Source organism: Semicossyphus pulcher, unplaced genomic scaffold (genome assembly GCF_022749685.1).
Source record: "Semicossyphus pulcher isolate SPU_LCO1_2020_fin unplaced genomic scaffold, fSemPul1.0.p SCAF_14, whole genome shotgun sequence".
Lineage (NCBI taxonomy): Eukaryota > Metazoa > Chordata > Actinopteri > Labriformes > Labridae > Semicossyphus > Semicossyphus pulcher.
In genome coordinates this window covers 22,410,585-22,471,532 of record NW_027211648.1, presented here as the reverse complement: position 1 = coordinate 22,471,532, position 60,948 = coordinate 22,410,585, and the positions used below count along the sequence as shown (strand labels likewise).

The following is a 60,948-nucleotide window of genomic DNA, read 5'->3' as shown; positions in this document are numbered from 1 at the left end:
CCTATGGGACATTATGTATCGGTGCATCAGACGCCGCCAAGAACCGCCACAGACTGTCCAGAAGCTCACAGATGCCCTGATCCAGGTCTGGGAGGAGATCCCCCAGGACACCATCCGCCAACTCATCAGGAGCATGCCCAGACATGTCAGGAGTGCATGCGAGCTCGCGGGGGCCATACACACTACTGAGTCACATCATGAGTTGCCATGATGACATTCACGCAAGTTGGATCAGCCTGTGATTTAATTTTTTTACTTTGATTTTGGCTGTGTTTTGAATCCAACCCTCAATGGGCTGATGATTTTGGTTTCCACTGACCGTTGTTACATAATTTTATTCTCAACAAATTGTACAATGTACATCAGTAAAGATTTTCCACTTGAATTATACGTTCATCAAGATCTGATGTTTAAGTGTTCCCTTAATTTTTTGAGCAGTGTATATAGTAGCTGACATACTATGTCTAACAACATTTATTACTGACAAATAAAATCATTTACAGCATTGAACTCACACCCTGATGGCTAAACAAATGTATAGAAGGAGGTTAATCACAGGGGTTCCTTTGGAAACTTCAAAACCTTGATTATTCTGATGTGATAGCAGGAAAGAAAAAAGAATACACTCTGATGTTGTTCTGCTCTGAAGTTACAAGACAATTTGTTGAGACAATTTAAAAGTAGAAAGGTGGAACGAATTGTGAAGTAAACCATAATTATTTAAAATGTTAACAAATACAGAATTAGAGCCATACTTTCTGTTTCCACACTCTCAATAATAAAATAAGTCTTAGTCATATAGTAGTCCTTTATCAGTTATGTCGCACACACAGCTTGGTAACACTTGGAAACACTTGACAACAGTTATGTGGGAATGCTTATTTGATAATTATTGGTCTCTTGCAGCACACATTGCATTTTCAAAAGAGACACCACTGTTTTATGTCATGATACCAGAAAAATCAGTCAACTTCCTGTGGTTGGTGGATTAAAAGGTCTGTATCAAGGCAAGCGCCAGGCTAGCTGTTTCCCCCTGATTATAGTCTTGATGTAGCAACTACTTATTCACCATACAGAGACGTGAATGGCATCAATCTTCTCATTTAGTTTAGCAAGAAAGTAAATAAGCTGGTAAATAAGTTTATCAAGAGTCTTTGTCAAACTTTTCCCTTAAAAAAGAGTTCAAACGTCTCTGAAGTGGTTGCTGATTGTCTATTTCCCAAAGGCTCCAGACCTTTTACCTAGATTTTCCGAGGACAATGTTGCACGTCCCTGCCTGTCTGAATAATTGCCAACTGTTTTCGCGATATAAAAACCAGGATCTCTTTCCCACTCCTCCCCACTCCATCCTGCAGCTGCATTCCTCACTTAACTCCTCTTTCACTTGTTTACTTTGCAGTACAGTAAAAGGCTTACATTGCAGCAAAAATGGCCACAGCTGGTAAGGTAAGGAAAATCCACCATGTGGAAAGTCATATTTACGTGATGCTTTATTAGTTAATTTGTGCATGATGTGTTTTGTTTGTCGAATGGCATGATTCATTTGTCCTGAACTTATGGACAAACAGTAAAAAGAAGGGTTATGTACATAATAATGTAACTAAATATTACTTTGTATCCTTTAACAGTTATGCAGGTACATGAAGCATTACAAAAACAATGTTACAGATGTTAAAGTACCCTCGTCTTTCAGTCTCTTTTTTTCTATCTCTGTCATCTGCCTCAGAGAAACAACTGTTCCTGTATGGGAGCACACTTGAAAACTATCCAGACAGATTTGACTGTGGATATTGGCAAAGATAAAAGCTGAACTATCATGTGTTTAATCAAATAACTCATGTTTGTCAAATAAGTCACATTTGTTTTCATGTGATGTTTGCTTTTCATGGGAGCAGCTTTATCAGAGACATTAAAACCACGAGCTATTAGCATGTGTTTTAAAAATGATGTGTAAAATGAAACCCCCTTTTCCTTTGCCTTTTTTGCAAAGTTGCAAAATAATGTAATGTATTTATGATGTAGCCCATACGTATCTCCTGGCTCTGTGTGATGTGGCCAGTGCCAGTACCAATGGCCAGGCTCATGCATGGGTTATTTCACATGGTTTCCTTTTCCCTTTAGGTCATTAAGTGCAAGGCAGCAGTGGCCTGGGAGCCCAACAAACCTTTGGTAATTGAAGAGATTGAGGTAGCTCCACCCGAGGCCAACGAGGTCCGCATGAAGGTAAGGGGTGTCAACTTTGAGAATGCACACATACACACATGCACTTGCATTGTGATACTGCATGTTACTATTTCTTCTCTGCAGCCGTCTTACTTAGTCACACTTACTTAAGTGTACTAAAGGTGTGTTGTGTACAAAGACAACATAATAATAGTGAATATAGGGTTTGGTTTTGAAAGAGAAGACAATGCAGATGTGCAATTAACCAGAATTATTTCTGATGGCCAGCAGGGGGAGACTCCACTGGTAGCAAAAAGAAGTCAGATTTGAAAGATAAAAAAAGTGACCCCACTTTAGTGTATCAATTGCTAGTTTCAAATCTTTTGAAATACAACATGATATAAATTTTGTAAATAATGTCCTATTTATCAGTAAAATGGCAGAAAAATCAGGAAATGCTTTAGGATGTGGCTACCTGTGATTCACTCATCTTTACCATGCTGGCCTGTTAAACAGGATAGAGACATAAAGTGAATCCACACTTTAGTCCAAACATTATCACTCCTGGTTTCAAAAAAAGATGGTGACAGCTACATTCCCTTAATGTATACAGTCTATGATTATCACACATACATCCTGCTGCCAAACACTGAATAAAGTGTCAATATATTGTGAATGTGTAGATATTATTGCTGAACCCTAACTGTCTTTGTGTTTTCATTGTTTGGTTTCTGTCTTTGGTGCAGATTGTGGCGACTGCCGTGTGCCATTCAGACCTTTACCACCTTTTTGAGAGTATGTTTAAAGGTGGCTTTCCAACAGTCCTCGGCCATGAGGCAGCAGGGATTGTTGAGAGCGTCGGGCCTGGAGTCACTGAATTTCAGCCAGGTTGGCAGTTTGGAACATGCTTGTTTGCTTTCTATTCAAGAGTGTGACAAGTAGATTGATTTGTGTCATGCCTTATTGGCTTTGGAGCTTTAAAGTATAAACTGAGCTTAGGGTAAAGATTGGAAACTGCTAGTCTGGCTCTGTCCAAAATAGGGAAATAAAGTGACCAATATGGCTATCTATCTTTATTCAAAAAGCCCAAAATCATTTGAACAGAAAAAACAATAAAATATTTTAACTGTACCTTTATACACACAAAATACACAAATAATGAGTAGTTTGCCACTTGGTCCATCAGATGGCACCCTCAAAATGTATCATCAGTTTGATCTGTTGCATGCCCTGTTGACCTAACAGTGTACTGAGCTGATTAAAGAAAATAGAAAGGAACAATAGCAAGCAAAGCTATGCTTTTGGGTAATCATCACATTAAAGTATGTTGGAAGCAATTTAAAGAAGTATTTTGGCTTGCGCACCAAAGATGGCATTAATAGATTGGGCACAAGGCATTCAGTATTTATGTCAATATATTTGTATAATACAGTATGACATCACCTGTTTTTTGAGATTGTCCCAGTTTCGAGCTCCTAACAAATATTTGTAAGACACTAAAATGTCCAAGTTTTCAACATTCACTACCAAATTGTCCTGGCAATTACAATAATAATGTAATAATAATCTTTACCCTAATAATAATAATGACCTGGTAGCTATCCAGTGGACTCAGATGTTTACAGTTTGTTGCCTACATTTGTTTTTCATAGAATATATATATACGCTTTTAATACGTCTTTAATGGGAGTGAAAGTATTTTTGCTAACACATGAAAGTGCAATGCAGGCTGTTTGCCAACACGGCCACAGTGGCGTAGTGTCTCTGCAATACTGCATTTGAGTTACATAAACTGTGCGCACACATGACTGCATTGACTTTGACATTTTGGCCAATGCAGGCAAAAGGCATAGTAGATATTACTTGCCAAGGTTGACATGTGCCAGTGTGTGCATATAGTTGATCGGGTTGCGCTACCCGATCAACTATATGCACACACTGGCACGTTTATGTGACTCAAATGCAGTATTGAGTGTGTACAGTTTAGGCTACTTGTCAGATGATTTACAAGATCAGAAAATAGTTCCAACGTCCCTGCACAGGCAGAGTATGCAGATGTCACACATACCCTCCCCCAAATACAACCGGAATTTGATCAAAGAACCTTGCTAACCACTGTATCACAATGGCTGCCCCTACATTTTGATACTGCCTTTAAATTTATTTGAACTATTATGAGTTTTATTTTTAGACATTCAAATTTTTGAAAAAGTGATCTCTAAAGCTTACTATTAACATTACGAAAAATGTAAAAAGAGAATTTTGATTTGAGTGAAAGTTTACGAAGGAAGCAAACAGACGTCTGTGCCATTCAGTCAATCTTCTTTTTACCATTAGAAAAGTTAGCCTAAAATGTATATGTTTCTGTCACATGGAAACCTTTTTTCTGTCTTTCAGGTGACAAAGTAATCCCTGTGTTCATCTCTCAGTGTAAAGAATGTCGCTTCTGTAAGAGCCCAAAGACCAACCAGTGTGAGAAAGCATGGTGAGCACAAATAAGAGCCCATCTCCTGCCATCCATTGTTTTTTCTTTATTCACCTAAAATGCATTCTTTTGGGATGTGTACACAGGGTTATAGGTTCATTCGACAAAGACATTTAGTCATGCTCATTTAGATGTTGTCTGAAGATACGAAAATTCAGATTTGCATTTTTCCATGAACATGCTTATTCAATAAACCTTCTAGGACAAGAGAAACACTAATATCCTTGACTTAAATCCTTCTCAGGGCTCGTGTTCGCCCTAAGTTTATGGCACCGGAGGAGTCCAGGTTAACCTGTAAGGGGAAGAAGCTGCTGCAGTTTGCAGGAACCAGTACCTTCTCTGAGTACACTGTGGTCCACGAGAGTGCTGTGGCTAAGATTGACCCAGCTGCCCCTCTGGACAAAGTCTGTCTCATTGGCTGTGGGATCTGCACAGGATACGGAGCTGCGGTTAATACTGCTAAGGTGTGCATGTTTGACTGTTGCAGATAAATCATGCCTAAATCATTATCATTATCTTTATCATTGATTAAAATGCTAGAACTGGAAGTTTAGTACTAATGGAACCTATAGATTAAGAAATATAAGAGGCTTAGAAATTACAATAAAAACTCTTGGCTACTTTGGAAAGACCTATTATGGGACACAAAACATTTCCATTGATCATTACTGTATAGAGCACTAAGACATCCAACCTAAAGTACCATATTGACCAAACTGTTTGTTTTTTTTAGGTGGAACCGGGCTCCACTTGTGCCGTGTTCGGCCTCGGAGCTGTGGGTTTGGCTGCAGTCATGGGCTGCCATGTTGCAGGAGCCAAGAGGATTATCGCTGTTGACATCAATCCGGAGAAGTTTGAAAAGGCCAAGGTGTTTGGTGCTACCGAATTTGTGAATCCAAAAGATCACACTAAACCCATCAACGAAGTGATCTCTGAGATGACCAACGGTGGAGTGGACTTCTCCCTGGAATGTGTCGGGAATGTGGGAGTCATGGTAGGAAGATTTGATTAACAGTTTTTCTCAGTTCTTGGCAGTAAATGGTAAATGGACTGTACTTATATAGCGCTTTTCTAGTCTTTGCGACCACTCAAAGCTGCTTTTACACTACATGTCACATTCATCCATTCACATACACATTGACACACTGATGGCAGAGGCTGCTACGTAAAGTGCCCAACTGTCAATCAGGTATCACATTCAGACCCGTTGGCTATGCCACCGGGAGCAATTTGGGGTTCAGTGTTTTGACCTCCGACCTTCTGATTGAAAGATGACCGACTCTACCACTGAGCCACAGCCGCCACAGTGAATATATATTTTCCTAAACAGTTAAAACGAGTTGCAAAACACTAACCTGTAATAGTATACCTGAAATTAACCTGAAAAATGCTGTAACCCATCCAAAACCTTTAATACTTGATTGTAATTAAATTATTGTGTCAATTCATAAGGCGATAGCATCATAATGGAACTTCAGTCAGATAACTCATGTTTGTAATAGTTTGAAATGTGTATTGCAGCAGCAGAACATAGCTTGTGTTCGGCGTCTAGGCTCCGACCTTATCACTCCTCGCAGATTTATTTTGCAGAAATTTGAGGAGTGATGAGATAATATCTTAAACCCTTTAAAATCTTAAAGGTGGATGCTGGGGTGGTGGTGGTGGGAGGACGCGTTTGTCAGGTGATTGTAGAGAAGGACGCATGTCAAGTGTATGTATTGTGTAAAACGAAGAGGTCAAAATTATCGTGTTGTTTCATGGTTTCAATTACACTTTATGCCTCCTAGTACCAGAATGAGTGGAAAAACGTATGTACGTAAAAAAACAGAGTAGAATATAGTTAAAGGTTATGTCTATTTTCCACAGAACTGCAAAAAATGAAGGGACCTGTGCTTCTATCTGTTTGGCAAAACTGACAATTGTCAATTTGCCTTGCAGAAGTAACTGCCACTCCATAATAATACAATTGATTAATCTAGAATAAAAGATAATTTGTATGTATTTTGATCACAAAGACATCTACAAGCAATATTTTTTTTAATATAGAATATTGTGCTTAAGCATTTGCCTAAAACATTTGCAAATTGAAACAAAGAACAAGAAATGCTGTTTGGTTTTGCACAAATGACAACTTAAACTGTCATTCAGGAATTGAGCTTTATAGCTCTTTCCAGCAGTACTTTTTAAAGAAGAGACGGTTGTCACTCAGCCAGTTACTTAGCCCTTAGTCTTTCAGATAGTCCAGAGATTTTCGACCAGCACCCTTCTAGTTACAAGCCTTCTGACTTTGTGTTGTTTCTCCATCCAGCGCAGTGCCTTGGAGTCTTGTGTGATGGGTTGGGGTGTCAGTGTGATCGTTGGCTGGACAGAGCTGCATGAAGTTTCTGCCCCACCTCTTCAGATGATTTTTGGCCGCACATGGAAGGGCTCCGTGTTTGGAGGTAGGACAACTGTCACCATCAAATGCAACTAATACATCTCTTAGAACTAAATGGCCATGTGCTCATGTTCAGCATTTTCCAAATAGTTGTAGTCTGGATAATAGTCTATGCTATTATTTTGTAATTGTTTGTGCATTTTTTGTGTCAGGCTTTAAGGGCAAGTATGGGATTCCTTCAATGGTTAAAGCCTACATGGACAAGAAGGTGAAGCTCGATGAGTTCATCACTCACAACTTGTCCTTTGATCAGATCAATGAGGCCGTTGAAATGATGAAGCACGGCAAATGGTGAGTTTACACTACGATACTTTGTCCACCATTCATAACTCAGCAGCATGACAGATAAATTGATGCAGGTCTACTCATTTCTCTGTTATGTTGTTCCACAGCATCCGGACAGTCCTGGCGGTTTCTACAGAATAAGACCCAGTGATGCTTTAAATGACCCCAGAGCAAATCATTATTATACAGCTCATGATAAATATTCCCACAAATAATGCGATGCACACAATAACACACATTTACTTCCCGGACCTTAAAAAATCAACACTGTTAACTGAATAATGAGGAGAATGTGAATGTGAGAGTCATCTGCAGTGTTGACACTTAGCAAAAGATAAACATTTCAAAGTGTTTATAGTGCAAAATAAATGATCTAAACAGATGGGATCAGTGGCCTCCTTGTCTGTGGTCTGGTTTTTCTTGTGTTATATATTATGGGTACAGCATTTAGATGTCTACAGTAGCGTCTGTTATCTCTCTGAATGCTCTATTGGACTTGTTAATTGTCAGTCAGATTTTTTTCCCCGCTTAGATTAATTCAGTCCAGTCTAATTATATCAGTGTTTCCTTAAACTGGCCAACAGTGTTGTAATTATTTCTCTAGGATGGGCTCCAGCATTTCTCTAAGAGCAGAGCCATACTGATTCATGCAGAACCAAGAATAAAGAACAGGATATTGCAGACACACTAAAAAAAGGATATGAAACATTATAATTGCAAAGAATAAGAGATGAGAGTTGACCACTGTGAGATTTTATAGTCAAGGCATACAGTTCATTTTTGCTTATCTATGAAAGCTGGGAGCATAAATGTTTTCATTCAAATTGAACAGTTGCAGTGAACACATCTACAAGATTAGATTGAGAGGAACCATTGCAGTTCATACAACTGCTAGTATTTTATTTCCTAGTTTCAACAGAACACCAGTGAGTTGTTGCATGCAGACTCTACAATTTAGATCTTTTAATTCCTTATAAGACTGCAGCTATAATACACAGAAGACCTTGACTAAAATGTCAATAAACGAAGAGACACTATCTTTCCTGGGCAACTTTTGTGTCATTGCTTAATATTTATACCCATACCTCTAAATGTTCTTGGCATGACTATAGTTTCCTATATTAAGAAGCTTGTCTGGACACATATTTAAACTGTCCATTTGCCTTGGTGAGTAAGCTTACAGCATTTGAGACAGTGCAACAATGAGCCTTAACTAATTCCAGTTGCACAGTAATGTTCAGTTTGATTAAATCCATGCATATTTTAGTGCTCGCCCCGGAGGCACTGCACACCCAGAGAATGGATATTTAACATGTGATCTCGAGGTAACATTTTATTTGAATTATTGCAACTTTAGCAGCTTTCAGCGTTTGAACAATTGAATCATAGTAAGCGTAACTAATCATAACTAATCAGATAAGCAGGCAACATTTTGATCTATAATGTGACACGCAGAATAAACAAAAAACATTAATTGCTTATTGTATTGTAGGTGTTCAAGAAACTTACTGAGAAAATAAAAGGGAATTAAATATCTAAAACAACATTTCTCGATCCTTTACTTAAACTGTTACTTGACCATCACCCAAGGCCTTTGACTTCTATAATACCATTTGTGTGAGTCACTGTGATCTGTTCTCTGCTATACAGGAGGAAATGGGCCTTAGATATAGAAAGTGGAAAGATCAACAGAAAGTGTTGACACGGCCCCCTGCCCACATAATGGGTGGGGCCCTTCTTTGCGATTGGTTTGAACTTAAGTATGCATCCTGCACTATTACCTAACCTTGTGAGTGAGAGTCCAGCACTGAAACAACATGGCAACTGCACGGAGGGTAAGCACATGCAGATATATCAGAATAATAAACTAGTGTGAATGTTTGAATGTGTTTCAACAACTTTACGTGAACGTGCTATGATTGCCAGAACATTTCCTGTTCTTTGTCAAGTGTTTATGTTGTTTTTAAGTGTTTATGGAGCAGAGGGAATGTTTATAGTATTAGAGGAAGGATAAAAAGGGTGGGTTTAAATCTGCTAAACTATAAAAGAGAAACAACCCTTCTGCTGCTCTCTATTTTGCAATCTTTAATAGAACTCATAGCAGAGTTTTGTGTTCTCTTTGAGTTTAAATATTTGTGCTGGTTTAGGTTTTCTAATGTTGCAACATGGGTGCACAAGGTTGGAAAAGGGTCAAAGTTTTTCCTGAAGACAGTTTTATGGGTCTGTTGTATCAAGCCTACAGAGAAACGTAGAAAAACTGATTGTGACCCTGATAGTGTGTTTTACAATCTACAGTAAAAGAGGAACTTGCAATTAGTTTCTCTTTACCCTTTTAGTCAAGGCTGCTGGGTTGATATCATGAGTGATAACAGGCCTGCTTGAAGCTCTTGAGTGTTGTGTTAAAGGTGATCCGGTGCAAAGCTGCAGTAGCATGGAAGGCCGGGGAACCGCTTGTGATGGAGGAGGTGGAGGTGGCGCCTCCTAATGGTGGGGAAGTTCGCCTCAAGGTAAGGAATCAGGGCGGATTTGTTTGCTTTTGACAATCACATTCACCAAAAGATCTGTTCTTAAAAATAATCCAAACCCCTCTAAGACATTATTGAAAAAACCAGTAATACATATTAAGTGTACACACATTTCAGCAGATATTCTTGTCAAACGTTAGCAGTTTTAAATGTACTGAGTTCTTTATTTCAGATTGTAGCCACAGGGATTTGTCACACTGACTCCTACACACTAAGTGGCTCCGACCCTGAGGGAGTTTTCCCTGTAGTTCTGGGCCACGAGGGAGCCGGCATCGTGGAGAGCGTTGGAGAAGGAGTCACTAAGTTTAAACCAGGTTCTTTCTTCTCTTCTCTTCTCTCAACAGAAATGATTGCTGCTGGTAATATGAATGCTCAAACTCAGCATTTTGTTTTGTTTTAGGGGACACAGTCATACCCTTGTATATCCCACAGTGTGGAGAGTGCAAGTTCTGTAAGAATCCCAAAACCAACTTGTGTCAAAAGATCAGGTAAATGTCATTAGTCTTAGCATTGTGAAACTGAGACTACTTTGTCACATCAAAATTTTGCGCTGCAGTTGATCCGCTGTCAGATATGTGCTGGTGTCTTATTCTCCAGGTTCACTCAGGGCAGAGGTTTGATGCCAGATGGGACAACACGTTTCTCCTGCAAAGGGAAGAGCCTCTTCCACTTCATGGGTTGTAGCACGTTCTCCGAGTACACTGTGGTAGCTGAGATCTCCCTGGCCAAAGTGGACCACAGAGCCCCTCTGGACAAGGTGTGTCTGCTGGGCTGTGGCATAACCACAGGATATGGAGCTGCTCTAAACACGGCCAAGGTGACTCAGCCTCCTCCTTTGATTACGCCAGGCTATTATTAGCCACCGCAGCCATTCACTAATTGTTACTCTAGACCGTTCTCTGAGCAGTGGAAACTTTAGATGGAAAAATTCATGGTACTGCCCCCAGCCTCTAGGCTTAAATACACAGAATATGGAGGGCAGAGAAGAACTAAACACCTCCCAATCATTTTTTATTTTTTTTAGATGTTAGGCAAACTTCACGTCATTTCTTTTTACTTCTATTACTACAACTGTTATTGTGATTGGTGGTGGTGGTATTTGTTGAGCTACCCTCACAGCATAGTTCTATAATGGCAATGATGATCAGTCCAACACTATGATCCGGACTTTCATATCTTTACAACTGCTTTGTCGTGGATATTCGTGCAGACATTCCTGCTTCCCAAAGGATGAAGTTTGCTCACTTTGGTGATCACCTGACTTATCCTCTAGTACCACCAGCAAAAGGAACATTTTTACTTACCAAGTGAAATATCTCAACTACTGTACCAGTTGGCACATTTATTTTTGAATATATTCATGGTCCCCAGAAAATGTTTGCTAATAAATTGTGCCGTGAAAATTGTCTTAAAAACTATTCCTATAATTGCCAAAAAGATTGGTACCGAACTTCTTTAGAATTCATCCTAATGACTCTAATGATCTGTTAACTTTTTATGTAGCACCACCATGGGGTCAACATTTAAATTAGTCCAATATTTAGTTTTACAACCAAATTCTTGTCTATGTTTCTACTATGGTTAAGTGCTTGTTAAAAAATCTTCGAATGCCAACACTCTAAACAAAGATAATAAAAGGTTATTATCTGCTTTATATCAGCATTTTGCTCACAGTATGAACATGTTAGCTTGACTTTAGCATTTAACTCAAAGCTTTTCAGTCCCTTGGTACAGCCTCACACAACCACAGAGATTTTTAACATGGATTTAATGTGCCCATGAATTGTTTATGAGCCAGTATGTGCCTACATTGTCAACTTAATGCCAGTGAAGAACAAACCCAACATAAAATAGCAAGCACATGCAAAATCTGTATTAATCCAGGGCATTCTATTTAACTCTTTTTAACATCAGCCTCATTTTCCCTGCAGTGCACTGTATGATTAATAGCTGCAGCGATGTGCTGACCTTTACTTGCCTCTCCTGTCCCTCACTCTGCAGGTAGAGGCTGGCTCAACCTGTGCGGTGTTTGGCCTGGGGGCACTGGGTCTTGCAGCAATCATGGGCTGTAAAGCAGCCGGGGCAGCAAGGATTATTGGAGTCGATCTCAACCCTGACAAGTTTAAAACTGCTCAAGAGTTTGGTGCCACAGATGTGGTGAACCCAAAGGACCACAGCAAGCCAATCCAAGAGGTCCTGGTAGAGATGACAGATGGAGGCGTGGACTATTCCTTTGAATGTGTGGGCAATGTGTCAATCATGGTGAGTGCAGAAATAGTAACCCCATATTATTGCCCAGCTCCTATGCGAAGCGATTCATCTCTTTGTGCTGAATAATAAAATGAATCATGATTATCTTTCATGGGTCATTAAAATAGATTAACTGGCCGAGCTTTATAAAGATAGATACCAATATTTTTGAATGAAGACACACTTGTGGGTATAGATATAGATTGTTTTAAATTAATTTCATAATTTTATTTATATAGCACCTTTCATACATAAAGCATGCAGCCCAAAGTGCTTCACATAAAGAAACAGTAGATAAAAACAGAAATTGACAATAAAACAGGAAATAAAAATATAATAAAATAATAAAAGATTATTAAAATGCAATAAAAATAATACACACATATATATATATGCTATTAGGAATCAATAAAATAAATTAAAATCATTAAAAGTTGAGTAGGACAGAATAAATACCAGACATAAGACTATTGTTCAAAACAATAAGACATAGAACAAGGCTATAAAATGACTCCAAGTTAAAAGCCTGATGAAAAAAATATGTCTTTAGCTTATTTTTTAATAAAATCCAGAGAGCTTGCAGTTTTGATGTCGGGAGGCAGTGAGTTCCACAGTTTAGGTGCATAAAAACAGAAAAAGCTCTCTCTCCGGTGCTTGTGTGTGACACAGAGGAACATACAAAGAAAGCAGGTCTGAAATGTAAGGAGGAGCAAGGCCGTGTAAAGCTTTAAAACGATTAAAAGAACTTTAAAATCCATTCTAAAAGAAACAGGCGGCCAGTGCAGAGATTTGATAAGTGGAGTTACATAATCAGCTTTATTTTTTCTTGTTTAAGTTCTTGCGGTGTTTTGAATGAGTTGTAGTTTCGTGATAGACTTTTTAGGTAATCCTGTAAAAAGGGAGTTGCAGTAGTCAATTCGGCTGGTGATAAAAGCATGAGTTATAAACGTCAGCATCCTTCTATGTTAAAAAAGGTCTAACTTTAGCAATGTTTCTTAAATGATAAAAGTTATATGATGATACTTATGATTTGATACTTATGACCATAAGGATTAAAATTAAAATCGGAATCTAAAACCACCCCCAAGTTTGTAACATTGTGCCTGTTTGTTGTGCTTGACCTCCTAACATATTTTGTTTTCTCTGGCCGCTGGGAAACCCTTCTTATATCTCTTTGGGCAGAATGACACACTCCAACCCACCACTAAAAATCTATTTTTAATGAAACATTTAGAAAATGATACATTTATAGTAGGCTAAACACAATTAAACAATGTCCAAATAAATAGGGTGAGGTTGTGGTAGTTGCCTAGTGATGTAATGCCTTCCTGATAGTGTCTCTTGGTGGCAGAGGGCAGCCCTAGAGGCCTGTCATAAAGGATGGGGCACCAGCGTCATAATCGGGGTGGCAGCTGCAGGACAAGAGATCTCCACCCGGCCCTTCCAGCTGGTGACAGGACGCACCTGGAAAGGCACTGCTTTTGGAGGTAACACATTGTTTTGAGATCAATATGTATGGAAATGCCAATGTGAAGGGGTTCCTAATCCAATGCAGTCTGACAGAGGATTCAAAATAAGTAATTTTTTAAAACATTTAATTGTTCACTACTCCAAATATAAAAACTCCCAACAGCAACATGGGATCTGCAACATTTTTTTAATGATTAATAATTTTGTGTGGTTTGTCTGACAGGTGTAGAGCCACCGAATGAACTTTCACATCAAAAGTAATGAAATATGATACAATGTCATGAGTTCTTATTGTTTAATTTTGTATTTAATATATTGTGTTCTTGTCTTGATTTAGTCTTGTTTAGTTATGTAATTCATTTGTGTTTCATTTTCTGGAGATCTTCTGCTTGAGTTCTGCTACCACAGTCCTGAGTTTGGCTTTTAGTGTTTCCTGTTTTATTTTGTAGTTCTTGCCCTATGTATGTTTTGTCTTGTTTTACTTCCTGCCTTTGTGTGTTTTCCCGCCTGTTTGATTATGTGCCCTGCCCTGATTGTTTTCACCTGCCCCTTGATTGTCTCACCTGTGTCTGATTAGCCTCACCTCCCAAGTTTATTTAGTCTTTGTGCTCCCCTGTCTCGTGGCCTGTTCATTGTCATCCATCGTGCGTGAGTCTATGTCTCTTACTCTGGATTATCTTCATGCCTCCCCTGATTTCCTTGTGTCCCTTGGATTACCCTGTTCCTGGTTTTCTTTGTAAGTTTTTGCTGTGTCTTTAGATTTTCCTTTTTGTCTTTTGTTGGAGTTAGATTTTGTTTGTGCATTTTTGCCTCTTATTTAATTAAATCCGTATCTAAGTCTGCTTTTGGGTCCTCACCTTTTTGTTTAAACCGATACCCTGACATACAGTGCATTGTGAAATTGTTAATGCAAAGCAGTGTAATAATTATTATCTTCTTAGATTTAGGGCAACTGTGGCTCAGTGGTAGAGTTGGTCGTCTCTCAAACGGAAGGTTGGGGGTTTGATCCCTGACTGCTACAGTCACATGTCGAAGTGTCACTGACAAGACACTGACCCCCAGAATAGCTCCACACAAACATTTACTCCGTGTACATTTTGTGGAGGCTTAATTGTGTTGCTTTTATTTACTGAATATTTTGTATGCTTTTTCCACATGTAAAACCACTTACCCTTTTGAAAAAACAAGGCTCTATTATAGGATGAAAGACGTTTGGTTCAGGGCTTATTTTACACTAACAGCTTTGTTCACATGGACCGCACATTACTTCTCTATACTCAATGAACTGATTTATACTTTTTCCAGGCTACAAGAGTGTCGAAAGTGTTCCCAAACTGGTGGAGGAGTACATGAACAAGAAGCTCAAAGTAGATGAGTTTGTGACTCACACTCTGCCCTTTGAGCGCATCACTGATGGTTTTGATCTAATGCATGCTGGGAAATGGTAAGCTCTAACTTAAGATACTTTTTGAAGTTGTTTGTTATGTTAATGTGTGTAGTGCGCTGGTGTCCCTCTGGGTTTTGTCTGTCGTGGGCCTTTCCTTCAATGCTGCCCTCTGTTGAGGACAAAGCTTGGATGTGCTAATATGTGTGAGGCAGGACTTTAAAACAATGTCTACCATGCTGGCCTCTCTTCAAATATGCCACTTCAGTCAGAACTGTATGATTTAATACTAACAATCTGATCCCATTTTCATCTTTCAGCGTTCGGGTCGTCCTTCAGTTCTAGAAGCAGAGGAGCGCAGAAAAACCATGATCTCACTCCATGTTCACTCCACCCTGCTCACTTTAATAAATGTTTGAAGTCACTGTTCAGGTCTGTTTTATTTAAAAAATGCACAGACAAGTCTTTGATCAGCATTGCCCCCCCTACCAGTACACAGAGATTGTGTGAAAGAAAAACAGAGGAACCAAAACAAGATTATTTTGAAACATCTTTGATCTAGACTGCATGAATAATAAAGTACAACCAAGTGACATCAGTGTAATGTTTCTAATCATTGAGTTTCTTCTATAACCAACCTACCTGGAAGCCTGATGAAGTTGTGGAAAATGCGTTGAATAAACTGCAGTTAAAGCCTGCCTACAAAACATGTTGACTCTCCCTGTATGATATAAACAGTTGGGGTGTTTTCAGTTTTAAAACACGCAATTGTCTCTCTGAGCTTAAATGACGCACTTTTCTTATGTAGACTTGACTTGAGAGAATTACTTTGCCATCTTTGCTTTGCCAAACTTAGTTAGCCAATACATGTAAACGGCCATGTTTCCCGATCAGTCAGTGTGCATTCTGTAGTGGAAACTCACAGGCAAAAATGTAATTCTTCCTCCTCAGTATGTGCACAGTGATAAAGACAAGTCTGATGTAGTTGAGGATTCTTGGGCAAGAACAATGAAGATACAGTATCGAAATGGACTGACTCTTTTAGCTTGATGGGGTTAAATAACCTTGAACTATTTTCGAAACAGTAATCAAGATTCATTCCATTTTGTTTCCAAATGAAGGCAGATGAGCTGCACGCACAAAAGCAGGGCCCTGGAACTAGTAAAACTCAGTGGCATGCAGCCATGATAAATGTTATTACAGTAGTTTACAACTGCTTTGGCTATATTAAATGAGGTTATATATCATCTAGGATTAAGTTCAACAAGGCATCATATTGTATACAGAGTGGTTTTAATAGTATTTCAATCATTATTACATTTTAAGATTAAATTGTATTAAAATATTTTGCTTTTCAGTCAGTCTTTATACTACACTAAGTTAACTCTCTGTAGCGTCATAATTACCACACTGACAATGCACTGACATCAATGTTTTTGTTTAACTCTCCATCAGAAGGCAAACTGCCCAAAATTGTTGAATTACTCCTTGAATCATTTAAATAATTATTTACATTACTGAGCTAAAGTTAATACCATACTGCAAAAAGCATAAACCATGAAACCAACTTATTGAATACTTTAAAGTACATTGCATTATTTTGACAGTAATCAAAGGTCATCAATACCATAATAAAAAAAGTACTTCAGTAGTGTTGAATAAGCAGTTACTTAGTAAAGCAGTTTACTGGGGCAATACTAGAATTGTGATAAATGCCTGCAGACAGTTGCTGCATTAATTTAGTCTAATTCAGTGATGTGCAATTTAACTTGTGCTGATGAGGTGTCTGTGTTATGAGGACTAAGCATTTGATGTTTAGTGCTAAGAGCTTTGCACTTTATATGAAATGAAAGCATTTTTTATTTAAAGAAATTTAACAAATCAGTTTGACTCTTTGAATTAAAACGTTCCAAACTCTATGACATGTTGCCATACAGCCATAAGAAAGTCTACTCTACTTTGTATCATTGGTGTGCTGGGGGGTTCTGATTTATAATCTTAGCAGTTCACTGAGAAATTAATGAATACTGTTTGACTATTATTGCACTTCATTGGGTTTAAAAAGGCATTAAGGGAAACAGATATCCAGAACATAATTTCCAGTGACAAGCGGCTTGCAAATGAACAACTTTTGGATTTCGATCACCAATCTATTGAAGGACAAACTCACTGACACAGAGCTACAGAAGAGTCATTTATTACTCCATTAGAAGAAATACAAAGATGACAGAGAAACTGCGATCACATTAGTCCTCTGAAAATGTAGAAATGAATGCTGCTCACACCAGGAAAACCCCCACATAAACAGAAATGGTGACTGTTAAGATAAGGGGAAACATCACTCAACGTGCCTTTATTTACCTGGCAAGTTTTAATTTCTAGATTCACACATTAAGGCTCAATTTGCTACACCAGAGCTATTTGAAACACGAGACACTTACAGTTTTCCTCAAAGCAGGATTAACAAGTTCAGCACTTTAACAACTTTGTGCTCTATGTCGTTATTCTTATTCTGGATACCTATGAAGATGCTTTGTGGTTACGTCACAATTCTCCTAGCAACCATGTCTGACGTCCACTACTGGGGAACTGTGCGCTAATAATAGCCATATTCAGGATATAACAATTAAGTAACAGTGCTTCTACTGGACACGTAAACAGATAAATAAGACAGCAATACTTGGTACTGTGTAGGGCTGGCAAACAGGCTAGCATTAAGCTGTTTTTAGCTAATTATTCAAAACCAGTGCAGATTGTTCAACATTTTGAGAATGTCCCTAATTTTGCCTTCATGCTGAGAGTAAGATGAAAATATTAATACAACCCCCTTATCTTTCCATTAAGGGAGCAGGGTGTAGGATTTAGAGGCATCTGGTGGTGAGGTTGCAGACTGCAACCAACTGACAAACATTCCCCTCACCCTCCTCTTCCAAGTGTGTAAGAGAAACTACGGAGGCTGCAAAACTAAGCCCACTTTATGTGCAACATGTCAGACTCCGTAGATTCCCTTACATTTACAGAGCTCATTATAACTAATGAAAACTCAGTAATTCTTATTTTATGGACAAAAACCTTTAACAACGTACTTAATATTTATATAATACTACTTCTGTGGGTAACTCCACCAAGGGATCCCCTGATCTTAAATTCATTTGAATATGAAGCTCCAACAAAGAGATGGTCATCTTAGCTTAGCCTTTTTTCATACATATGTCTGCTTTTGAACTTTTGAATGCTCTAAATTAAAATAAGCAAGTTTTTTAGCCTTGGGTTATTCTTACGTCTTGAAAATTTTTTGAATTGGTAGATGACATTGTTTTTAGACTTGTTTACCCAGTTTCTTGGAAAGACCCCTCTGTCTCTAGTATTGCCAGTTCTTTTCAGTCCATCTCTGGGATATTTAAATTAATTCTGATTAGGTTAGCAGAGGCAGAGAGAAAAGAAGCAAAGCATGGCGTACTAGTTGTATTTGCCCTGAGCTCCACACACCACAGACAACAACTAGCCAGCTGGTAAAAACTCCCCAGAGATCAAAACAGGCTTGATTTCAAGCCCAACCACTAAGCAAAACCAAACCAAATAAATACTCTCATATTTCCTTCAGAGGATATAGTTCTCACTAAAAAAAGTGGACCTTGTTTGATATAAGACACATTCAAGTACTTCCATTTAATTTGAGGAACCAATATTTAATTCAAAGAACAATGAGAGCCACTGTTAGAACTGAGCTCTAGGAGTGGTGCCTCTTGTTTGAGATGTGTTTGTGTGTGTGTCAGTGTGTATGTGTGTGTGTGAGACCCAGAGGTGCTGGGTTGTTTGTGTCTGAAAGTCCAGTCCTTGGTGCAGCTCCAGTCTACATTTGGCTCAGGAAATGAGCGCGACCGTTGTCCTCTGGGCGGCGGGTGAGGATCTCGCAGCCGGTCTCTGTCACAAGCAGGGTATGCTCGAACTGAGCCGACCGCTTCCCGTCTCTCGTCACAGCAGTCCAGCCGTCCGGCCATGTCTCGTCTTGCCAGCCACCTGAAACATCACACACAAATACACACATGTTGCTATGACTTGCATACTATCCATTACACAGGCAAAGAAGCCAGATAAGATCCTGGTGACCTGTTTTAATGTATGACTGTGTCCCTGGTGTATTGCTGTGTATCAAGGCATTAAATGATGAACCATGCATTGATCATTTAATGCTTTGTTCCTGAAATCTTCATTAGCTTTGATTTTCAAAATGTTTTGGGCTCTGAATACTATGCATAAGGAGTATTTATACAAAGTTGGTTGAAGAGTTAAATTTTTTCGGCTGGCCTAAAAATGCTTGTATCCCCAGATTTGTTAGACAAACTGAAAAATAAAGTGTTCCTTAATTCTCCTCCTTTTAAAGCCAGATAAGCCATTCAGAACCCCAAAGGATGAGAAATACATTGTAAGAAAGTTGTTGTTCACATTATTCATACAGAGACAATTAGACTTACCTTCACATATCATGGGCTCAATGGTGAACACATGGCCAGGCTTCATAACTCCAACAGCTTTGTTTTCTGGGAAATTAATGAATTTAGAAAGCATCCCGTTGTAGGAGACCTCATGAAAACTCAAAGAGATCTGAAACATGTAAGATGGCAGGGATGTGACTACTCACTGGCATAATGTGGCACATTGGGAGCAGTGTGGAACAGCTTGTGGATGCCGTGGCCACAGTAGCTCCGCACAACAGAGAAGCCGTTAGCCTGAGCGTGCTTTTGGATGATGTTACCTAACTCTCTGTAGCGAATGCCAGGCTTTACTGTAAAAAATAAAACAATAATTAAATAAATGCAAGCAAGAAAGCATTAAGTCAAAAATTAAGTGCAGTTTTTTTGTTCTGTTACTTTACTTTTTTCCATTATTCTGAGCACTTACAGAACATCTTGTAGATATGAGCTTAAAAATAGAGAAAAGTACTGTTTCTGTATTATTACTGATATACTGTTTAACTTAACTAAAGTCTAAACAACATGCAATTAAGTTGCATAAGTACCATCATATCCGTCAGTGTAGTATTCTGTAAGCACACATCATCAGTAAAAAGAAAAAAGGAAATGTAGCTGGAATTCATACCGGAGTCGATGGCTTGCATAAGGCATTCATATGTGGTCAGAACCAGTTTCTTTGCTTCTTCGTCCACATCTCCAACATAGAAGGTTTCATTGAGGTCACCATGGAAACCATTGTGGTATACAGTTATGTCCACTAAAAAAAAGTAAGACAATGAGTGTTACAGATGAATTTGACAAACTAGATTATATTTTGTTTAACACAACAGAAGTACATTTTATGAGTCATATAAAAAATAACCTTAAGTGTAAATGCATTTTTATAAAACATCCACCCCAAAGCCAAACAAAACATTGAGTAAATACTGCTGATAAAATCTGAATTGCAGGTGGACAAACAGAGACTTTTGTAACTTAAGGAGACATATACAGAGTGGAGAATTTGACAAGCAAGTCCCTGCTGTTAAAGGTTAATGAAACAATTTGTCTTGTCGGACCACGCAGTTAGAAACGAGATGTTGGCAAGAACTCTATCAGACGCTCTGAGGGGAGTGGCGGGTGGAAGACATCGCCTTGGCAGAAATATTCATAAAGAGGCCAAAATTGGCCTAACTCCTGCTAAGACCATTTCAGGATGCTGGTATAAGCCATTTGTCATGAAGGGGGAATCTTCTCTTCCCAACACTCGTGAATAAAACATTTTCCTACATCAAAACTTAACTTTACCATTCCTAGGACTGGGTTTGACATTGAGAATACAACAATGTGAGCAAAAGTATGTTTTTAAAAACTGCAGTTTTAAGGTAATCATAATCATAATATGTAAATGTAAAGCAGCCATAGATTGTCCAAAAATCATCTAACGTATAATGAAACAGGCATACCATTGAGGATATCCCCTTCTAGTAGTAGTCTTCTGTCTGGGATGCCATGACAAATGACTTCGTTAACAGAGGTGCAGCAGGATTTAGGGAAGTTGTAGTAGTTGAGAGGTGAAGGGTAGCAGTTCCTTGCTGAACAAGCCTGAATAGACAAAGCATGTTGCTCAGAGAGATTGCAGAGGCAACGAGAAAAAACATGACTGACCACCTTCCCTTGATGAAGCTGCCTTACAGTTTTGTAAGATTTGTAGGTGTACCCTTTAAATTGTAAAAGAAGTGTGAAACAATGCTGTATGTGTTGATTCTTTTAGATAACTGGGACATGACAGTGTATTTGCCTACATGTTGTACAAATGAAGCGTATGCTAGCCTATACAAAGTAAGATTTAAAGAGAACTACCAGTATGTTGTGTGTTGTTGTATGCACACAAGGGCATCTGTGTATCTAATTCTTGTGAGTAGTCATCAGGATACCCAGTCGTTGCAAAATCTTGTAATCTGTGACTGGAAGGTACATCATTAGATGTGAGAGGGCGTAAGACTTATAAAAGTTATTCAAAGCCTTTTCAAAGTATTTCAGTTTATGGTAGGCATTAGAATGAAGTCATGTCCCACAACAATTTTGAAACTGATTTAAACAAGACTAAAAGTCAAGCTCTGTACTAAATGCTTATGTCGCCAGGCAAACATGCTCAATCATATTGATGTCAGGGTGTAATGTTTACCCATGTTCATCATCATAAGTCCATCGGATTAGCTTACTACGTTGGTCATGAGCATAGGATATCCCCCCCAAAAAACGGAACACGGAATCATATTGTGTGTTTGTGTGAAGGCTGCTTTGTGCAAGAAAGGACAAAAACAACCCGGCCTTAAAAACCTGTCTGTGTATATTTATATATACCAGATGCACAGCATGGTCGATTTCTTCTGTTGTAATACCCGGTTTCACCATCATTGCTGCAATGTCCAGGACTTCTCGTGCCAACTGTAAATTACACATGTAAAAAAACGAAATGCATTAAGTGTATAACAATTCGAACCATGGCAACACCATGACTGCATCAACAGTCAATTATGTTACCTTGCACACTACTCTCATGCCTTCAATGTCCTCAGGAGAAAGGATCTTGATTTGTGATGTCCCCTTCAGAAACTGCTCAGACTCAGATATCCCTGTGTGAAGGAAACAAAGACAGACAACTGGCATCATACACATGCTGATACTCAATGAAGCTGATGAGCTGACTCAAAGGGGAACCTGCAAAGCAGCTGTCGTAGGTCTGTCAATAATTAGACACAGCATCAAGTTTAACCAAGACAGCTCGATTTACTCCCAATACTCCTATACTCCTTATCAGTTTTTTTTATAACATATGATACGGGTCAGCTAAAGTAAAAGGCACAAGGCTTTATCATCTAGACTATGATTTAGCAGTAACACATTAACTGGAGCACTTTCAGCCAAGACCCATTGCATTTTTTAGTATTCCATGAAGGAAGGGTCCACGTCTAACTCCCCAAACGCACGCAAAATTCTATGTAAGCAAATGAAATAAACAATTTTGGCATGTTACTGAGACCTGTGTAATTCACTACGAATCCTCATTTGTAAAACACAAGTAAAAGTTGATTGACCATGCTTTGTTTGTATTGATTATGAACATTGGTGGTGGCATGCAACCTGTGACAGTCAATGAATAAATCACAATTATCTAATAGAGCCTTGCTGTACACTGGACAAATGTCTGCCAGTATATGGCAGCACGTTGTCGGAGAATATTAAAATAAAAATAAAAATGAAGAGCATGGTGAAAGAACAGTTAAAAGAAAATTTACAGAGATTGGTGATTCACAGATAAGGGGGGAGGAAAGATTGTATAGGCTTGGCAAAATAACTAGTAACAATAACTGCTATTAAAAATGTAGTGTAGTAAAGAGTCCAGTATTTGCCTCCAAGGTTAACGAAAATGTTTTTGCAGGTACGTTTTTTAGTTGATAGGTCCTTGGCAGATGGCCAACCTAATGTTGGACTCTGCATGTAGGTGGTTTAAGTTATTTTACCCACCCTTATTATTGACTTTTACCTACTGTGGTGTCTTGACTACTGTCAGCTTCAACTGAGCACAGATTTCGTTAAGCTAAGAATTTGAAGTGAAAAGGATTTTTTTTTTTGTGCTGGAAATTTTAGATAACCTTAATGTCTAATAACAATGTAAAGATCTTACAGTGCTATGTTAAAAAAGGATAACAAGCTGCGTAGAATAAGCTACAGCATAAGCATCTGAGTGGTGGCCGACTCTAATGACACTCACACTGTGGACTCAGAGAACAGAGGAGGTCTGTTACTGTTAGAGGAAGAACAGAAGCACAGGTGCCACTGCTTCAGCTTGGCAAAAGAAAAGACTACCTGCAATTCTATAATAGATTTTATAAGATCAGAACATTAATCTTTAACTGAAAGCACATCAGGGAAATGTTTAAATACATGTTGGTCAAAGCACCTAGTCATCAACAATTCGCTGATCTATAATTTATCATTTCAACAAGTTGATTGCCGAATGAACATGAACAGTTGCCTAGCAACACAGACTTACGACATGGTTTTGTACATGTCAAAGACAGCCCTCCTTTAAACCTGAGGAGCCTACAGTGTGAGTGAAAAAATGTATTTAACTTACTTATGCTTTGATACAGCTGCTTAGAAAAGAAGCAAAGTATGAAAAAAAATCAAAGTGTGGACATTAAAATGTCTTCTTATGGTAAGGCCCTCTTCCTAATAGGCTATTTAGTAATAATCATCACCATTTCATATCTGATTGAAACAAATGCCTGTGATCTGACACTTAAATAATAGTGTTATGTTAAAAAATAGCCTGTACCAATTGTGCTTCAGTCCCTGAGACAGCCTCACTAGAGAATAAAAGGAGACTGTAACCATGACTACCTGAGCATGAATCTATGCCGTCAGATGACAAGGATGTAGAGGTTGCCATGGTTGCACATCGAATGACTTGCCCAGAGAAATAGACGTAAATAAGCCAGGTTACAATTATAGGTGTCTGATGATTAACACAAAGAAGCAAACTGGTCGTAAGAGTTGGCTTTCCCATGCAATAAATCTAAAAGCAATAGTGGCAAGAGCTCATAGTGAGCGATTATTGGACTGTTCAACAAAGCAAAATCAATTCCTGTTTTAAGGTCTAAAATATCAGCTTTAAAATTAATGTCATTAGGAGAAATATAGCTACATAAAATTGAATGGCTATATCGAATCAAATTAACTCTAGTGATACTATACTAGGACCAGCAATTCTACTTAATAGAAATCTCATTCTGCAGCTGTGTACAGTCTTCGGCTCACACAGCATAATAAAAATAAAATGCATGCAGCTTACTGCAGGCAGCTGGTTGGGAGCAACAACACCATATTATATAAAACATTCAGAAGTGAGTAGATTTCTCTTTCAATTGCTACAAAATGTGAAGAATATTTGTTCTTGTTCTTCATTTAGTTCTGTCTTTAGCGCTGCCTACATGTGTGAAGACATTCAGACTATTCTGTTTATGTACAATACAGTTTTTTTGCCATCAGCCCAAGATATACCAGCTTGACTGTGTATTCATCCAAATAGTTATATAAAATGCAGCGATGAATGCTTTGTCCAGACTGTTCAAGCACACTGAGACAGGCTTTCAAAAACTTGCAACTCAGAATGTGCACTCACATGTTTGAAAAGAAAATCACACGTGTAAATAAGCTCTCTACTCTCTGTCAGGAGAAAAATTTCAGTCAGAAGATGTTGCAGTGTAATGTGGGCAAGACATAAAACAAATTGCTAACAATATGGCTGTGGTGTAGGACAGAAAGACAAACAGATGGCTGACTGGCCATATAGTTATTCAGACGTCCTGCAGCTGGTTTTGGACATAACACTTGAGTGTGGAAAGAGGCAGGCAATTTTACCTGCGGAGTACAGTAGTATTACGTGATTGTAAATGCTGCTTATATGTCTGTAAGTCATAGTCTGTGACTCCTGTAATTGTTTCTTCTCCGGTGATGCCCAGCTGTTATGCTTCCATGTAAACAATATGTCAACGTAATAGCATTGATCTGATGTTGTTCCTAAAGATTCCCCAGAAGCAAAACTTAAATATCGTTATTTTTGCATTTTGACAGTTTAAAACCGATGGAAATACTTTGTAAGTGGGCAATGAGCCAGCATGATCGCTTGAAGTAATATTTCCTGAAGTAGGTAGCATGGTTACCTCTGGGATGATCAGAATAGTCAGGTCTTTGGATGTCACCTGGCACAGGCCTCATGGGAGTCTATAAGAGGGGCAGGAAGAGGGGCAGGAAGAGGATAGAAACATTAAATCATGTAATTTGCATAATTTAATTGATAAGAAAACACTTGAAGCAAGATACAATATTTAACAAGTCTTGTTAGTGATTTTCTGTAAGTTTCCCTTTTTTCCCCAGTGCTGTCCTCTAAATAATTTTAAAACACTGGAATGCTTACTAAAAAGAATAAACATATGCACATCACATATGCAACAGCAACTCATGGTGAAAACACACTAATGTTAGCAAGCTGGGCTGTCGCACTGACTTGACAGTGAACAGTGAGTAATTATCCTTTTTACACCTCCAAACATCGTGACCTGTGGAATAAACACATATGATGAACAAGGGTTGTCAAAAGTATCAATAACCTTTTTTTTCTATACCATTTGTTGTTACTGATACAATCTCTATTCATTTTACTTGAAAGTTAATGGACCATATCGATTGGTAAAATATGTAATAAAATTGTGTTTTCTTGATTCCCGGTGGTTAGGTTCTAAAGCACAAATAAACACACACAGACATTCTCACAAACCTTTGGTAAGGTGACAGATTTTGACTGAATGAAATCAGAGCACATGCTTTGTCCTGCAAGCTGGCCTCTCTGCTCTTCCCTCTGTCAAGCAGACACACAGTCAAAAACTGTGTGTCTGCTTGTTTTGGACTTGAGCTATTCAGAAACATCTCCAACACAGCAATATAACAAAATAGGGCAGGATTTCTGCAAAGAAAACACCACACTTCTGGTGGGTCATTTAGTAGGGTCTATAATTAAGCTTTTTTCTCACCTGCTTCTGTTGAAGGCAACTGAACATTTTCTTTTTGTCTGCTAGTTCTAAAATCTACTTTGAACATTTTAGAAGTGTAAACGTCGGTGGACTTATTAAATATATCATGATACATCACATGTTTTCAGAGGGTGGATGGGGCCTACAACTCTGTGGTCTACCGAATATTAGAGCAAGGGAAATATAGAACCAGTACCTACGGTTCTCTCCAACAGAGGAATTGTTGGAATCTGTTTATCTACTAAGCTACCATTTGTAGCCTATCTAACTTTTTAGCTAGCTGGCAATCTATAGCCCCTTTTCCATTGCGACTCCTCAACAGCGCCGTAAAGAAGCTCCATATCTTCTCCGCCTTTGCCATTTTGCCTTTACCCAAGCAACAAGGTGTGTATTTACATAGCATTCTGGCGTTGCATAAGCAAAAGCTGCGTGACGTGCTAACAAACAGCACAGTCTCACATATACACATGGTGCTTTTCTGTCCTGCCGGCTCTGCTGTTTACACTGATGGAGCCTTTTTTTGCCCTTGTTACGCCGGGAACACACTGGATGCCGAAGCGCTGCGAAGCGCCGCGCAACGAAAATCGCGTGCGAGCCGGAGCACTTCCGTTCACACCAGACGCGCATTTCTCCTCGCCGGTCGACAAGCGCCTCTGCTCCTCAGCTGTCGTTTACTCACATTTGGAGCTGTTTTTTCATCATGCTCTCTCTCTCTTGCTCTCTCTCTCTCTGTTTGCGTGTGTGTTTTGACACCCCGCCCGCACCCCCTATAGCCAGTCCACTTTGTGTCTCTCTCTTTCTTGTGTGTGTGTGTGTGTGTGTGTGTGTGTGTCTGTGTGTATCTTCATCTCTCCCGCGCTCTGTTTAGATACTGACAAATATATGAAAGCATACAAATATAACATCGCATTTGTCAATCGCGGTGTTTTATTTTGAAAATTGTTTTAATTTTGAAAATTGACCGGATTCTCTCGTTGTTTCATGTGTGACTTCCTGCCAGGATTGACGCGATCGCTCGCGGCTCGCGCAAAAAATAGACCAGACTCCGAAACGATCGCTGCAGGGCGCGAGCCGGCCGCAGAGGTGTGCGCCGCGGTGCGTCTGGTTTGAACGACACAATCGGTTAACATGGGCGCCGAAAGGAAACGGGCTCCGCTCCGCGGCTATTTGCGGCGCTTCGGCGTCCGGTGTGTTCCCGGCGTTACACCTCTGTTACTTACTCAACAACTTCACCCCACCATTCTGTCTTTGTGCATTTTACATTAAAAATGTGGCATAACAGAGGCGTAGCAGGCCTGTCTTAAACTGGCAATGTAAAAGGGGCTTATGTGATGTTTGTTAAGTAATGCAGAGCAACTAAGGTTTTCCCCACTCTTTTATATTTACTTGGTACGACTGCAAGAAAATTAATTTGAATAAGATATTCTCTATTGGTTTACATCAACAAACAATGGATTTTGCAACAGAGATAGTTTTTCATTTTGAAAGAGTCCTGTGTAATTGTATATCTTGCTTTTCTTATTTTAAAGCTAGTTCCGCTTTATTCTGTTTATTTAAATTCATCTAATCTTATTCTGACGCTGTGAATATGGCCTGGCTTTGATGCACGACCGCACACAACATCATAAAGATTCTAGGGGATACACTGTATGGTGTATGTATTGACGCACACATTAAAAAATTTGGGACAAGTTTTTTTATTGATAAAAGTACTTACCAGTGGGTAGTGAGGGCGTAGTTTTCCTGTGTAACGGTAGCCCGGCCATGGGTCTGTGTTGATGTCCTTTTCCACACAGTTCTTAGATTCATTCTGATTCTTGTCCTCCTCTAAAAAACAAAACACAACACAAAGTCTCTAAAGCATTTGGCACCACTGTGTTAGTTAACAGTTAAGGGTATCAACTTTCAAAAAAGGGTAGAATTGCACACCATGTATAGGTCCAGTTGTTGGTTTCTACAACTGCGAGTTTTCTTTTTTCTTTGAGTATTATTAACCAAAATACCAGGCAACCTAATGATATGCTATGAATGATTCCACCCCAGAATTTGACGTAAACAAAGCACAGAAGTGACATCCATCAGTGACACATACTTGCTTTTTTGTGCAGCAATTTATGAGACACCCAGCTCCCTTTGAAACATTCCTGTGAATAAAAACACAGAAAACAAACTATAAATGTGGATTAACATCTATAGAGAGGTCTTGGGTTTAATCAAATCATTCTCATTCATCTTTATGCTGATGGACAACCCATTCAGAGAACCCCCAAAATCACGATGAGCTAGAACTATAGACCAAATATATCTCTGCATGTATCCTTAACACAATCTCTGTCATTTATTGCTCATTTCAAAGGGTGTTAACAGCAGAGAAGGAAAGGAAATATAGAGAGCAGGGTCAGATTGCACAGCTTAGACTGCAATGGCAGCAAATACCTCTAGGCCTCTACCATGGCACCAGAAGATTGGTCTGCCAACAAACCTAACCCTTCATAAATCTATGCACTAAAAGAACATTGCATGGAATGTATCGATGGGTTGTGAGTACTAAAAGTTGTCTCACTTTTCATATAAATCCTGACCAGCTGAACATCTGTTTAGTAGAGATTGGCGACTATTAAGTCAAAAGGGCAGCATTTACTCAAATAAGGTCTTGTCTATCGGAAATGCATCTTAAAACTGACAGATGAGTGGGCTTTGGTGCAGGATGAGGGTCATACATTGTGGCACCAAGGGGTCGATCATGCCTCATAAACTCTGTTACTATAATGACTTTACAACTCAATCATCATCACTTGTAGCCTATTGCATTACAAGTGTACCTGTAACCTACAGAATGTTCTCTATTGCACTAATACACAGATTAACGCTGTCAGCAAAATAACTTCCCAATATAGGTTTTTTGATTGACCAGGGACGTTCTATCACTCACTTAGCAAACCTGCCAACAGTTTGCTAACGCTAGCTCATCGTCTTCCCTAGGCCTAGTGTTACAAGGATAGCATTATTTACAATCACTGACTGCATTATTTATACTCCGTAATCTGTATACATTTACAATGCTAGAATGACTCACTTATCGTAAAGTATTTACGTTATTAACGGGTTACCAAGCATCTACACATGTCCACCTAGCTTGACAGTTAGCAGCCTCGTGATAAGACACCGGGCCTTGGTGTGTTACCAGAGCCGGCTTTTAAACTGGACAAACGAAAAAGCAGCAGTACCTGGGAACAGAAATATGAGCCTTGAATACCAAGCTTGATACATGTGGGACACTGAAGTTTGGCGTCCTTGCTGCAGCCCTCTGTCTCACACTCCCTTCTAGCCTCGGTGCTCGCCATGCCTTCGTCTGCAGGAGGGGTGGAGTCGCAGAGAAGCAGCCACCCAGCGACTGCACACTGCGCATGTCCGCAGCGGTGCCGTCACGTTGGGCAGCTCGGTCCAATCAACAGAAACTTTCCTAACACAGATTTGTAAGATGGCGACCGCCGAACCGGTGAGCACTTTCTCTAAAGAACATATCAAAACAATTGTGTTGCTATTTGGTTTCATTACGAGGCTAGATCACATTAAAAGTTATTTTACAACTGTTTATCATAGTACTCATTAGGTAATTGTTCGTTGTTACAATCACACATGCTGTCTTGACTAGTTTGAAGTTTGCCTTCTGTGCCACGACCCAGGCGTAAAACAGGAATGCTCGTGAGTGCTCCCAACTCTAAGGCTGACGTTACAGCTAACCGACGTGCCATTCACCTTTGGGAAGTGATCCACGCACGTTCCATGACAAAATCTGTCAGTTTGCTGTTGCTAAGGTCAACTGGAAAACCCGACTGACAATTATTTATGACAAATATGATACATGATTCGACGTGTAATTAATACAAAAAGCAGAACTGTCAGAATTTGTTGACAATGCTCCCTGCTGACCTCCACGATAACGACTTCGTTAGTTGGACTCAATAGGCTGATGTTAACGCTAATTTAGCTAAACCAGGACGGTAAGAAAGCTAGAGGGTCAACTTTAAAAGTTGTTTTTCCCAAATTAACACTCTTTAGTGTATTCAAAGCATGCCGAAATCAAGAGGTTTTGTTAAAGGTGATACCAAGTATTGAAGTGACAATCTGAATTAATGGCGTGGTGTTTTTAACGTTTAATAACCAACTTCTTCGGCTCAAATACAGACGAGCTTGGAAGTCAAGACGTTTAAATGCTACTTGCTATTAGCAGTGGATCATGTTAGCAGTGAACTATCCAAACTCTAGCTTCACGTCACAATGAAATGTGTGCCAGATGTTCATATTGGGCTCCACCAGGGAACGCTTTATGCTACGTCAAGCAATATATATATTTAAGATAATTCAATTTGAAAAGAATCCAAAATGACTTATTTCGTTGAGAATATAAGCAACACAGTCATGTCACTGTTTTGTAAAAAAACCCCCAAAAAACCATTGCGTTTAATTTAATTACACCATTATCCAGTTGCCATAGTTGACTGGTTCATTTACGTAATTTACGGCTGTGGGGACATCACTATAGAGATTATGTTATTGTTATTCAATGTCATATTTCTGTTACGGGATCAGTTCTTCAGTTATACTTTCTATATATAGGACGGTAAGAGTGTAACCAGGAGCGTAAATAAGGGTAACTGTATACAACATCAAAGATCTAAATTTGGACAATCCGCTTTCTCCATTAAGGGCTGTCAACTCTGGAACGCATTACCAACTGACATCAAATTAATCCCTGATATAAAATCTTTCACAACAAAGGTTAAATGCTGGCTCAAAGCTAACCAGTCATTTTTAGCTTATTGTATTTTAAATTACTTATTTGTATTATTGTATCGTATTTGTGTGTTGTTACACCGTATTATGTATCTGTAGTTCTATGTTTTTTTATGATACTGACTGCTTTATTTTGTATTACATTGTACAGTATATGTTAAGGCCCAACTAGGGACAAGAGTTGAAAATTAGCGAAAACTATACACTTGTGCAACACATTAGTTTCTTGCTCTGTACTGGAACTATGTGAAATTGCATTGTCCCTATCAAATAATATAAATTCAATAAAAAGTATTGTACCTTGTACTGTATGTATCTGATCCTTATCTGACTGTTTTTAAGGAAACCAACCCTAGTCCAACGCAGCCTGATGAAGATGGAGCTGAGGAGTCTGGACAGGAGATAGTAAGCCCAGAGGCCTACATCAAACACCCCCTCCAGAACAGGTTAGTGTTGGCAACTAAATTTTTTCAAGACAGTTATATCAGGGTCAGTTTAAGGATATAAAAATCTAAAGTTTAAGATCACTTTTAGTATTACCTTAGCCTTAAATAACTGTTATTAACTTGTCAGTTAATGAATGAGTAGATTTATTGTAAATAATTGACAACAATTGTTAATGTTTCAGGTAGGCCTATACTGAGCAAAAAATGTAGACATACAATGGTTTCACTTTCTTTGTTGTGATCATTTGCTATTTTTCTCAGTTTTGTGTGATTTTACGTGACAATTTTTGGGTTTTGTATTGTTGGTTAGACAAATTGATTAAAGAGTACCAGCTTTTAGAACTTGTGTGCTTTTAAAACATTTTTTTTATTTTTCATAGACAGTTAAAGTATTCAAAGAAATAATTAGCAGTTTAAATGGTAAAGAACTGGTTTGTTCTGTATTAATTATTTCCCTTTTATATTTAAGTTATATTTATTCAAAAGCAATTATTTCCTTTTCTTTTATTTACTTGTGGTCAGGCATTACTTTGCGTTGGCAGTTAAATTACAAGAGTTTTGACTGACACTTGTTTGACTAGAATGCCATTGAAATAAACATTCTAAATTTAATTGTTGTCATCAGCTCCAAAGACTCATACAGTTGTTTGATTGGTAGGCTTAAGCATACATCTGAATGGTAGCTCAAATAGCAGTGAAAGCAAATAGAACATTCACCAAAAACAATGACCGCTGTGCAGACCAGAAGGACGCTGAATAATTTACCAAATTGTCTTTGCATATTACACCAAGTATAAAATACTGTTTACTCCATATATGTATAACACTTTTCCCGCCCAAGATACAAGTTACTTCAGCAAAAATATTTATTGTGAACTTATCTATGTAGGTTCTCACTCATCCATGTCATGGTAATTCAAAGGTTTAATCCAAAAGGCAACTGGAGGTGGTTGAGGGTCTCGGATGAGAGGCAAAACGTCTTCATGAACTTTAACCAAGTCCAGTTGCCTTTTGGGTTAAACCTTTACATTGTCAACTTTGTAAAACAACCTTAAATGTATATGATTTATGGATTTGTGTTTTGATAATTTCTTACATTCTGGGCTTTTTTCAAGCAACTATTTTCATGGTATATAAAACTATATCATAGAAATATTGATGGTTGATTTTACTGTAACCATAGTCAGTGTCTTAGAGGTTCACAGGGTTAGTTGTGGCCCCGGTTCTGTCTGTTTGGTTTCATGTTCTTCAAGTATTAAAGTGGATATTGTCTCACAGTCCAAACAAATGCAGTCTGATGGATTGGAGACTTTATTTCCCCACAGTCATTGTCTGTGATAGTCCGGTGACTTGTCCAGAGGGTTTCAGTGTTTTCTCTCTGTCCATACTCACTTAGGTGCAACATGCAACAATTGAATATTTTATGTATATTTAAAATCCGCAAGGATATTTGTCTCCACAAGAGTCAAATAGAAGAGCCGAGCAGAAAGCCAGTCAGCTAAAGGAGAAGTTGGACACTAAACATTCAAGTGCTTATCTCACAGCTCAGTTGTGAGGTTTGCAACCCATGAATTAAGTCTATTGGAAAAATTATTACACAAATGTATTTTTAAAATGTGGCCAATATCAGATTACAGTGTGACCGCATGCGCAAAAGGAAAAAAAACAAAGACTACGCACAGCACGCTGTCATATGTAAATAAACATGTGTGCCATGGAAGTTCATGCTAGACTTTTTTTTTTGACAGGGTATTCTCCACGGCAGGTCTCACAGTCAACAGACAGCGCACCAGACTAACCCCACAGCATGTCGACATGTTATTATTTCTTCACCAAAACCAGAAGACAAACTGTCTCCTACATAATAAGGACTGGAGTAGGCCTGGCCTTTTTATCTTAAGTTTCCATAGCCTGTTGTTAACGCATTGACTATTTTTAAGCAGAAACGAAACTTAACATTTACACACGAGGCACGGCAGCTAACTTAATTAATTATTTAAATGTCCAGACACGCCGTCAGGATCGGACGGAATATCATGTTTATTAAAGTTCTGTTTGCTGACCATCAAAGAAAGGTCGCCTGTAAATGTTTATTTACTTATTTTTGCTGCTGGATCACACGACTGTATTCTCCAATACATGTGTAATGGACACTGGACAGTGTATTAATATCTGTGGGCACGATTGTTGGTGCCACAGGTAGTTATGTTGATGATTATTATAAATGTCCCTTTTTTAGTTTAGTTGTGTGTGTGTGAGTGTGTGTGTTTCTGCGAGTATTAGAGAGAGCGCGCATCAGAATAAGCGTGCATGATGGAGAGCTTGTTGTCGGTCTCCGGCCGAGAATCCACGCTCTGCAGCCACACTCGACTCGGAACACTCGAAATTGTGCTGGCAATCTTTGCCAGCTTTGCCCAGTCGGAGTAGATTTCCGCAAAATCCCGAATGCTAGTTTCATAGCCCGTGGGGAATTTCAACCCACTATAGCTGCGCTGTCATCATTGGCACTGCACCTGGCCAAGTATGGAGATGGAAATGATGGGTCGCACTGTGTGCAACATCAGACCAGTATTTGACTCAGGATCACAAATGAAAGCGGCCCAAATCTGATTTGAAAAAATCAAATTCCATGTGATTTGTGCTGTTCACACTGTCATTAAAAAAGAGATCGGATTTGGGACACATTTGCCCTCAGTGTGAACGTAGCTTTAAGTCATTTAGTCGTACGAGTTAAGTTGTTTAGCCCAGAATCATTCTTTCTTTTTTTCATGACCTGCCTATTTCTTTACAGGGTAGTGGGTTGCACAAGCATGCATGACCTCATACAAGTCAATCTGAACCCAGCTCAGACACGAGTCTGGTCTGTACATTGAAAGTTAAGAAAAACAGGAGTCAAATTCCTTGTATGTGCCCACATACTTGGCTAATGAAACTGATTCTGAAATTTGTAATTAGAGAAAACTGTTTTGGAACTTGGCAGGGGTAAAATGCAGCGCTGTTAACGTCTCCGTCAGCTCTATCCAATCTGACTGATGCCATCATCTTGTAAGATCTAAGCTGGCTAGATTTAGAAAACAAGCCACATCACCTGTTTCAACAGCCAGCCAGTTGGTCAGGTCAGTTACACCCTGTCAGTTGGCTGGAATCGCTGACCAGAAATGCCCACTCCTGTGTAATGGGATACATCATAGAGAAAAGTGCTATATTGACCGTTTTTTTGTCTGTGCAGCCTGATCATAAGCCATTTAGACAAATGAAATACTGTCTCTATTATTACTATTTCTGTGCTTATGAGGTCCATGTATGGCCATTTTTTGTTTTCATCAATAGTTGAAATGCAACTGTAGCAAGTAACTCACTGTCACTATCCTCATTCATATTTGAAGACTGAAAATTGCTCCATTAGAAGGAAAGGAAAGTAAGTCATTGCTAAGGAGACGAAACACCATCTTCTATTGTCTAGTCGCATAGGTGTAAACTGGTGGGTCTCAGAAGTTGCGCCTTTTCTAATCAGTTGTAAGTTTCAAACCATCTCGTCTTGAATCTTTGGTCTGAACTGGACATTAATGAAATGTGACTGGACTATATAAACTGCATTAAATTATGGACTAGAGTCAAATATTCATATATACTGTATTATCACACACGTTTAACTAGGGATTCACAAATGTGCCATTAACTGAAGCCTTCCTATTATGTCATAATCAACTTTACCGGACAATCTGTGGTGCTTATACACTGTGCTCTTGATAAAGTACACCTTCCGAAGCCATTGATAATGTCATTATAACAGCCACATTTCATTACTCCCCATTCTAAAGAGCAAAGGGGAGATGCTGAGTCATAAGAGAATTGAGTGCCAAAGTATGACACAACGTCACAATTGGACCATTAAAGTGATGGCTTGATTTATTGAGCGGTTTGAGATAACAGCATCCAGATGCATCTATACATTGTTCATTTGCTCTGAAGCTCAATGGCTTTTGATTACTTTTGGTTACCTCGTGTTTAATTAGGGGCTTGTGACATTTATGCAAATTCCATGTTCTGTTTTCGCCCAACAGATGGTCCCTGTGGTTCTTCAAGAACGACAAGAGCAAAACATGGCAGGCCAACCTGCGACTCATCTCTAAATTTGACACGGTTGAAGATTTCTGGGCGTAAGGCAATAAATCTCTCTGAGTGGTTTTGTTTTCCTGTACTTTCATGGAGCGACTTAAGCCCAAAGATATCATGACTTTACAATGAAATAGAAATACTGGTAGGTTAGCATGTTTTGTTAATGCTTTGCTCTCCTCATTTCAGTCTCTACAACCATATCCAGTTGTCAAGCAACCTCATGTCAGGCTGTGATTACTCCCTATTTAAGGTACATTTGAATGATCATTCATGTAAATATGCAGAGAGTGAGGAGGTCATATAGGTATCAAAGTATGGTAAAACCATGTCAGGAAACAATTTTTGCCTGTCCACATTACTGTATTGTGTGTTTAACAATATGTACAAGGAAAACAGTGTGGTATTTCTCACTTCTGGCTCAGTGACACAAAAAACTGTCATGTCAGCGGCTAAAATATCTCACAAATATCTCTGAATTTGGAATATATACATTTAAATCGTAAAATTATGCTTTGCCTGAGACTCAGTTAATATCATTTAAACATGAAGTACAGGAAGGAAAAGTTCTCTTTTGCCTGTTGTTTTAATAACTGTACTCAGAATTTCCTTTCTAAATCTCAAAATCCTTGTATATATATAATATGAGAATATTTAGAAATGAAACTACAATGTAATAAAAACCTTTTATTACCAGTTTACCAATTAAGCCAAATTGCAAGATTTTTATGGAATCAAATAAAGATCCCCAAATCAGAACAGTACCCAACTGAATTGTCAACATATGAGGTTTAAGGAAAATAAACATAATCATTAACAGAGAGACAAAAACAAAACAATCTTTATTTAACCATATGTGAGCTACTAGTAAACCTCATCGAAGAGGTGTACGTTTATCAGCACTTGTACAATTACATTTTTAAAACATTTGATATACAGTTAATACAAGACTCTGCTATGTGAGTCTGAATGTTAAGGCAAAGCTTGTGTAAAAGAGCAGAAATGCAATTTGAGAGAAAGATGTTTAACCATCACTGGGCACATGTGGATTTCTTGCTACCAATTTAGAATTCTAATCCAATTTAAAGATTTTCTGCTGTTATAATGTAATATGTAAGGTATATATTTCTTGCAGGCAATGTTGAAATCACGTGAAACTGTCACTAATACAGACTGTTCTGAAGTTTTTGTGCAGTGGTTCCGGATATGTATTGACAATTTGAACCATTGCTTCAGGATGGCATTGAACCCATGTGGGAGGACGAGAGGAACAAGCGTGGCGGCCGCTGGCTGATCACACTCAACAAGCAGCAGAGGAGATTAGACCTGGACCGCTTCTGGCTTGAAACTGTAGGTCTTACTGCTGTGTGCTGTGTCCTGTTTAATGTTGTCACTGAAATGAGTGATGCTATTAATCATTTCTTCAGTCTCTTCCCAAAGCAGGACATTTATTACCTGCTGGCAGCCATAATTAGTTGCACCACTCTATCATTACACTTGTCACACTGCTTATATGAGTCATTATCACATGTTCTCAGACCTTTTAAAACGGATTGTTCACAAAACCAATTGTTCTAGTGTTGTCATCATAGTTTTGCACAACAAAATCTTCTTAAAATTATACACGTGTCACAACAATGTGTAAGTGGTCACAACACCATCAAATGAGAGCATCTGAAAATTGGCTGACTTGCTGCTAAGTCTGCAGTCCACAAAGTGTTCTAGTGAGCTGCACTAAAGGTCACTGACAGGAACACAGACATCTAGCAAGCTATGACACGTCAATTAGCCAACAGCACTGACTATATTGTCAGCACTGTGTTCACTGCTGTTGTCTGCTGATACCGTTTTTTTTTCAATATGTTTCATACTGATATCTTTCAGCATATACTAAGCTGTAAACAAATCATTTTCAGTGACTGTAGACTGCTTAAAAAGAGTTGTTGTTATTGTTTGGGTTTTTGCTTAGGGTAATATGTAGCCCTGGTCCAGGACCTGCATGGATATCTGCTTGAGGGCCTGTTTGTCCACTAACTGTGTTTTGGTATTCACCGTTAAGTCTATTTTATATCGCTCTGTATGCTTAATATTTGCTTTTATTCAAAGAAATTTTACAAAGAAAACGTAAAAACAATGTAAAAGAATTGTCACCTGGCATTAGCAGCAGCTCTGTTCCAGACAAACTAGTTTCAACTGAGAGCACTGTGGGTGCAGCGACAAAAAAAATGCTGACGTTAAGAGGGTCATTAGTGGACACAGGCCCTGACTTGGACATTTCCGTTATCAGTGCCATCCAAAAATGTGTTACAGATGTTACAGAATGTTGAAATTGATATTAATTGGATGTTAGGAAATCCTTTCAGTGACCTGTCGCCTAATCTTGGAAAAAGAGGGTCAGGAGGCTAGGTTGCTGCCCCAGGTTGTCAGAAGCTGTATTTTAATCTCTTATTATACTTCTAGTCACCAGTGGCATCACTGAGTTTCCCACTCTTTAGCACACTATAGCCTGTAAGCAAGCAAGGAATCCTGCACCATCTTGTATTTTACATAGTTTATATTGACTTACAAAAAAAACATTTTTCATTTGAAATAGTGACAAGTTTTTACTTTGCAAGTTTTCTGAGGGATCTGTGACTAAAATGTCTGAGATAGGGTGGATAGCCATGCTCAAGGATGCACACTGCACAGCCCTAAATTTGGGCTGTAATGCTGCTTAAAGGCAAATCATCCCAATCCTTGAACTTTGTTCATGTACATATCTCTAACTATGATGTTAAGGCTCTTTATCTTTAGATAACTTGAGATGATTAGCTTTAATAGAATCTATTGTTATTGTTACTTTTTCGTCATCATCAGAATGTTGTACATTGGGAATGACATACCATAGGGCAAAACAAAGACCTTTGAGATTTTTAGATTTTTGTTTTTCTCTCCCTCCATCCCTTCACCAGCTCCTGTGCTTAGTCGGAGAGGCCTTTGACGACTACAGTGATGAAGTTTGCGGAGCTGTGGTCAACATCCGCACAAAAGGAGACAAAATAGCTGTCTGGACATCAGACTTTGAGAACCGGGAAGCTGTGACACACATAGGGTGAGGCGGGTCTTTGGTTTCTGGTTAAATATTTAGATTTGGAAATATATGTGATGACATTCTGTGCGTCCTATCATGGTGTCATTTTCTTGTCAACAGGCGAGTTTACAAGGAGCGCTTGGGGCTTCCCATGAAGATGACTATTGGCTACCAATCTCACACAGACACGGCTACCAAGAGCGGTTCAACCACCAAGAACAAATTTGTTGTTTGAGAAATACCCTAAGTGCCTCTTACATTTTTCTTGTCTTATTTGTTGTTGGTGCATATGTTTACTTTGCTGCAAAGACTCTGCGGAATGCAATCTGGAGGAAAAAACCCAACCCCAGACTACATGCCAAATGTATCCATAACCTGCCCCGGACTTGAACCACAGGAAAAACACCATGGAAAACAGATGAACATGAATCTTCCAAAACACTAGCAATGAGAGGTATTAATAGTGAATAAGATTAAGAGTGCTGCATACTCTACTACAGAAGTTTGAGTCGATTTTTATTTTAATTCAGGGAATCCTGAAATGCAAACAAATTGTACATTTCTCTCCCATATTCTACAGCATCATTGGTTTGCTGTAATCTTTAATAACATTAAACCCTTTTAATTTATTATTAATTTTCCTGCATATTATTAGATTGTTAGACTTTTGTTTTATGCTTTTTTTCTTGAACTGTTGCACGTAATCAACCTTTTTAAAGTATTTCATGACTCATATTCATTTGAGTGTTAATATAATTAAAACATTGGTTTTGCAATTATTACCTGTTTAATTGTGTAAAACTTTTTTCAACCTGTAATTGGTACTTTTTATGTTATAAATGATATGCTTCTGGAGTTTAAGTGTTGCTGTATTGTAGGATATTAACTTTTAGTTGCTGAGGACATTATAATAGACCACTACATAGTTCTATACTGATAGTCCGCATTTCCACTGCATAAAATTAGAATCCTAGAATCGCGAGGAACAGGAAAGCAACCTCCAGCTCCCAAGTAGTTTAGGATTCTCCGTTTGTCCTAGCTGGATTGAAAAGTACTGAATTCACACCTACCCACCCCCACCCCATAATCCCGAGATCCCTTAAAATGTCAATATTAAAGCAACTTTAAAAGAAAAGGTTACTTTGGGCAACATAGCTTTCCATCTCCGTTCATTGCCACCTTTAGAAATGTCATTTCAACATGACAAATGTCATCACGTTCTCGAGGATAGGCATTCCTTAAGCCAGCAGGCAAAGCAACTAGAACTAGATTGTTCTTGATCTGATGAAGCATTAAGTGACTGTAGAAGCTTCATTATATCCCTGTTGAAGTTATGGCATGGTTGTGGTAGTAACCTTTAAAGGCCAGCTGATCTATCATGGAAGATGCTTTGCAAGCACGTTCTAAGATTATAAACATGTCTATTGCTATTAAAGACAACCGACAAAAATAAAGCAATGTAAAATTGCACGAAATCTAAACAAAACCTGGTCTTACAGGTGGGTCACAAGTTATAAACACTTAATTAAATATTCATGGTGTTCATTCCACCAGAATTGACTGCCACCGAACTGTAATTACGGTATTACATGCAAGTTGACAATATGATAAATACCAAGGTAGGAGAAAAACATAAGTTTAATATTAATATTATGAAGCTGAAACTGGCCAATAATATAAGTGTATTTTATAACGATAATGCTCAAATGTACTAATGTATGGAGTAATACACATAACTATTAGATGGTTGATCTGGTTTCTGAGGAAACATTTTGAAATTGTTTATTTGCAGTGTTCATATTTACACTGAGACACATCTAATAAGTCATCTGCCTCTCAATAAGTCTTTGTGAATAATATAAACTTAGAATATCAAATGATAGATTCAACTGTGAAGTGAGCAAGAAAAGTGCAAACACAAAAAATTAATACATCTTAATACAACAGTCCTGCCATAAGGAGTTTAAAGTTTAAAACAGCTTGAGAGTGAATTTCAATCAATTTTAATTTCGTATGTATGCTGCAATTTTTAATGATGATGAATTGTATCGTCTCATAATGAGAGGTGTGAGATTTAAAAAGTAATTGCAAACAATGAAATCTGCCCTGCAGCAATCATAAAACCATACAGGTTTGTCCATATCTTTCATTTATAGAACACTGTCCACGAAACCACTGAAATTATCATTTTAATCTTTCTGTTTAAAATAGTAAAATAACTAAATATCCTAGTCTGTGCAGACAGGTACACACAAGGCCACTGACATGGTCACTTTATAAAATGGGGCTACAAACTAACCCTGGCAGCATTGAATGCAATCAATGTAGTAAATTGAATTGAGCACAGTTTCTCAGTCTCTAGTCAGCACAAACAGCCACAAAGCCTCCTTGTTTTCCAATCAGAGGCACTTATCAAAATCCCAAACCCTCTGATGTGAGACTTCAGGTCTAATCAATCCAAAAGAAGGACATTATCCAGTGGGGAGAATGGGAGATGAAGGCCTAAATCAGGGTAGACTTCCAAAAGAAAAATATTGCTAAAGTAATCTTTTTTTTAAGCTATAACTGCCTGAATTGAGCAGAAAAGCACAAAGCACCAAAACTATAAAAAATATTATTACTGTGGAATATTTATCCAGCTTACTTGTTTTAGGGCTATGCTGGGTATTTCTATTGATGCATTGGCCCCAGGCAGGTAATAATTTCACTGCTGTCCATCACTTTACACTGGAGGGAGCTGCAATCCTATTTAACTTAAAGCTGGTGTATGTAAGGCCAGTAGGCAGTACAGGGATGGATTTGTTTACAGCCCTAAGTCAGCATCCTGCAGGCTTTCATCTTAAAAGGCAGTGATTTAAGGGGCTCAGTGTTGTGTGGATTACACTGTGGTCTTGTCTGTCTGTCTAGGTTTTTCCTATATCTGACGCTTAGATGGTGGCAGCTCACAATTCAGAGGAAACTAAATTAACTTGGGCAGCGACACAAGCTGAAAAAAATGTATTGTTTGTGTGCTGAGGTGAAGAGGGAGTTTCAGACAATCAAGAAAGGCATAAAACATCATATAGGGACCTGTTTTCGTGTGTTGCTGGCTGCCACTGTGTTGAGAGAAAAGTAATGTCTAGAAACAGCTTATACTAGAAATGTATATTGCATATTTAGTATGTTGCCAGCAGCTATAATTAGGACATTATATTGTGTAATACCCGTACAGATAAAGGGTCTAAGCAAGGCCATTTGTGAAGCTCAATGCTTTATCAGCTTGCCATTGTGTAGATGGCTAATCAATTTCCCCAGGGTCCATTCTGGCACTTATTTCTCTCCCAATAGTGTAAGAATCAATGGTTGGATTTGTTAACCTAGATTAAATGAATGAAGAGGGTAATCAGAGAGGCAGTTAGCCTACTTTGTGGTCTTGAAATGGAGAAGTCTTGGATTACACTTAAAACCCGAACACATACGTACACACGAAAAAAGGACCCATGAGACACTGCAGAACACAAAGTAGTCATTGTGTACATAGTGGAGTTTTCATTGATCAAAGCTCCCTGCACACTGTGTGCAGGTGTATGTACTATTAAGCTAAACTCCTGACATTGACGAAGCCAACTAAGAAAACACAGTATGTGCCAGTGTTAGCTTTACACTGCTGGCTCCCCTGTGCAATGTAGAATTGATTTTAGCATTTTATTGATCATGTTTGAGGCCCTTAACTTTTATCCCTCTGTCTGTTAGATCCTGGAAGCTAATGGAGCTTTCTGGTCCCTTGAGGATCTTTCTAACTCGGTGCCCTGCTTTAATACTCAATCCAAACAGCTGAAAGGGTATGAAATGCTCAAAAATGTTGTAACTTAACAATGAATATAATTGTTTTGTTAGATGAAAACATTGATACTGATCTGTTCAGTATAGCCTTGAAACGGCAGAAATTGTTAGCTTTTTAGCACAAAGACAAACTAGCCTAAATGTGTCCAAAAAAAAAAACCATGCCTTCTAGCACCTCTAAAGCTCAATGAATAACACATTGAACATAATTATTCATAGAAATATCAAAGAGTGGAAATCATATGTTGTTATTTTTAAACAAACTGGACCCACTTTTTAATCTTTGTTTAATATGAAGCTACGACAAACAGTTGGCTAGCTTAAAGTAATAATCTCGAAGATTTTCATTTAAATGAATGTCTATTAAGTCACTATCACCAAATGAGGTGACACAATGGTGATTGAGTCTATGGCCCACTGATGAAAGCCTTTGCATTTGCAGAATTACAGACTTGTCTGTGGCGACATTTGTGGAAAAGATAACAAGCGGCGCCCAGTTAGTGATGTGTTTTCCATCTCCCAGCAGTGGTTGGTCTGCCACAGAGGGTAGGCTGAGCTAAGCTTTTGCTTTTCCGGTCTCTGCAAGTGTTGCAAGTGTTGCAAGTGAACAGTAATCTACTATGGCTGAACAAAGAAAGAAAAGATCAATGACGACAGATACAACTTCAAAAATAAGTGAAAATCCCCTCAGATGAAGGCAAACAGTCAGAGGCAAAGGAAAGCGACTGTCAGCGAGGAAAATCAGTTGTTACAACAGTTACAACCGTGGACGTCACACATGCAACACTGTCTGGATATCTGGCAAATGTGCTCCCGCAATTATCATAGGTGCTGCCAAAGACAATTAAACTGTGATCTTCGATATTATATCTTTAACTTTAGACAGAGGGATTAGGGTGATGTTGATCTTCTCATTAAACTCTTAACAAGTGAGTAAGAAGTGCAATGTTTCTACTTAAGTGATTGGTCATTTGTCATTTTGTGACGTTAAGATTCTGACTTTTGCTAATTGAATCATTGTTACAAAACCTTTCCAAATTGAAAAATTGACATTTAGAATTCATTGTGTTAATTGACAGAGTAATTTGTTTATTTAATACAGTGGTTCTCAACCCAGTCCTGAGGAGCCACAGGCTAACCCTAACCCTAACCCATAAGATAGTTGGAGTAAAAACCAGCAGGCCTGTGAAATGTCAGCATAAAAAACCACTGCATGGAGAAGAAAGTGGGGGAAAATCCTAAAAGGTTATTACTGCTAAAAGAATTGGGTCAGTCAATGAGTCAGAGCACTTTCGAAACAGCTTGAAGACATTCAATCAATAGAATTAGCTTCTAATTAATTTGAGCTGTGCATTCATGTCAGAGCATTGTGAGGTCACAACTGGCAGGATTCACACAAACTGGAGATAATTAGTGTATCTTTTTGTTGCGTTTCACGGTGTCTGTTTGCAGTTATATTAAATTGGCTGGTAAAGAAGCCCCCTGCGCACTCCCCACATTATTCATCTATGACAAATGAGCTCAAGACATTCAGTAGTCATATTTAATTTGTTCTGTCTCTTTGTTCAGTGAGGTGAATCATTTCCTAACATTTTGTTGTGTCATACCCACAATGCATTGGCAGTGTAAAAAAGTTAAAGCTGGACACGTGCAGTATTTTTTATGCTGATGCTGGTTATTGGGAGAGAAAGACTTCACTTGACAGTAAAAAAAAAAGAAAAAGGATAAACATGTAACATAAAAAAACAACCATAATAATGTGGTTATTTTTATTTCTTTAAATTTTAAACTACATGCTGAAAGGGACATTTTACAGTTGAAAAATCTACTTTGAGATCCCTGTATAACAAAATGATTTGGGCTACTTTTGCCAAGAAAGGCCAACTGATTTTTATCATAAGCAAGAATTTACAGCTGCACTAGTTCATATGGGCCACTGAAGAGTTGCAAATCAAGATCAACTTTGTCATATTATCACCTTAAAAAGTAAAGTTACTATGGAGAACGTTTGAGCAAATAGTCATGCAGAATAGTAATTAATCAAGTAAAGCAAATTTTTGCTCAGTTTCACAAATCAAAAATGTAATATATATGGGCAGCATACAACAAATCCATACCCTCAACTTAGATGAGGAAAAAACTTCCCAAACTCACCTTTACCAAGAAAAAAGGAAGAAAGCTCAAGAAGCAAGGGAGGAGGGATCCCTCTTCCAGGACAGACAGGCGTGTAACTTTTAGTAAGTTGCTTTTTTTGTGATTACTTCAGGCCTTCTACTTGTTAACATTCAGTTTGAATAAATCTATTAATTCCAGTACTCATAGTCCATGTTTGTCCTTCTGACAAGAACACTGTGTAGCTTGTGAAGGAGTTGGCTCTATGAGCAGCCTCCTTTAAGTAAAAAATGGGAGCTGGCTCCCATCTGAGAGCCCACCTCTTATTTTCTTTCTTTTATTGGATAATTAATACAAGACAGCATAGTTGGTCCTATAAGAGCCAACTCTTTTTGCTGAGCAGCCAAATGATGTGATCACTAAATAGAGCGAGAATTCCAATCACTAGTAAGCTTTCTGAAAGATACTGCATCTTTACAACCATCTGTTTCTCTCTCTCTCTCTGTTTCTCTCTTCACCATATTGCTCTTTCATTATTTTCTTCTCATTGTCTTCTCTTTTCAATCAGGCTTCTCTGTGTTGGACCATCAGGCGTCCTGGGACCTCCCTCTCCTCATTCCAGATGTTTTGGATCTGGATATTCATCCTCCTGGAGAATCAGTCTCTCCTCTTGTCCCCTTCCTTTCCCTTGTGGGGATGTTGTCCTTGTCTCACTCTCCCTTTGTGTGTATGTTTCCTTTCTCCCAGCTGTATGAATAATGAACTTGAGATAGATCATAGATTTTAAACATATATGAAGAATGAGGACGTGTGTGTGAGCTTGGGGGATAATTTTTATTTTTACTTTTATTTTGGAGTCACTTTTCTGGTCACCTGAACAATGTTATATTCATGTCTTTTTAGTTCTGTTCTGGTCTCATCTGGTATCATCTTCTGACGGATATATCTAGTCCTCTAACGGCTTAACTCCTGAACATGCCAGAAAACCAAATCAAAAAGCTGAACTACTAATTGTGTAGAGCTGTGAAAAACTGGGCGTTAATTCTTGTTTGTCACGACTAGCCACCTTTTATATACATACTTATTGAATACATTGTTAGTATGAACATATTAATGAGTGCAGCTTTAAACATGTAGTCTTTCAGTGAATTGATAAAGATGTAATTGGTTGAAATTTAAGTTCCAGGCACTTTGTAAATCATTACTTATCCCTCTAACTTTACACTAAAGAATATTTGTGTAACCTACTATTACCTTAAAAAGCTGCATTTATTGAATACCTCATATTAGTTTGTTTAGGTTCACATTAGAAAAGTCAGTTCTACAAAATGCTTTGAGTCTGCAGCTGGTGTTCCAAAATCCAATATACAATGTAAATAAATCTGTGACACAGTGTGGACTTATTGTAGGGGGGGGGGGTGAGACAGCTGCTGAAATAAATAGGTAGATTATAGGACAACAAAAGATAAAAGCATATAAAGTCCTTTAAAAAAGGTCTGCTTTCTGGAAGAAAAAAAACTATCCTATGGCAATTAGCATAAGCTAAAAACAATTGCAATATATTGTATTGTATGTATTAAAAACTGGGACAATGTTATTATCCCAGTAGGCTTAAAATAACAAGAAAAACCCTTTGGGGTGCAATTTAAAGTGTGTTCCTCATGATGTAAAGCTGGAGCACACGGCATTTATAGAAAATATTGCAGAAAGTGAAAAGATTAAATGATGATGAATAAATAAAGAAATTGTATAATACAGGGCATAAATGCAACAAAAAGGTGGAAACATTATGTCTGCCATTGTCTGACAAAAATCTAACCTCTAAGCCACGACTGTCCTATTAGGACTTTAGCAACATTATTGCTGTTGTTGTAGGAAATGATAGATGTCCTTAAAATAATAAACTTTTTGTAGACAGGTTTTCTTACCAGTATGTCTTTGAGTGCATTTGCAAGAGCATAAGAGCAGGGACTAAAGGTTTATGAAGGGTGTCCCCAGGAGAAACCATTAACTTAACATAGTTGTTGTATGGTAAAAATCAAAGAAATGAAATGTCTTAATCGGAGAGCATCACACACTAGTTACAGATTTTTCAGCTGCACAAGATGTACAGTAATTCTTCCATTTCACCACTTAATTGTGAGCCCATGCAGATCATTGCCTTACTTTCCAGTTCCTAAATTACATCAGTGACACTAGCTGAGGTCTTCTGCTTCCGTTGTCAAAGATGGTCTTCTGTATAGCTTGGTTGCCCTTGGTTGTTTATTGCCATTTCCATCATCCCGAACCAGTTTATCCTTTCTGCTCTAACTTCTGCCATTGACAAAGCATTGTCACCCACAGAACTGCAGCCGACTGGATATTTTCTATTTTTCTGCCATCTTTGTAAACCAAGATGGTTGTGCATGAAAATTACAGAAGACAAACAGTTATTTAAATATTTAAACCACTCCAACTACCACGTTCAAAGTCAGTTAAACCCCCTTTCTTATCATTTCTGATGCTTGGTTTGAAAGTAACTGGTGAGTTGAGTCTAGTGAGACACAGTTACACATAGTCTGAAAAAATTATTTCAGACTTCATGTTTACTAGTTATTTACAGCTACATGTATGAAAACAATCACATTATTTTGCTGGTGGATTTTAATGCCTCTGGTACTTTGCAGTCAGCTGCTGCCATTGTGCACTTGGCTTGTGTTCACCAACTGCTGTAGCCTCCCACTGTTCAACGCCCACCTCGCCTCTTGTCACTTTTTCATGGTTGGTATCTCTCTGTAATTCCCAAACAAGTGCATTTGTGCAAGACTGTGTAAAGGATTGGGTTGTGTTCATTTAATGTGCACAATAAACTGGCTCTGTTTCTTGGTTAATTGCTCCTTTGAGGCATACAGAACAGAATTTTGCTTGAGTGACACAACTACAGCTGAGATTATACAATATTTTGAGCATAACTCAGCATAATGAACAGCAGAGTATGAACACTTGTCTCTATTGTTGCAATAGAGAAGGTTTATTTTTATGCCTTGTTCTTAAACACATTTGAGACTGTGCAGAAAAAACATCTAAAAGCTTTAAATTTGGTTGTTGTGAAATGATTCCAATATGCTGAATATCTTGTTAACAATAGGCTCCGTCTGTCTGCTCCCTCGTCATTCCATTTATAATCTTTTTATTGCTCTGTGGTGTCAATCCTAATCCTCTGATCACTGTGTCCGTGTTCTCATTTACCAGGTATTGGTGGCAAAATGATGTCATTACTTGTGTTGAATACCCAGCTGCTTATTATTAGGGGCGGTAACCAGGCTTTGCTGCTCTCTCCTGACCAATTCACCTTCAACAACACAGTAAAAAGGAATAGATGTTGCAGTGTTACTTGCAGCTGCTGCTTACTCACAATGTGCTTTACTCGTGATAAAGTGGTTAATACTCCTGCCTCCTATGCTAACCACACACTTTATCCTCTTCTTTCCAGCATCCAGCATCTCTTTCCCCATAGGCAAGTCTTAAAATGGAGCAGTAGATGAGCAAAGCCAGACCCCAGTGAGCTAAACAAAAATATTTTAAGCTTTATTGCAAATTCTACTATTAATAAAACATACATTAAATAATGGGTTTTTTTTGGAGTAATAGACCAAGAGGAGTTTAGCGATCCTGGTCTTAGAACCGACAAGATACATAAACAAATGAATTAGACAGCTTCAGACAGTCTGGCAAGCAGATAGTTTGACCTTTTGCCAGAGACAGGCTGGCTGTACTGTACTAGACTAACTATGCATGCTGGCTATTCACCATATTCATACAGCGGTCATTTTACTGTGACTTCACACTCAGGGTGGGAGGCTCCATTGCTGTTATAATGCCGCTGCTGTATTTCAGGTTGTAAGTCGTATAGACAATTGATAGAGAGAATCCAGAGAAAAATGTGTCCATATGTCAAAGTAAAACAACATATTTGATAATCCATGAGCTACATTTTGACAACAGCTCTATCTAATCAAAACTATGACACAGTAATTCTAGCTTTAGCCACGTTCTAGCTAATGGTTATATTATCGAATTAGTGGCTAGATGCTAACGTTGGCTGTGGGACCATAGCTAGCAGATTATTTAAAGTGTTTTATCTTGAAAGCAAAAAAGTTTATTTCCTAAAATTTAAAGCTATTCCACTAAGAGAAACATGAACACAGGTCCACGCAAGACCTACAAAAACAGTTATGAGTCTACAGTAATCAGCAAACAAAATGTCATGTACATTTTGACGTATTACCAAGAATTTAGCCTGACCAAACTAGACATCTTTGTGTTGTGTATTGACTCTTGGGCATAAGCTTTAAGCAGATTTCTGACCGCTCAGAGTGGCGATACACAACCTGACTCAACCACTGGACAGCAGCAATAACCCTGCAGAGCACATCAGCCAGAGGAGCTGCTGCTTGTTTACAATAAAGGCAAGCTGTCACACAACCTTATATTGAACGCCTTATGCAACCCTCCTGCCGTTTACAAGATCACCAGGAGGGAGGTCAGGCGTCAACAAGGGAGATGCCACTACATGAGTGGAGAGCAGGTGGACTTATGGACAGTGAAAGGTTTATGTAACTTCCCCACTTCTTGCCTCGATGCTTGCAGTCAGTGATGCATATTGACAGTTTCCCCAAGATGGATCCACAAGAGAAGCAATGAATTCCCCAAAATGTTCCTATTAGCTACATAAGTTCTCTCCACAGCGCTGGTGTGCTCAAGTGTAGCCCTGTTAGTAGCCCTGTGAGGACATCCATGTACGAGGTACTCCATTATGACCCTACCTTTGTACACCCAGTGTCGTCCCAGGGCTCACTGGGGCACAGAACATCTTTGGCATGATGAAGTCAAGATTGCGTGATTGCGTTCTTCAAGGCTTCGGAGGTGAGACCAATTGGTGAGTCTTCTGTCGTTGTTGTTTATGTCTTTCTGCACAAACCCTGCATGAGCACACGCAACAGTTATGATGTAAGGCAGATGCTTGTGAGCCCGAGGCCCCTATGCATCCAGCCTCTGGTTCTGAGAGTCCTCTTGAGTTAAGGGGCCGATCTTCAGGCTGCGACTGTGTCTTTAGATATTTTATATTAGTTAAATGTTCCTTTGCCTTAAACATAAAAAGTACTCAATTTTCCCTTACCATATATAAGACTCAATCTCTTCCATTTTGTGCTTTTTGTTTTGAGTATTCTTTGCATCAAAAACCCTCACCTTCAATATGCAGAATTAGAAGCATACATTCAGAAGAGATACTCATCAATCAGAATGTGCCTGGTCAACAATTAAAATCAAGGTTTCAGAACAACAACACAATAATCTGGACAATTTGAGTTTAAAATAACAGAGAATATAAGGTTGTCGTTTAAGCTCTTTATTGGCTTAATGCCTTTTTTCTCTCATGGATAATGAGTCAGCTGGAAAGAGTTGGAGAAGCAAACAGAAATTAATTATTACTGGTAATAACTCAGGACGCATTAGATGATTGTAAGACTGACTTTTATGTCATGAGACATAATTACCGTCATCCAGATTTGGCTGTGTCTTCTCATTTATGAAAGGGCTGCCAGTCTCAAATTAAGTTTACAGTGTCCTCGTCTGACCTTTGGATTAGAAAAAGGGAAATTAAAATGTCATGTACCCTGTGTTTAAATCACTTGGGGATATTACTACAGTGAAATAATATATCCTGTTTATCAATTCAAAATGTCAAAATGCAAGTTGCTTATATTTATAGCCTTGCCTCAGTCATTACTTTCCATCAGTCAAAACAACATTCTCTACATTTTGGCAGCAGTCTGCAATTGTGCAGACATGATCAGAATACTATTGAAAAAAACTATTAACTGCCTTGTAAATAGAAATATGGTTTGGGAAATGAAAATGAATCCAATATCTGTTTATTAATTAACTGATCTGCATATCATTTTTACATTATTTTATGCTTCTCTATAGCTCTCAGGACCACGCTGCTTTCTATTGTAGCTTTCATTAGCTGCTGATCCACCTGGTACAACAGGTTAATTCTATTAACAAACCAACAGGATAGACCTACACAATTAATGTTAACCTCTTTGAACCTCTTAGCATAAACAAACAAATTCAAATTTGGGCTTGATGATGGCCAAAACCATAAAGGTCACATGGGACGTTAGATCTACTATCAGGCAAAACTGTTCAAATTGTAGGCAAAAAAAAGAAAACTCTATCTCCTTGTGGGCTAGATATACTGTCTACAAAACAGCAAATTTTCTTCATATTTACCTGAGGATTGACAATACATACCTTTTGAAGCCAATTTAGCAAATACCTTATTGCTTTCACACTGATGCTTCCATGGGGAACAAAATGGGGAACAAAATGTTTGCTATTATAGTCAAAGAGTTTTAAATTAAACTTTTTCTGGGATTTAAATTCCTGGAAGCTTATTTAAGATCTGCGAGTTAAAAAAAAACCTCAACCTGTCTCACCAAAATAGATCTATTAGAGGAATTAATTCTTCATTAAATGTGTTGGTTTTCCTCTTTTAAATTGGGTTGTTTCAATATCGTTCAGTGCATCAAATAAAATGCTTTAATGCAGCATGGTAAATTACAAGTTAATGAAATTAATAGTTATTTGACAACAGAGAAGCTGAAGGAAGAGCAATACATTAAGCACGGAAGGAAATATTTGATGTTAACATCATGACTAATGGCAGTTTAATGAATTCTGGAGCAATAAAAAGTGGAAACAGCCACATACATTTAGGTAATGCTGTATTTCTTCCTCAGCATGGTTGTCATAGACGCCAGAACTGTGCTTGTTCCTCTTTGGTCTTTGGTTCTGTCTTTACTGCTTCTATTTCGGTCTCCCTCTCAGTCCAAAGTGTCAGGCGGCGCAGGGGGGGAGTGGCAAGTCGCTCTTTCACCACAGGGAGAGAAGCGGAGTGTTAGGTTGTCTAGCCAGAACCCCATAGAGACATTAGCCCCACAGGTACATGCTAATGAAGACAGTGGAATCAATATTCCTGCCATCCTCCCCACAGCAACTCACACACACACACGTTTGTAATTATGTACTTGTAAGGACCTTCAACTTATTTTACTTAGTCCTCAATCCCACACCTGAAAGTTAAAGTACAACCTCTATAACACAGTTGAATAAAATTCATTCATTGTATTCAGTACTTATTTGGGAGTCAAATTTGCTTTAACTGCCTTCAATACTTACGTGATTTCCTCTCCATATTTTCCCAGAATGCATTTTTTTAATCACAATGTGAAGTGACCTATAATGTTCATTTTTGGGAAATGTAACTTTTTGCTTTATTGCCAAGAGTTAAAGAGCAGATTGACACCACTCTCATGTTGGTTTGACAGATATGAGGCCACAGCTTGGAAACTTAGCTTCATAGGGATGACAATTCCAGCTCTTTTTAGTGAGACAGATCTTTTGGCTTGGCTCAGCAATAAGAGGCTCTTGTGGATCCCAAAATGCTCTTTCTTTAGTACAAAACTTAGGCCAAATTTGACTTTTTTTCAAATGTAATGGGTATATGAGCAAATATTTCACTGAAATTGTTGAGTGGAGTTATACATATAATAGCTTTATTTTACATCATGCTTTGTGTAAATAATGTAAAAACATCACCATTTGTTTAACCACTTCAGCACTATTTATGCTGAACTGTGGTTTACAAAAGTCTTACATGATGTCTGTCAATGTTATTTCTACGTTTCTAGATTGTATTTAACATGTTACGTGGTTATTATTTAATTCCATCTTGTATTTGTTAACTGAAAAAAGAAAGAAAAGAAATCCTCAATCAGAAGCTGGTTCGTACTGGTCGCTTAAAGGCTCTATGTCTCTATGACAAGTCTCCTGACTCTACCTCATATTTAACATACAGACATTAGAGCAGTGTGCATCTTCTATTCTACCTCTCAGCAAAAAATAGTTTGATTTGACACTGCATACCTTTACACCGCATTCTAGTCTGTTAAGTATAAAGTGGATACTGTAAGTGAATAAATTTGCATCACTGCCTCTGATAGTATTATATATTTCCTGTATGATTGCTGTATAAGATGATTTAACACTAAATCTTTCCTAACCCTCATGATTTGAATCCTACCCCAAAACAAACCTATTTAAACATTAAAACTGTCCTCACTTTGGAGGATTTATTTTCCTTGCTGCCTTTATGAGGACATTCAGTCCTCATAAGGATAGATGTGTCGTGAAAAAAACACATTTCACGTCTTTATTATACCACATGTGAGTCTGGGGTCCCCTGTGACTTAGTTACAGAGATGTGTATGTCACAGAAGATTTAAAAAAGGGAAAGATAAGGGGCAGTGTGGTGTGTATGAGAAACAATGGATAAAGGGTAAGAATCGATGAAGGCTGATCTTGGATCAAAAGCCAAACAGAATGGAATGACAGAAAAAGAAGAAATAAAAAAGGGGACGTGAAGGAAAAATAAAATAGATCCCACAGGCACTACACTCCTTTTTACCGCTGTGATCTTCTGGTCATCGCAGACTGATTAACTTGGAAAACTGGATACCAGACCCAGCAGCAAGCCAGCAAGAATATGAGTGGGACTTCCCATAAAAACTTTCAAAATAAAACATTAAACTCAAGTGCTATTTTCAAAAAACATTGCTGGCTTGTATGGAAACAGAGAAGAAAAACACAATTTAAAAAAGCCTTTTTTCTGACATCTCTTGTTGTAAAGACAGATTAATGGGACAAAGATGTTACTCTCTAGACAGGATAAAATCAAATCCTGCCTCTAGTAAGAAAGATCTAATCAAGGTTTCAGTGATATGTCAGCCAGTTATCAACATGGTCTCAATATCGAGATGAGCTTATCATGAAGTCAACAATGATCAGGCTATTGATCAGTGCTGCTTGTCTATGAGAAGCCTTTGAATTGATGCTAATGTGACATTTGAATTCACTCCACGCATACAGGAATGAGCGTTCAACATGACGTTTATTGTGTGTTAATACTCATAATAATAAGGGAGTTTGTCTACTGGTCATGAAAACCATAACCTTTTTTTTGTATAAATTGTTTTAGAGAAAGGGTGTGTTTTTTTTGTCCCACTGTGATCAAATATCATAGTGCATGAAGGACAGGTATCGACTTAATAGAAAGAAAATTCATAAATAAATATATGGGTTGATGGATGGATAAATGAGTGGTGAAATAAACTAGGCATTAAGAACCTTGTTCAACAATATCAATATTCACAATATTGAACAATATCAGGCAGGCTCTAGTTGCTCCTGGAGAATCTAGGCTTTGTAAAGAGCTCATTGTCATTTTGGTGTTTTTGTGGTGGCCAACTGCCAGGTAATGACGGGTTCCTCCAAGGTCATAGATTGGCCTTACTCACCATGTGTGAACTTAAATGGTTCCTTGATCCTTTGTTTGCAACTACAGTTCTGTAACCACTCAACTCACTCCTCACCACCCCCCTTACTATTGTACTTGCAATGGACACCTAATTTGAGGCTGCACTATTACAGAGCTCCAGTAATGTCAGCAAGATTCACCCATGCTCCTATCTTACACAACCTGTCACTGTCTGAGCGCTGAAACAGCAAAGGAGATCCAGAACTGCTGAAGGTAAAGTTGGCTCTAGAGGAGTGGTAGCACTGGATTGAAGGAACATCTCTCCCCTTCACTGTTTGGACAAACTTCAATTTCTCCTTGTATTATCAAAACAGTTTTGAATTGAACATGTCAAATGATATGTTAAGAGTTTTCTCCCAAGAGGGGAAGCAGTCATCCACTGAGACAAGGCCAGGTTGTGCTCTTTGACATTTAAGCCCCTTTTACACTGACAGTTCAAGGTGGGATTCTCATGCCTCTGTTACGTCTCATCTTTAATGTAAAATACATGGAGGTGGAATGGTGGGGTGAACTTGAACTTGGAGGTAGTATCAGAAGCGAAATGGCGTCAGTGTAAAAGGCAGAGCCGGCAGGGCAGAACAGCGCTGAGTATGTGTATGTGAAGCACGCGCTGTTTGTTTACTCCTCACGCACCTTTTGCTTCTGTAACGCCATGTGAAAACACACACTGGGGTGGCTTAATGCCAGCGTTGCTTGGTCCAATGAACCTTGTTACAGCACTGTGGCGGAACCACAATGTAAAAAGGGCTTAAGTCTCTTGTGCTGGAAGCCCAGAGTCGGGAACACAGCCTAAGTAATGGAACCCTGAAACTGCTTGTTTCCCCCCATCTGTTCATCCAAATGTGTTGACCTGGCTCCAAGTTTGCTTCCCACCCAAGCATGGCCCAGAACTGGGTGCTCTTCAAGTGGTACTTCTGGTGGGCATCCATAAAGGAGGAGATGAAGTCCTTTGCGGCAACCAGCAACAGTTGTGCCCAGAACAAGAACATCTGCTGAACCCCCAGTTGTACTCCTAAGACTTCTTCCTGTTTTTAATGACCCTGGTTGCGCATTGACCTTGATTTAGTCACTGACCGAAGATTGTTTACAGATTCTCCAAAGCAGTTCCCTTTTCTGATGATGCCCACAGTAAGGACCAGAGGAACTAGTTCACACTCATGTCTTTAAGCTTCTTGGTTTACCCAAATGACTGCATATATAGATGAACGACGTGTTTCCATCTGCTCTTGTTGTACGAAACTGATGCCATAATAGTCCCTGTGATAGGCGCTGCTATCTTGCAGTGGTGACGTCATTTGAAGCAAGAATTGTGCAGTAGAGATCGGCCGATGGAGCCACTGTAGCCACTAACCAAAACACACACTTAACTTAATGAAAAAACAGCAAGGATCCCGCATGGCAGCGTATTTAACAGCAGAACAGCTTCTTTGTGTTGGTCTGAAGCTGACGTTCACAGATATGAAAACTTCAATGACTGATTGTTTTAGTTACATCTCCTCTCACCGATCCTCCTGTACTCTGCTAATCCGGAACAGATCGGTTGCAGGAGCTGTATTTGTCAACAGAGCTGTCAATCATCCTTTTTACCGCATCAAAAAACTAATTAAAAATAAACTTGTCAGAAAAATGAACACTTGGACGTAAATCAGCATGATAATAACTGACTATAATGACAGAAACCATGTTTGAGAAAAATGTATTTGGCATGTATTTTGATTTTATAGTTTTACTCACGTCCCATCTTATAACATGGAGGAGGCGGGCTTTTTGAGCTACACCGCAGCCAGTCAGCAGGGGGCGCTCAAAATGCTTTGGCTTCGCTTTTAAGGAGCTTTTAAGGATCTTTTTATACAGTCTATGGTTTAACCCAAAACCTTGTTTCTCCTGTTGGTCCACAGTTTTCTGTCCTGTTCTGGAGGACATTTGAAAACTCACTGGCCCTCCCATCTGCCTGACTACTGATTTTCATCACCAAACTAAGGGGCAGACAGAAAGGGAAATCAGCTAGTGATGGTGAACCTCCAGAACATGAACTTGTGCTTCTCCACATGCTGAAGTCTTTACTCAGCCAATTCCCTTCCCAGTGTTGTCTAGGCTAACAACCCCTCCTGTTACCTGTCCAGGGAGAGTCAGTCCTCTGCTCTCAGACCTTTGTTAAGCAGTGCCGTTGGACCTGGAAGCAGGCTGAGGCCCACCTGTTATGGTCTGCAGCCACCCATTGGACAGAGGATATGGTTTTCAACCAGTAAACTGCCCCTGAAGGTCCTATACCTTAAACTGGTCCCCTGGTTTCTCTCTCGGCATGCCCCCTGTTTTGCTTCGGCCCATTCCTTTACTTGTTGTCATGAAGGACTCTTCTAAGAGACTTTTGTGTTGTCTGCTTTGAAGTCCTTTCTATGGTACCTGACAGCTACTCTGAGCATTAAAGGTTGATTTTAAAATAGTTTAATGTGCTGGATTAAAATCATTTAAGTGGGTTCTTAAATTTTAGGCCACTGCTTAAAAATATTAAAATAAGCAAATTCCTACTCAAAGAAATCTCCAGGGCAAAAATAAATCCTTACGAGACACATTTAATGAAATATTTATCCTTGAATTTAATTTATGTTTTATTTATTCAATATAATACATTTCTTCAGTTTATTCAAGAACTCCTCTTATATGACAGCTGCAGAAGCATCAGCAAAAAACATTCATTTTTGCTAAAACTTTATCAAGCCACCAAACACCATTCATTTTACTGCATTATGATGTCAACCCAGTGTAAGGTAAATAAGATTTAGGGCCTCGAGTGGTCCAGATAAATGATCTTTATGTGTCATCCCTATAACATTGCTTGCATTGGGTCATCTTTGAATACTGTCTCCAGGTCCTTCAATTTTTTCTATATCCACAGTTGCAGCCAAGGGAAAACAACATTTTGGATTGGGCAGAGTGGTAATATTTCATTTTCTGTGTGTGTGTTTGTTTGTTTGTTTTTATCTTCTGTAGAGCACATTGAGTTTACATTTGTATGAAATGTGCCATACAAATAAAAACGAATTTAAATTGGGGATTGACTTATCACCTCTATTCTTACTGGAACTTACCATGAATCTTTGGTTCCTTTCCATTACAAATAAATTGACTGTTCAGGAATAGAACTGACAGGGACATTAATATACTACAGTCTAGGTAAAATAGCAGGTTTTATAGTAGTAATTCTTGCATTAATTTTCAACAGATGCTTTGACCAATTACTACGGTCCTTTTGAACTTTTTGACCATATAATTGATTACTTAAACCAGCCAGCCTTTGATTATTCTCAGGAGACCGGTTGCACATGAATGATAATATTTGCGTTTTTTAATACTGTCTGTAACTGAATATTTACCAAATGTGTCAAGGAGATTTAAAAGGCTGGGTAGGCAGACATCTGGTTTACATATACATAATCAGGGTATAATGCTATTTTGTGTGTTCACCATAATACCATGTACAGTATATTGCAACTTTTTCTTACTGCTCTTACTGACAAGAATAGAATAGAAAAAAACTTAATTAATCCCAAAGGAAATTCTTGTGCTAGGTTGCTCCAAAGTTACAGTACAAAAACGAGACATACAAAATAACTCAAATATAAGTGAAATAAACAATAGAAAGTGTATAGAAGTTGAATACCAAGAGACAGTGCCTAATATAATAACAACAGTACAATAAGATACAGTATTTACAAAATAAAGCTTAGTAAGAAGTAAAGGTGGCAGTTGCACTGACAGTCATATTTGCAGTGAAAATAAGAAGTAATGAAAACCTTTTATTTCACAAGACAAATCAATCAAATTTTTGCGATCAGCGATAAGTCAATTTATCTTGATTCTTGTCATAGGGGGAAAAAAAAGGTTTTAATTCAATTAGTTCACTTTTTACATTGACTTACAGAGCATAATTTTTGTTCCGTATGTTTTTTTTTACTATAGGAAGAGAGCCTCTAATATTATCTTGTGAATGGCTATGATGAACACATACATCTTACAGTGCAGTCATAGTCCTGTTTCAAATTGAAATATGTCAGTTTTGTTCTTTTTTTGGGATGACAGAAATTACGGCTTCACTACACAATGGTGGAGACAACATTTTCCCAAGAATCTATTTAACAAAATACTATAGTACTGTAAGTCAAATCCTAACTAAAGGTCTTATACAATCCATTTCATTTCACCATCACTTCCTGGTCTTTTACTATCTTTTAGGTTGCTCAGTGAAGTACCCTTTTTTGTGGTCTGTGTGTTAGTTTCTCCTTGTTTTCCTCTTTTTTTATGTCAAATAAATTAGTTAGTGTTGCGAAATATCTCTAGTTCCAATGCTGCAATCTAGAATCCTATGTCTATCATCTGGAAATAGTCTATTCTTGAGTATACCACAAGGGAAGCCAAGTGAAAAATATAATGTTCAATTTGTTTCAACTCTCACCAAACATCCAAATCCTAAACTCGTTTTATATATTTCTCAGTATTTTACTCTGGTGGAGGCACACTCCTCTTATTATTATCTGATGTATTTTGGCATATGATACTTTATTAAAATCTCACATGATAGTGTGCCTTGTGATCCTGAAGCAGTCATTTCAAGAACATTTATCATAACATTTTGATTGCTTTGAGGAGGGAAAACACAATGAAAGGTTGGTCAATTTATGTTCGACTTTGTCTTGCACTTATCTCCGATGTGTGTTCTTATAACAAAATGTTTTATTTTTTTAGCATTATTTAGGGTTATTTAGGCCAGTCTCCATGAAGAACCTCTAAAGTTACTCTATCCCACACCAATAGTTCAATGGTACAGGCAACATAAACCTATGAACTGTGACATTAACAAATAAAATTAACAGGAACATATAAGCTTAGATGGGGACTATTATCATTATAAAAACATTTGATAAAAAGAAAGAAGTGTGGTGTTGAATCAACCGATACTGATTTTCTCTCGTCTCTAGCTCTTATTACACAGACACTCCGCAACAGCACCGTGAAGGAGCGTTTTAAAGAAGCTACGTCATTACACTGCCTTTATACTTTGACAGTGGACCAAACAGCGCTGTCCCAGTTGGTGATTGTACATAGCGTTACTGCATTGTGGAAGCAAAAGAGGTGTGATGTGTCAACAAACAGCTCAAGTTTCAAATACAAACACACATAGCTGTTTCGTCCAGCCAGCTCAGTCGTTTACACAAACGACATTTCGCCTCTGTTACTTCCAGCGGCAGAACGACTTCACCCCCACATTTGGCCTCTGTGACATTTATACAGTGAGGCGTAATAGAGGAGTAACAGTCCCATCTTGAACGGGCTGGTTAAAAGGGGCGTCTGCTCTTAGTTGGTGTCAGTCATTTGAGGCAGGTCCAGGGAAGAGCATCTCCTCATGTCCTCAGAAACTTCCCAGAGTGCTATGGCCACCGTTGAAAAGATGTTCTAAACTGGTTCAAAATGTTTTTTCACTGACTTTTTGAAGATATTTATGAAACGTTACTATGTAGACCAGATTTCACCAGGAAATCTGCTTCTGTAACAAGATTCATCATACATTAATACACATATTAACAGCAATTTTCAAGTATGAAACAGGTAGTGTATTGACCGAAATGCAGCACACTGGAGAGCAGCACTGTAGGTTATAAACTTTACATTGATTCAGCAGGTACAGGAAAAAACAAGCAGGTAATTAAACAGTTCAGTTCAGGAAAAGGCTCAGGGCCGTCAAAGTCAATGGATTAGGCTGGGCTTGGGCTGGGTGAGCTGAACCAGGAAAAAGTTGAGTGCGGCAACAGTTAGTAGCGATAGTACAGTGGAGGGGCAAGCAGGAGACATGGTCAAGGAAGCAGCAGGTCAGGAACCAGGTAAGCACTCAGTATTAGCGGACGACCCAGTAGGGAGCAGGCAGAAGGTAAGTCAGGGTCAGGCAGACTTAGGGAGCCAGCAGGTAACAGTTCACAGAACACACACTCAATGAAGAGTTAGATGACACGGTCAGAGTCTCTGAGCCACAGCAAAGTAGACAGGAAAACTCATATAGCAGTGTGGTATCAGGGGAACACCAAACAGCCAGGGGAACAGGCAGACAGGAACCAGGAGCGCAGAGGCAGAACTCGTGGTCGGGGACAGAGGACTGAGGTGATTTCCTGGTGTTACAAAAAGGCTGGCAGGTTAGAGGACAACAGGGTCGGCAAAGGGGAATCAGTCCAAGTGAGAGTGCTGGAAAGTCAAAGAACAATCTGGCAATGGGTGCATTGATGATGATGCAGCTGTGTGTGCAGGTGAACTGAGTAAGCTGATGAGGTGGGTGTGGCTGGCAGGAGAGGAAGGGTAAGTGGAAAATAACTGGGAGAGGGCAGGTGAGCAGAAATGCAGAACTGTGACAAAGTCAAATCACATATAGCAGCTAAAATTAATGTATAATTGAGCAGCGCATCACAGTCACCAGCGAAAAACGTATTGCTAACTCAAGTGGAGTTTGATTCAATCTCACTCCAGCTGCATTGAATTCGGGCAATCATCACCGTTGCTCAACGAGGTCTCTTACAATTTCTCGTCCCGTCATGTATTAATCAACTACGTGAGCATCCAGGAGTCATTCTGCTTTAGTCAGCAGTGGTCCGTCTCAGTACCTTCTTGTTACACAGCCTATATTACAGTGGCCCTGAAGTACAAAGCACTACAGCATTTCAGAAAACACTACAGCAAATCAAAAAACACTACAGCATTTCACAAAACACTACAACATTTCAGAAAATACGACAGCAAATCACAAAACATTTCAGAAAACACTACATTTCACAAAACACTACAGCTAATCACAAAACACTACAGCATTGCAGAAAACACTACAGTAAATCACAAAACAGGACAGCATTTCAGAAAACACTACAGAAATTCACAAAACAGGACAGCATTGCAGAAAACACTACAGTAAATCACAAAACACTACAGCATTGCAGAAAACACCACAGCAAAACACTACAGCATTTCAGAAAACACTACAGCAATTCACAAACCACTTCAGCATTCCAGGAAGCGCTACAGCATTTCAGAAAATGCAACAGCGGACGGAAAGGGTAGGTACATATTAGACA

General features: G+C 38.6%; 4 protein-coding genes across 6 annotated transcripts; 3 read left to right on the top strand and 1 right to left on the bottom strand.

Annotated features, from left to right (window-relative positions):
* Positions 1–1,355: 1,355 nt before the first annotated feature.
* On the top strand, positions 1,356–7,757 carry LOC138590952 (alcohol dehydrogenase 1-like). 2 transcript variants are annotated; one of them, XM_069661397.1, is made up of 9 exons: positions 1,356–1,441; positions 2,122–2,223; positions 2,910–3,051; positions 4,561–4,648; positions 4,893–5,112; positions 5,382–5,642; positions 6,957–7,089; positions 7,238–7,376; positions 7,478–7,757. In XM_069661397.1, exons 2-9 carry the CDS (start codon positions 2,218–2,220, stop codon positions 7,509–7,511), a joined length of 1,023 nt encoding a protein of 340 aa, XP_069517498.1. In that variant the 5' UTR covers positions 1,356–1,441; positions 2,122–2,217; the 3' UTR covers positions 7,512–7,757. The 2 variants fall into 2 exon arrangements, with proteins under 2 accessions (XP_069517498.1, XP_069517497.1); XM_069661396.1 differs by having other exon boundaries at positions 1,363–1,446.
* A 1,407-nt stretch (positions 7,758–9,164) lies between these two features.
* Positions 9,165–15,424, top strand: LOC138590892 (alcohol dehydrogenase class-3 chain L). Its single transcript, XM_069661310.1, has 9 exons — positions 9,165–9,205; positions 9,776–9,877; positions 10,068–10,209; positions 10,296–10,383; positions 10,493–10,712; positions 11,897–12,157; positions 13,497–13,632; positions 14,921–15,059; positions 15,320–15,424. Exons 1-9 carry the CDS (start codon positions 9,188–9,190, stop codon positions 15,342–15,344), a joined length of 1,131 nt encoding a protein of 376 aa, XP_069517411.1. The 5' UTR covers positions 9,165–9,187; the 3' UTR covers positions 15,345–15,424.
* A 1,765-nt stretch (positions 15,425–17,189) lies between these two features.
* On the bottom strand, positions 17,190–29,411 carry metap1 (methionyl aminopeptidase 1). 2 transcript variants are annotated; one of them, XM_069661539.1, is made up of 11 exons: positions 29,280–29,411; positions 28,145–28,196; positions 27,770–27,879; positions 25,186–25,246; positions 22,001–22,092; positions 21,821–21,904; positions 20,920–21,058; positions 20,100–20,231; positions 19,642–19,785; positions 19,475–19,540; positions 17,190–19,019 (listed from the first exon to the last, which is right to left on the bottom strand). In XM_069661539.1, exons 1-11 carry the CDS (start codon positions 29,394–29,396, stop codon positions 18,853–18,855), a joined length of 1,164 nt encoding a protein of 387 aa, XP_069517640.1. In that variant the 5' UTR covers positions 29,397–29,411; the 3' UTR covers positions 17,190–18,852. The 2 variants fall into 2 exon arrangements, with proteins under 2 accessions (XP_069517640.1, XP_069517642.1); XM_069661541.1 differs by lacking the exon at positions 28,145–28,196 and having other exon boundaries at positions 29,280–29,383.
* Positions 29,412–29,525: 114 nt separating this feature from the next.
* On the top strand, positions 29,526–39,227 carry eif4eb (eukaryotic translation initiation factor 4eb). The gene is made up of 7 exons (XM_069661542.1): positions 29,526–29,551; positions 31,192–31,295; positions 35,360–35,455; positions 35,601–35,664; positions 36,648–36,761; positions 38,363–38,502; positions 38,602–39,227. Exons 1-7 carry the CDS (start codon positions 29,534–29,536, stop codon positions 38,714–38,716), a joined length of 651 nt encoding a protein of 216 aa, XP_069517643.1. The 5' UTR covers positions 29,526–29,533; the 3' UTR covers positions 38,717–39,227.
* The last annotated feature ends 21,721 nt before the right edge of the window (positions 39,228–60,948 follow it).

Excerpts from the sequence above, each read along its gene's own strand:
- LOC138590952 (XM_069661396.1), top strand. Across the intron at positions 2,224-2,909 it reads CCAACGAGGTCCGCATGAAG|ATTGTGGCGACTGCCGTGTG; the intron begins GTAAGGGGTGTC and ends TCTTTGGTGCAG. Across the intron at positions 7,090-7,237 it reads GAAGGGCTCCGTGTTTGGAG|GCTTTAAGGGCAAGTATGGG; the intron begins GTAGGACAACTG and ends TTTTTGTGTCAG.
- LOC138590892 (XM_069661310.1), top strand. Across the intron at positions 10,384-10,492 it reads AACTTGTGTCAAAAGATCAG|GTTCACTCAGGGCAGAGGTT; the intron begins GTAAATGTCATT and ends CTTATTCTCCAG. Across the intron at positions 13,633-14,920 it reads GAAAGGCACTGCTTTTGGAG|GCTACAAGAGTGTCGAAAGT; the intron begins GTAACACATTGT and ends TACTTTTTCCAG.
- metap1 (XM_069661539.1), bottom strand. The coding sequence starts at position 29,396 with ATGGCGAGCACCGAGGCTAGAAGGGAGTGTGAGACAGAGGGCTGCAGC. Across the intron at positions 28,197-29,279 it reads GCTCATATTTCTGTTCCCAG|GAATGTTTCAAAGGGAGCTG; the intron begins GTACTGCTGCTT and ends TTTTATTCACAG. Across the intron at positions 19,786-20,099 it reads TATGCAAGCCATCGACTCCG|TAAAGCCTGGCATTCGCTAC; the intron begins GTATGAATTCCA and ends TATTTTTTACAG.
- eif4eb (XM_069661542.1), top strand. Across the intron at positions 31,296-35,359 it reads AAACACCCCCTCCAGAACAG|ATGGTCCCTGTGGTTCTTCA; the intron begins GTTAGTGTTGGC and ends TTCGCCCAACAG. Across the intron at positions 35,456-35,600 it reads ACGGTTGAAGATTTCTGGGC|TCTCTACAACCATATCCAGT; the intron begins GTAAGGCAATAA and ends TCCTCATTTCAG.